The 72,089-nt window shown below is 37.7% G+C and overlaps 2 protein-coding genes and 2 long non-coding RNA genes across 7 annotated transcripts in view; 1 reads left to right on the forward strand and 3 right to left on the reverse strand.

Annotated features, from left to right (window-relative positions):
- Window positions 1-13,506: 13,506 nt before the first annotated feature.
- On the reverse strand, window positions 13,507-14,756 carry LOC141678083 (uncharacterized). Its single transcript, XR_012557605.1, has 2 exons — window positions 13,932-14,756; window positions 13,507-13,828 (listed from the first exon to the last, which is right to left on the reverse strand). It is a non-coding gene; the product is annotated as an uncharacterized LOC141678083 (long non-coding RNA).
- A 12,938-nt stretch (window positions 14,757-27,694) lies between these two features.
- Window positions 27,695-30,535, reverse strand: LOC141678479 (protein trichome birefringence-like 5). The gene is made up of 5 exons (XM_074484812.1): window positions 29,946-30,535; window positions 29,522-29,714; window positions 28,923-29,116; window positions 28,653-28,808; window positions 27,695-28,421 (listed from the first exon to the last, which is right to left on the reverse strand). Exons 1-5 carry the CDS (start codon window positions 30,470-30,472, stop codon window positions 28,109-28,111), a joined length of 1,383 nt encoding a protein of 460 aa, XP_074340913.1. The 5' UTR covers window positions 30,473-30,535; the 3' UTR covers window positions 27,695-28,108.
- Window positions 30,536-45,091: 14,556 nt separating this feature from the next.
- On the reverse strand, window positions 45,092-47,585 carry LOC141680988 (uncharacterized). The gene is made up of 2 exons (XR_012558462.1): window positions 47,297-47,585; window positions 45,092-45,572 (listed from the first exon to the last, which is right to left on the reverse strand). It is a non-coding gene; the product is annotated as an uncharacterized LOC141680988 (long non-coding RNA).
- Window positions 47,586-57,055: 9,470 nt separating this feature from the next.
- The window catches only part of LOC141678097 (uncharacterized), a 15,520-nt gene continuing 486 nt past the window's right edge, over window positions 57,056-72,089 (forward strand). The window contains exons 1-3 of one of the 4 annotated variants that reach the window (XM_074484331.1): window positions 57,064-58,505; window positions 62,619-62,995; window positions 63,077-63,714. In XM_074484331.1, coding sequence (XP_074340432.1) covers window positions 58,442-58,505; window positions 62,619-62,995; window positions 63,077-63,628 — 993 coding nt within the window. In that variant the 5' untranslated portion in view covers window positions 57,064-58,441 and the 3' untranslated portion in view covers window positions 63,629-63,714. Of the gene's footprint in view, window positions 58,506-60,584; window positions 62,536-62,618; window positions 62,996-63,076; window positions 63,715-71,287; window positions 71,404-71,724 lie in introns of those variants that run through there. The other 3 variants (XR_012557606.1, XM_074484330.1, XR_012557607.1) reach the window with 3 other exon arrangements.

The following is a 72,089-nucleotide window of genomic DNA, read 5'->3' on the forward strand; positions in this document are numbered from 1 at the left end:
GTGTGTACGACATGTATGTGTGATTCTCTGTGTATACGATGTGTGTGTGTGTTGTGTGTACAGCGGGTGTGCGTAGACTCTGTGGTGGCCGCTCGTCGATTTTCCGGCGATGCCCTGTGTTTCCGGTTGGCGCGTATGCCCGTGTGTGTGGTCGCAACTATTGGTTCAGTTATGTTCTGAATGAAATATTTTAATTAATTTATTTTATTGATCTACAGGAATTGTAGATGGATTTTGTGAAATAAAATGATTGTTTTATGCGAGAAATTAATTATGAATCGGTGGAAACAGTCTTGATATCCGACTTATTCGGGCACCGATAGATTTCACCGCCGTCAGCGATGAACATCAGTGAGCTGACGGTGGACTGTGATGACACGATTCTGAGTCCTAATGTAAATAAATTAGTTGTAAAATTAATTTCAAAGTGAAAAGTAGAGTATTATTATAATAGTCGTACCGGTGTTTGGATTATGAACAGGGCTGATTGTGTATTGTTGTTATTGTGAATTTGGTGGTTGTGACGTCGAATTGCTTCGAAGGGTTAGTCCGATAAATAAAGGAAGTGCTGCCCGATTTCCGGAAAAATCAAATTACGGAAATATCGGGGCGTATCCAGTAATTATTGGGATGTCGAGCGATTATATATAAATATTTTATACGAACCTGATTGTATGTTGTGGGAAAATATTTTGCCAAACCAATAACCCTGATTTCGTAAGAGGACAAGTATATGTATTTTCTGAAAACAAACATCGAACCGACTTTCGAGAATGTGAACCCTAATTGATACGTGTATTATTATATGAAGTATGTTACGAGTCGGGTTTTGTTAATGTTCGGGTAGATTGTTAGCAAGGATATGTCAAGCATAATCGAATGTCTAAGTTAGGATGTTTCGACTTTGTAGGTTCTAGTCGGAAGGCCCAAGAGTTGGCGTTAGATAGCCTAGTGGGCAGTCGATGAGCTCGGTAAGGTTCCGATCGAAGGACCTGAGTGTTGAAGTCGAATCCAAGGTGATCTAGTGGTTAGGCGATAAAGCCTGAGTGTCCGTGTCGGCTCAAGGTCAATCGTTAATATTTGTAAAGCTCTGTAAGGCAAGTATCCCTGAAAAAATCTTTTACGGTTCTGTATATATGAATAATAGTTGATTTAAATTACGTACTGGAATAGAACGATTTAAGTTACGTATCCCCTGGGTTTTGTTAACTTGTGTTTTGGGGGAAAAGTAACTTCTGAAAATACCTATCTCTAAATTTTAAATAAAATGAAATTGTTTTGGAAGTGTGTTGTGATATAATTGTCTTGACAAGAGATAGGTAAGTGATTTGGAAAACTGGATAAAAATGATCAGATAATTGGATGAGTGTGTGTAGGAGGCCTGTAACGGCCTGGAAGTTAGCGTAAGAGGTGAAGTGGTTGCGCACCATATTATAACCACCAGCCCAGCGTGACAGGGACCTAGCTAATCTCTGAGTTCCGGAACAAGTTTTCGTAGGATAGCCAAGATAGAGTTATCATATGGAGATAGCCTGATCAGTTGTCTCACCAGGGATCATCCAATACTTTTATATCTGAGCAAGTTTTATGGGTCTTGTGATGGGACAAGTTTTATGAAACCTGTGATGGGACAAGTTTTATAGGTCCTGTGATGGGACAAGTTTTATGGTACCCGTAACGGAACAAACGATTTTGGGTCCCCGTAACGGGACAAATGGTTTTATGGGTCCTACGATAGGACGGAAGATTTAAAAATAAAAGTAGCATGCTAAAATTGAACTCTGGTATTTTTGCACAACACAAAACTGTTGATTTGGTTTTACAGAGCATGCTAGTTTTGATATCCAGTTCATACATGTTTTAATTGTTTTCTAACAAGTTATGAATTTTGTTCCTATAACTATTTATCATAAACTGTTTTTGATTATTATTCATATAGTGGTATTGCTGAGCAATTGATTGCTCACCCTTGCAAAATGTTTTATATATGTATTGCAGATACGTAGGAGATTCTTCCATGGTAGTCGGGCAAAGTTCCAGTTCTTTTCATGTCAGGCTCTTTTGAGATAGTTGTGTCAGACCAGAAATGGTGTATTGAGTTGCTGTATTAAGGTAGTGTTGCCAAGGTGGTTGTAATGAATTAGTTTTATGGTAAGGTATAACCTAAGTCATACTTAAACCTGGAAAAGAACTTGGTAAGAGGGGTCGTGATTATGTTTTATCGGTGAAATGAATTTTATTATGTTGCTTGCTGTGTTGTGGATGACGTCAACTCCTGACCCCGGGGTTGAGGCCATCACAGTCTACCTCAGGACAAAGCAAAGCTTTAGCCATTGCAGAGCCTGAGGGCGCGTTCCCTTGGAGAAGCATCAACCTCAAGACAAGGAATGGCTTCTAACATTACACATCATGAGGGCGCGCCCTCCCTTGGGGGAGCGTCAACCTCAGGAGGACTTTTTCAAAATTTGAAAGAATTCACTCCTTCCTTTCAACCTTTCTCTATTCACTTCTTGTTGTACAACGTCTCCTTCACGCTCCACCATAGCCTCCTCAATAATATTGATCCTTGAAACATTTTCCAACATTAAAAGTTCAATTGCGGGCTCTATTCTCTTCGCGAGTTGGTAGCGTTGACTCTATTAGGACTCTGAGCATTCCACTGATAATCTGGACTCGCAGATCTATCTCTTCTCTTAATTCTCCCCTTTGGGTTGTTGGTATTATCATTCTTTCTTGTCTCGGCAAGCGACTACTCAATTGCTTTGAAGGACTCAGTCTGTGCAAGTACATCAGCTAACGACGCAAGGTCTTTTCCCTATAAATATTTCCAGAAATCTGTTCCCATGCGCAGACCAGCTATAAGAAGTATTTTCAGTGTTTCGTCGGTTGCGCCTCTCACCAAGGTAGACTTCGCATTGAACCTTTTAAAGTATGAGGTCAAGTTTTCCCCTTCCTTCTATTTCACATCAGCCAGTGTGGTAAAAGGTGGCGTATACTTCACCGCAGTTTGGAACTGAGTCAAAAACAAGGTTTTCATTTGTTCCCAAGATGTGATAACTCCTGGGCCAAGTTTTTGGAACCACTGTTGAGCACCTTCTCTAAAGGTAGCCTCCAAAAAACGGCACCGTGCTAAGTCGGGTACCTGATATACATTCATCTCACTGTTGAAACGTCCCAAGAATTCCACGGGGTCAGAGTTTCCATAAAAGCGCAAGTCATTGGTCGTGTTCCTGTATCCCACAGGTAGTTGTTACCCTACCTCCTTCCCTTACAACAGCAGAGAAAGGGGATGGAGCTTGCGCAATTGTTGTTACCCTACCTCCTTCAAGATGGTTGAGCAACCTCTTAAGATTATTCACATTAATGTTCCTACTCAAGGAATGGTTTGAACGTTGAGTTGTTGAGGTTGCTCCACAACTTGTTGTTATTCCCCTTGGTTACCCCCGGGTATACCGGTGGATCTCGCCGCCCCTCGCCCTGAGGCTGCGGTTGTGGTATATTGTCATCTTGATTTTGAATATTCCCTGGCATACGAGGTTCCTCCTGGCCGCGTCTCGATAATTCATTGTTATTTTGCAACATTTCTTGAATTCGGACGTCATCCTGGTCATGAGGACGCGTCCTGGATCCATTAACTGTAGCACTGTGAGAAGACATAGGAACAACGACATGCGCTTCATCAGTCGAGAGCACGCCCTTTTGTCTCCCATTATATGGCGCCCTTCCATGTTGGTATCCCATCCTTCCCCGTCCATTCCTCTGATAGCCACGACCGTAATTTCCGAACCTTCCTCGTCGAGGGACATGTTCGTGTTCACAGTGCCACACCCTATCTTCCCTTGGATATGTAGGGGCACACGCGTTGTATCACGGGGACTCGCTTTTCCACCATTACCTTCCTTTTGCCATTCTAGCAGCAATATTCTCAAATCGTCGTCTTCCAACCTTATGCCCAGCCTCCTCTTTAGAGTTGAAAAATCTCTTATTTCCTCATCTTGATCACGACGACGCTCGTCCATCGTACGTCCAGCCCTATGCGGGTGTGGAACAACCTAATTGCCAATAGTTTCCTCATCGATAAGCTCCACAATAGCCTCTACATCATCAGAGTATTTCAAGTGTCATGAAGTGATTCATAGGTTTCCTTCATTGGCCTGGCCACGGGCATCCTGAGCATCTTCCTCAACCACGGGTGCTTTCCCCATGGCGTGGCCACGGCGGGGCAAACGACGACCTCTCCTCATTTTGTGACGCTCCACCGTGCTCAGCCTCGAGTGAAAGTTGTTCAGAGTGCCCCCCATGCAATATAGCTGCTTCAAGATATCAGCGTTGCTGATGAGAACTGGAGGTGTTCCTCCCACATCTGGAGCTCTCGGAGGATCTACTATGTTTCTGGGCACGTAGGGTTCATGGCGAGTGTAGCCTCCCTCTCCCTCTCCTTTAGATCTGCCTTCACTTCCATCATAAGAAATTCCATAATGATCGTAAGACATGTGTTCCTCCCAAGACTATGATCTTAATCAGCACCCCTCCTTCTAGGGCTAATTTGTTGAAAGAGGAATCTGGTAACAACAAAGTTTGAGATTTCTCGCCGGAATTAAGATCTATGACGGTGGTTCTTCGCCGAAAAATCAAGCGGTATGTGGTGGTTGTATGTTAATTGGTGGCTGAGATTGATTAGGGCAAGTGGTGGCTCCTTTTCAGCTCTCAACTTCTTACCCTCTCAATATGCCTACGTACCATTTATATAGGGATCAAGCCTGGCGTAGTTCTTGGAGAACAAGAAATCTAATGGTCTTAGACTTCTCATTCCTAGGCCCGGTAGAAACCCTTCCAAAATCCATCTTCCGTTAGCCTTAGGATTGTCCAACTATGAGGCCCAACCGTGAAGGCCCAAGACTCGTCCGTAATTACAGGACTTCACGGATAGTGCATCTCCCTGCGCAAGGATAACATTCCACTACATCTATCTCCCTTGCTTTACGAACGCAGGTATAGCCACGGTTCACCCCAAATGCAGGACACGTCCCTGTCCGCCGAATGAGGATAACCCACCAGATAGCAGGACAGGTGATCTCAAGCTCTTGGGTACAAAGTGCAGGTTAACTCCAAAGTTCTCCAACGAGGACACCCGTTGAATACAAGAACAGAGTTCACAGAGCACACACCAGAGTTAACCCTGCATCCCCAATGAGGACACCCGTTGAATACAGGAGGAGGCCTTCAGTCATCAGGCATACCCCTGGAGGCCTTCAAGCTTTTCACGGACATCCCCCTCCTTGACCGTCTCAAGGAGGGAATTCTTCAAAGAGTACCTACAACAAATACGTTAGTGCAAACAATCATTCATTGCTCCTTCCATCATTGCCTTGTCCTGAGGTTGTTCTTATTTTCCTTATCCCGGGTGAGAACAGGCTCATTGCGTCATCCTGAGCGAGGACAACCTCTTTGCCTTGTCCTGAGCGTGGACAAGCCCAGAGCGAGGACAACCCCGGAGCGACGATAAGCCCGGAGCGAGGACAAGCCCAGAGCGAGGACAAGCCCGTTGCCTTGTCTTGAGGGAGGACAAGCCCGGAGTGAGGACAAGTCCGGAGCGAGGACAAGCCCTTTGCCTTGCCCTGAGCGAGGACAAGCCCGGAGTGATGACAAGCCAGGAGCGAGGACAAGCCCATTACCTTGTCCTGAGCGAGGACAATCCCGGAGTGAGGGCAAGCCCGAAGCAAGGACAATCCCGGAGCGAGGACAAGCCCAAAGCGAGGACAAGCCCTTTGCCTTGTCCTGAGCGAGGACAAGCCCGGAGTGAGGACAAGCCCGGAGCGAGGACAAGCCCTTTGCCTTGTCCTGAGCAAGGACAATCCCGGAGCGAGGACAAGCCCTTTTCCTTGTCCTGAGCGAGGACAAGCCCGGAGCGAGAACAAGCCTTTGCCTTGTCCTGAACGAGGACAAGCCCAGAGTGAGGACGATTCCGGAGCGAGGACAAGTCCTTTGCCTTGTCCTGAGCGAGGACAAGCCCGGAACGAGGACAAGCCCGGAGCGAGGACAAGCCCGGAGTGAGGACAAGCCCTTTGCCTTGTCCTGAGCGAGAACAAGTTTGGAGTGAGGAGAAGCCCGGAGCGAGGACAAGCCTTTTGTCGTGTCCTGAGCGAGGACAAATTCGTTCATCCAAACAAGCCACGTAGTGCATTCCTCTTTACTAGGGCGCACCATATATCTAGGACGCGTCCACTTATGTTGTGTTGTAGATTAAACCCAAACATAGTCCATATCTTTCATTTCATTAAATGTGGGCGCGTCCTAAGTCTAGGGCGTGTATCCCCTCATGTGTTGCAGCCTAAAACCTAATCATTCATCCTTTTGCCGTAATTTAATTCCAATTGACCCGTTATTGAACCGAAATGATCCATATCCAAATTTTGTCTATAACAAAGGTCATGTTTTATATATATATGCCAGATGATCAATACATCTAACTATTTAAGTTAAGCCTCCATTTGAGTAAGTTTGTATTCTATCAGGTTCTAAGGCCATCTCCAATAGTTATGATCCAAAAATCCAAATTTAGATCACCAACTGATCCAAATACTCATCCAAATTTATGACCAACTCCAACAGTGTGATCAAAATTTTTGATCCAAATTACTTTTTACATATAATAATATATAAATATCATATTAAGCAATTTTATCTTTAATTTATCATTTAATCATTATTAACAATTTATATAAGATTTCATAAATTAATTAAATCAAAAAAATTAATATACATAAAAATATTAAAATTGTGCACTTAATTCACGAAAAACACATTTATTGCAATAATTAACATACAAAATAGCATTGATACACACTAATTTTCCGAATTAGTATATTTTTCCCACAAATGCTCAATTAATACATCTCTAAGTGCAATATGTGCCTCTTTATTTTATATTTTAAATTTTAATGAAATTATGTTTTCTCATTATTTTTAAGTTTTATTTTAAAAATATTTTTTTTAACTATTAATTATATTATATTATTAATTATATAATTAAATAATCAAAAACCATATTAAAATCTCATAAACTATAAATAACAAAATTATTATTTTATATTAAACCAAGTGATCCAAATTTGGATCAGTTGATCAGTATTATTCACTGATTGAATCACCATTTGGATCCCTGTTGGAAGGAAATTTGGGGTAATCTGTCCCAAATTTAAATGTGTGCATCACTGTTGGATTTGCCCGAAGTACTTGAATTCTGAATTGTTATGCTTCCTATACCTGTTCCCTCCGAGAAGCTAGTTATGTGGACTAAATTGTGTGATAACCAAGCCTTGACTGAGATAAAGTATGTTTCATTATTATTGGTTTGTTAGTGTGCTATTTCATGTTAATGAAGACCTTGATTGTCAACTGTATCGATAATACAGTTTTTTTCATTAATCTGCAGGAGCTTGACTCATTTCAATATGAAATATTTCGTTCCAAATGGAGATCACATTGAATGCCTTCCCATAAGTATAACAGGTGAAAAGATGACCAGTTTATGCAGAAACAGATTTCAATAATTCACTGTATCAAGTTTAGCATATATTATCTTGGCAAGAACTCCACATTAGATAAAATTATTTAGCAACTCAAATTCAATTATTTTTGCAGTATGCTGATTGATGAACATAATGTGGGGTTTAAAATTATGATAAAACAATCATTGAGGTATTTGTGGTGACACACTTAAATAAAGATTGATATATGCGTGTCATATTGCTTGCGTGAGCTTCAAATAGATTATTTATGCCTGGGGTATTGATAAATAAGTTGGAACTCCTTTTGATGACATCCGTTTTCTTTGACCTTTCATGCCACCTTTGGCCGGGAGGTATTATTGAGCTACATATCAACTGATACCAAAGGACCCCTATTGTAACACAGTTTAAATGAACATTTACTCTGCAATTCTCTCTATCTCTCTCCCTCTCACAAACACACATACAAAGTTTAAGTGAATATCAATTCTGCATTCTCTCTCTCTCTCGCCCCCTCCCTCCCTCGCTCTCTCAGTGTGCTTTAAAATTAATGGTCAGTTAACTAGTTGCAAGCTCTATTTTCACATCCCCTCCAATACTCATGCTTTGGTGCTTAACTCAATTAATTGGTCATTAGTGATCTTTCCACTTTACTTAAACAAGGTTACTAGTTGTCTGCAAACCTGCACATTCATGTAGCATACTGTTGAGTAACCAGCTCATCTAAAACCTTAAGATGTTAGAGGAAGGTCCCAATAGGATCATATATTTAACACGCCCCCTCACTCGAAAGCCCATTTATGGGTCGAAGAGTGGAACACCGGCGCCCATCTTTGGGGCATTATTTGCCTTTAGTGTACACATTAAATTGTGAGAATGTTAGGGGTGGCTGGGAATCGAACCTTAGTTCTCCCGCCAGCCTAATCTCTGATATCATGTTGAGTAACCAGCTCATCTAAAACCTTAAGGTGGTAGAGTAAGGCCCCAATAGGATCATATATTTAACACATACCTATTATTTGAAAAATATTATGTTTTTCTTTGACTACTTTGTGTTTAATGATATTCTTTTGCCTTCTGGAATATGGCGGCTTGATATCTTTTAATTGCTTAAAAGTTATTTGTTTTACAAACAAAATCTTTACAATGCATGTGCGGGAGGACCATAGAAACAGTGCATGTGGTCTTTATTTTAAATTCAAAAATAAATATGGACGTGAAAAATCAAAATATAGGTCTCTACAAAGGTTTTGGCCCCATCGGGTACAAAAAATGGTGAATCATTTTTAAATAACCAAAATAGGACAGTTAATTTTTAGCTTGCATTCTCATGGTTGTTAGAAACTGTAAAAAGCAGGTTTAATATTGAAATATATGTCTCTTACGTATTACTATGAAAAGAGGTGCTTTGAAGTAATGAATCCAGTAGATAAGCTAGATTCCTTCAACTGTTTCTTATGATTTATTTATTTATTTGAACTAATTTTTAACCAGTTTGTCAGTGAGATTAACTCCTCCAACCGTAAAAGGATTCAGTAGCTCCACTCTGTTGCTGTCGAAATTGCACGAGGGCTTTTCCACATCTTTGCTCTAGGTTCATTCATATTGTCATGTAGGTGTAAAGAATTCATATATGTTGCAGTCCATCATTAGGATAAGATCAACATGGTGGCAGATATACATATCCCAATGCATTATCTTCAAATCTTAGTTTTTTCTAATGCATATTGTGATCAATAATATTTCTGCTACCACTACAACAAAAGCGGCTAAATTCAACCGACAGTATTCGGTTGAATTTAGCATAAAACCAACCGGATCCGGTTGACTTTATACTAAATTCAACCGCAGTCAATCGGTTGTAAATAAGGCCGTTGAAATTAGCATTCCGGTTGAATTTATGATTATATTCAACCATATTCGGTTGAGTTTGGTGACACTATTTTCAACCACTTTCAGTTGAAATTAACTTTACACATTTTAAAAAAAATTTAAAATTTGAATTTGATTTTCACCAAAAAAAAAATTCCCGCAAAAATTACTAAAAACAACCGAAAAAGTTGAATTTATTTTTTTAAAACCAAGCGGTTTTGGTTGATTCGTAAGCTAGTCCATTTTTTGTATATTAATTTCAACCAAATTTTGTTGAATATATATTTCATAAATAACCGGAAGTGGTTGATTAATTTTGATTATGTCTATTAAATATAACCATCTCTTGTTGAATTTAATGGGCAATTAGTATTATTTTAACCATTAACAGTTGAATTTTAAAATACAATATTGTAAAATAATTTTTGAATAAGCTGCCTCCCGTACAATTCTTTAGATATATAACTATTAATAAAAAATAAAATAAAAAATTAGAGAAACCAAACTGAAATGCATACATAAACACGCATTAGTTCAATATTTTCATACCTAATACAAAATATGTAACTTGATATCATAAAACATAGGCCAAATTTTAAAGTTTGAGACCAAACTAACACATGCAAAATTAGAAAAGTTCTTAGGCAAAATAATCATAAGCTAGGATCTTCAGCTAAAGTGGGAAGCGATATTCCAAGTCGTCTATATGAACATCCTTGTCATCTTCGTCCACCTCCATATGATCTATATGATCTGAGCGCGTATGATGTGGTTAAGAATAAAAATCTGATTAGACTACACTGCCAAAACAATATACACTCAACTTTTTAATCATTTAACAAAATCTATATCTATATTTTACTATTAAAGCCAAACTATAGGTAATCTGTAGGTCGGTTCTTTAAGCCTAAAGCAGACTACAATAATAGTTTGGATTTTTATATTAGCATAATATAAAGACTGAAATGTAAATTTTGGCACAATACTAATGGAAAAACAGTCAGGTGTAGATAGTATCAGATAAATGAGATTAATTGGAAAAACAGTCATGTCTAGATAGCTTAATAATAATAATAATTTATATTATTACCTCTGTAATAATCTTTTTATAACGCTGACAAAGAGGAGAAGTCATGTGTGATGCTATTTGAATGTACTCTTCCCATAAAATTTTAGAAGCGAGATTATCTCTGTTTGGATAAGCACGAGCAGCCAATTTATGCACCTCTTCATCAAGTTTAGCACATAGTAACCACGATCTCCTCTATTGCTTCAACCATATTAGTCACATCTGTCATAACCTTCCCGATAATAGAATATGCAGACTTTGGAATGCGCTCTGGGATGCAGACCAGAGAAGATTGAGAAGTGGTATATTTGGAAACTTCATCAATTCCAACAAGCTCCGTGAGGGTATGACGCGGGAACATTTTAACTTTTCCCTTCTTTGGTGGACAAACCTCCAGCAATAGCTCAACATCACGTTTTCTTTGGTTGGCTACAGATAGTGGTGCATCCTGAGAATTTCCCTCTTCACGCTCCACGACCTCCTAAATTACATAAGAACCAGGGATATACGACTCAATTATTTAACACAATATTTCCCTTAATGCAAATCAGAAAAATTGAAATTTTAGGCTACATTATGCATAAACATGTAAATAGACAGGGATGATGATATATCGATAAAAATCAAGAAAGCAAAAAACCAGTATAACCATAAATTTAAAATTTCTTATCAATGGTCGAGATAATTAATATAAATATGAAGGCAGCTTGCAGGGTTGATTCCATGCTTGTTCTTGAAATATAACAACCATGCTTGTTCTACAACCATGCTTGTTCTTGAAATATAACAACCTATTTAAGAATGATAAAGTGGTAGAACTTGGACAATTTGGATAAAGAGGTTCAGAAGCACCGTCTAACATCTCATAAAAAATTTTTGCTGTTGCAGTCGGTTCCTCCTCACCATTCCCGAAATTTCCATGTGCGTCCGCAAAGTCTTGAAGCATTTCACGTGCATCATACATATCATCATCTCTAGGATCATTATTACCCAAACTAGTCTCGGCTTCAACTCCGGACCTACGCTTTTCGCCATGAAAAACCCATTTAGTATATGACTCCATAATGCCATGTCGATACAAATCATAAGTTACATTGTCAGGTAATTTACGCCATGTATTTCCACACTCATTACATGGGCATCTTATCCTCCCCATTGAATCAACTTTCCCTTTCATAGCAAAATTGATGAAATTTTGTACACCATGTTTGTACTCCTCGGTTATATTATTCCTTGCATCAAACCTACGATGCATCCAACTTCGATCGGATGCCATCTATAATTATCATATTTTGATTAATTAGTTATTATAGACAAGAACTAACATCAATAAACAACTTAATTAAATTAATATTTCATTGGTATGATTGATACAATCATTACATAACTCAATGTCTTATGATTATCTTAACATACTAGAAACAAGTAATAATCACACTAATTTAGCCACAATTGACAATATTAACACAATTGACATATAAAAAAATTAACAATATTAACACAATTGACATATATGAATACAAGAATTACAAGTATATGTATGAAAAATGTGAAAGAATAATTATTTGGACATGAATGCTTTTAAAATTGAAGATTAAGAAATTAAAGGAGATAGGAAAAATGGTGAAAGAAGAAAAAAGAGGCCACTGGAAAGAAAGGATACTGACAGTAGGGTTTCTAAATGTGTTACCCAAATACAACAGGAAACGGTTGAAAATGAACAGCGAGTATATTCAACCAGATACGGTTGAAAACGAACAGCGGGTATATCCAACCAGATACGGTTGAATTTAAAATTCACTGAATTTATTCATTTTGGTGGGAACTTTCCCGCGAACAAAAAAGTGTCCATACTAAATTCAATCGGAAATCGTTGAATAAGATTTCCGTTGATTTTATCCGGTTGAATTTATTTTTGGTAGGAACTTTCCCGCTCACCCAAAAATTGGTTGTTCTAAATTCAACCGGTTTTGGTTGACTATAAAGCAGTTGAATTTATTCGGTTGAATTTAACTTTTGGGGGGGGAATTTCCCGCTCAAGGAAAAATTGGGAATACTAAATTCAACGGGTTCTGGTTGAATTTAAAACCGGTTGAATTTAGTCGGTTGAATTTGAGCGGAGGTCAAAGGTATAACAACGTTGAATTCAAATTCAACCATATACGGTTGAGTTTAGGTTCGGTTGAATTTAACCGGTTGAATTTAACCCCATTTTCTAGTAGTGTATAGGTGCTACCATTTGAAAGGCTTGTTAAGTTGGTGCGATATTGTAAGCTGAGTTACTGAAGGCTGGCATTATGTGGATCAAAAAACTACTTTTAGCCAATTGATCGACAAAGTTAACTAAGTACGAGGTTTAAGGATTCCATTAGTAGTGTAGAGGTGGCTGTACGCAGAATAACCAATATTCCTTGACAGACATTTGATTGCTACGACATCTCTAGAGATAAGGAAAAACGTTTGAGGAACAGAAATGGAATAGTGAGTAATATATGAACCAATTTCTTTCCTTATAGATCGCCATATGGACAAGTCAGAAGCTGCTTTTATGCATGCTAGATCTAAATATTTGCAGGAAAGTAATATTGGAAGACGTCTATAATGTGCTGATAGAGAAGTATAAGCTTGCGGGGAAACAGTAGATGAATGGGATGCTTTTGCTGCTTTGCGATTGACATCTGATAGAGGCTGCTTTGTTTTAGACTTATGACTTATTTTGTCAAATTCATTTCAAGTGGGCATGGTGCCTTTGTTTGCAGGTAAGGTGAGACATACTAGTGCTGATCACATGCAATAGCCACACAATTAAAAAGGACAGTTAGCAATCATAGGTATGGCCAAAAATATTTATGTTTGTTGTCCTAGTAGGGTTCCAAACCTCATACTAAGATTAAGAGTTATCTTCTTCCAAGCATCACGTAAACCTGACAAGTACATTTTTCATCAAATCAACTCAATGTTTAACATAATTTTATCTCTAGCAAGGAAGCCGAACTGAAAGTAGAATGTTTTAAGAGCAGTTAGTCTGGCATTGTTTGGATCCAAAATCAAACATTTTCCTTCTAAAGACAAATTGTTATAGTAATAGATATATTTCATTGGCATATATGTTTACAGATCTTGAATGATATATATTAAAGCTAATATTGCACTATCATGGAAGAGCTAACGTCCTGCCCATGGAAAAGTGCAGACTATCTTGGTAATATACCACCTTGAGCATGGTCTGGTGTATAATACCCTATGGTTTTGGATGCTTAGGATTTGGATTTGGATGAGTTGTCACCCCGTGATAGTCAGTGTGGTAAACAAGCTCTTGCTCATTGCTTGCAGACTCAGATTGAATTGTATACATCTCCGTTTCTATAGGAGGAACCTGCAAAATAATATGCAATTAGACCTTGGTTGTACTGAACACCATTATTTATGGGAAATGATAACAATTTTGGAGTAAGAAAGAGCCTTCATATCCTTACAACCTTGATCTTCTGATCTGCATCTACTTGGCTAGAATGTGGTATTCTGAGGTCTCTCACGTGTCTTCGTCCCAGGAGGTGAAATTGAGCAGGAGAGGCAGCAGCAACGGTCAGGCTTTTGGAACCTAGGGAGACTGCAGCTGTGAGAAGGCATAAAAAAAGGATGTTCCAAGATCTCATTATCATTGGAGCAAAAAATTGTATCTATTTTCTATCCTTTAGGAAAAAAAAAAGGAGAAGAGTAAATATAGAGGAACTTAGGCAGTGCAAGCACATAAGAGAGGGAGTTAATAATTGATTAAAGGTGGCCCAGAATGTTTCAGCCCATGCTAATGATAGCTACCTGTTTACACACATGAGACTGACACAGGTAAGAATCCAAAATCCCTGAAGTATGTATTCTCTCTCTCTCTCCCTCTCTCTCCCCCTCACACACACACATTTATAGAGAGAGAAATGATGCAGGTACATGGTGAAACAAACAGCAGGCAGCATAATAAGATAATACTCTCTCTCTCTCTCTCATTGAAATGATGCTGGCACATAGTTAAACTAACAGCAGGCCTCGTAATATGATAATACAGGGGAGCCAAACAAGTCCAACATATTAAGACCAGCTAATAAATTATAAGCAGGAATACTATTATTTATGGAAACAGCCAAGTAAGACTAGCAAATTATCTATCAGCAGGAAAAAATAATTTATTATTGCTAAAAATGACAGTCAGCTTTGCCAAAGCCAGTGTTCCAGAAATCGCTAGGCGTGCCAGGGCGGAGAGAGTACCTTCGAGAGATTAATCGGCAAGTCGGAGATTAATCGGAACAATAATCGGAAGAATATAAATATAATTTTTAATTTTTATAATTATATAACGATCAACATGTCAAATATTTATTTGAAAAAAGAAATTAGAATGATATTAAACAATATCTACATATTTGACATGCGTTATGTACTAATTATTGAATTTACAATATTAACTATATTTTAATTCACACTTTTAAATTAATTATAATATGTTATTTTTATATTTTAAGTGAGAAAATAAATATATTAGATTACTTGTTAATTCTTACCAATACTTTGTATTATAAATTAACATGATATTGTGTGAAATTATGAAATTAATGATTTAAAATTATAAAAACATAAAAAAAAAAAATTATTTTCCGCCTAAACTGCCTAGGATCGATTTTTGACCGTCTAGCCCGCCTAGCCCGCCTAGCCCGCCTAATCCCGATTTTGACCCCATTTTTTGAAAAAACGCCTAAATTACCGCCTAGGTCCGAGTCGGGGCGTTTTACCACCGCGTAGCGCCTAAGCGCCGCCTAAACCGATTTTTAGAATACTGGCCAAAGCCAGAGGTATAATAATAAATTAATAAAATTGATTATATACAATTTTATCATTTTTTTGGGATAAATTTCAAGCACTACTTCTCTGTAGGTAAATCTGACTTTTATAAGTTCCGATTTAGGATGAGTTGATATCTTATTGTAGAATAATGCATTAATCACAAAGATCCAATCCAAGGCAAGAAGCTCTCGCATCAGCATGCTCTAGCAGGGACTTCTCCATAATGTACTCATGTATGCAGCCTTATCCCTGTGAAATGATCTTATCATTCTTACAATTTCAGTTCCTCGCTGTGCTCGTTTGTTTTACCGGCATAGCAGACATCCATTACGTACAATAATTTTTTATTACATCTTTCCTTGTTGCGGAACACCAAATATAGTTCTCGAGTCTTTTATAGTAAATTTAGTGAAATATCAGCTTTAATATGTTTGCATTCTCTTACAACTCTACTTTCTTTGCAGTAACGGTTCTGATTCTTGTTAAAGAACAGTTGGTAACATCAAATTTTAAATCCCTGCAGGGGAACGCGAATAACATGGCTATGTCGAAAGGGGTGTTTTTTTTTAATTTTCTTCTGGTCTTCCTCCCAAGTCCCATTCAATAGCAGCTGATTGTATTCTTCAATTATTGAATTCAAGTAGATCAATTATTGCAAATTTAACTCAAAATAATCATTAATTATTTTAAGAGTAAAGTGTACTTCGTGTACCTGTACTTTATCTGTCAGACCACTTGGGATATCGACGTTCATAAAGTACCATTTGCTATACTGAAAATCCACAATTTTTACAAAATGTGTATTTCCATCAAATTAGCTTAACGCTGTTAGAAAAGTTAGGAGTCAAATCGTCTTTTAACTGTCATCTCCTTTTCATCTCCTTCTTCAAAATAATTTCCGCCATTAACAATTTTTTAAGGACTTGGAAATCTTATATATCTTTTATTTCTTAACCGAATCAGATCATTTAAATTGCATTAAACTCATTTTTTTCTCCTCTACAATATAATTTCAATTTTAATTAACAAAGATTTACTTTTAAATTCTGTGTATTTCAACAATAGATGTTAGAAATGTGTTTTGTTGTGTCAGTCATAGCTCTGAGTGATGAAGTTCTCTCCAAGAAGCTTGTCGAAAATGTGCAGATAACAATACTTTCTTTTATTAAAAATGGATCTAGTGCCTTTGGGTATTGGCATTCATCTATGTAGGTTGTCATCCTTGAAAATGTCTCATTTACTTTAACTGTGTCTTTTGCCATCACAAGCTTATACCGTAAATCTCCGATCACAAAGCTTAGTCCTAAATGTATAATCATAATCACTTATTTACATGAATGATAATACATGTAATATAAGAACAAAGAGTTTATACCATCTGCATAACACATTTCACACGTGATAGTTCAACACCGGTGATTTCCCTGACCATTTCCAAGAATCACAGTACACGAGTAGCTTCTATCAGAACCGGAAGCTTGCGACACCAACTGCCCATGGGCTGTAGGAGACAACAGAGGAAAGGTCCGGACCATGATTTCCAGCTGATTAAACCATGAAAACTCCATCCTTTCGTGCAAATGACATAAAGATCTCAAAAACACTTCAGAAAGTAAGTGTATCATCTGGTCCAATTAACATCTTCAGGACGTCAACTCCATCCATTGTTGCCTGCAATTATTTTTTATAGTTATATTTTCATCTCTTAATCTATTTTCTTCTTCAGCTGTTAGTTTTAGCAGCAACCGTAAAGCTTTGAAGTTGAAAAAATAAAAAGAAAAAATAATTTGATGCAACATTAGTGAGATCAAATCAAATGAATTAAGGTAATTCTGTTTTGAGGTTGATTTTTTAATATAGGACAAACGCAAAAAGGTGGTTGTTACTTGATCAATTGTTACTACTAAATTTGTTACAGCTCCTTAACATTGATATATATATATATAGCCTTGTAGACAACAATTCCGTGGAGCAAAAAAAAAGTCATTAATGAATCATAAGCAAAGCTCGAGTGAAATGAATTAATTCTGGTGTCAACAAAGCCAATCACAATACCTTCACGTAAATATGAAATACACAAAATTTAAAAATAAATTTTTGCTATCTAAAATTGATATCATACTGTAATAGAGAAAGAGACAATTTTATTGTAATTTAAATTAGTTGATTCGGTTAAGAAATGAAAGAGATATACGAGTTCAAGTTATGGACCTATTGTTAATGGTGAAACTGGGTTTGAAGAAGAAGATGACTATTGAAAGACGATTTTACCCTGACTTTTTTGAAAGGAATATGTCCTAAGTCCAATCATGTATTAGGATTTAGGAATAACTTTTTATGTAATCTGTTTTGATTTCATTGATATTAATAAAAGACTTGTTTTGTTTTTATTACGGGCTCTATCTATTTAAGTGTTTAAATAAGATATACCATAGTTTAGAGTAAAGCTTTTTATGGATTATGATGAGATCATAATAGTGAGACCTAAAAGATGATAACTCTAAACTTAAATAGTTCCTGGTCGTAGGATTACTAACTGGTAATTAATAATCCGCAGAGATCGGTACATACTATGCTTGCTTCATTATGAAGGATGTCTGTTCTCATAGACATTTGTGTGGTGACACTATAGCTAGTATGTAGGTGCTTATTATAGAATAAGTTCACTGAACATGACTCGCACAGCTGAACAACTGATGGAGTTCACTCACGTGTCAGCAGTTGTTCACATAGTGATAGTTGTACAAGTATCCTTAGACTTGAGGTCAACATAGTCATCTTGTGTACACTGAACTATGCTTTGGTTTAGTTCTTAGTCCCCAGGGACAATTATTAGGGCTCTACTGGGTATAGGAATTTATACACGAAGATAGTATATGATCAGTAAAGGATCTACCCCTTCCAGTGAAGGAAGCGAATGTTCAAGACTGATCCACTTATGCTAGTTCAGGAATCTCTGGCCAGAGTGAATGAAATTAGAAAGGAGTTTCTAATTGCATAGAACTACAGCATAGTAAATGGTAAGCAAGTGATTAAATTAGATAGGCTTGACACGAGATCCATGCCTTGTATTTAATCGGGACATTGTAGGGTAGAAGGAGTTTATTGTACGGTAACTATTCACTGAATAGGTTCTTGGTATTCTAAGCAGTGAATTCATATTATCCGGATAGTCGCGATATGCTGAGAAGTATCCCTCACGATGTAGAATAAATGTGATTAATTAATTAATCATATTTAATAAATTAGAGAATTTATATAAATAATGATAAAATAGTTTTATTATTATTTATTTCTACTACCGGCTTAATATTGAACCTACAGGGTCACACCATCAAAGAGAATGATTTAATGGTGGAGGAATTAATTAATAATGGCTGATAATTATTTATTTTTGAAATAAATAATTAATTGGTAAATTTAATAATTGATTAAATGAGATTTAATTGATTATAAATTGGTTAAGAAAAGTTCTTAATATTATTAATTAAGGATTTAATTTTTGGAAATTAAATCAAGAGAGAGAATTATTTCTAAAGTGTTTAGAAAAAGGATTAATAATTAAAAGATGTTTTAATTATTAATGAGAATAATAAATGGGATAATAATAATAATATTTATGGGAAATTTAGCTGAAAATTTTGCCTATAAATACACTATTATAAACCCTATTTTTATTCCAACCCGAGAACCCCAAAACCCAAAAAGTTTGGAAAACTCAATTCTCTACACCTCCTCCTCCTTCCTCCTCCTTAACATCGTTTTCTTGGTGGATACCGGTGGAGTGCTTCACACTTGAGGAGCAACTGCTAAGGATCTCTGATCGTTGTCTCCGAATTATTTTAAAGGTTAGATTCGATCCCTATATTTTTACCACGATTTATATGCTTTTATTTGGATTTTATATGTGCGAAAGTGTTTTGTCCATGCCTCCGCTGCGATTAAAATCCAACAATGGTATGAGAGCATAGGTTGTATGCATATAGATCTGTGGTAAAAATTTCAGAATTTTATGTGCTTGTATGAATTAATTATGATTTTTACAAGTTATATCATGGATTAATTTTGTCTGATGAGAAATCATTTCTCAGAATAATTTTGAATGTTGATCTGGGTTCTACAAGTGTTTTAGATCGTCTGGGTATTTTTTTCATAATTTTATGATGTATAGATTTTTTATTATGAATTTTTGAAGTTCTTATAATTAAATTCGTAATTAAATAAATCATATATATATATATTATTTGTTAGTATGTATATATATATATCTGTACATCTGCATATGCTGTTGCTGCTGTCTGTTCTGCACGGAAGCATAGAAGAGGTCAGTTGTCAGGTACGGCAACCGAGAAAGAGAATCTGTCAGGCGGCTGTAGAAAATAAAAAAAATCAAAGGGGTGTCGCGCATTCCGGGAATGCGTTACACCCTGTGGCGCATTCACAGAATGCGTTACACCTTTTAATTGGTTAAAAGGGTTGTAACGCATCACCGGAATGCGTTACAGGGCTTGTAACGCGTTCCTGTAATGCGTTACAGCCCGACTGTTTACATTAAAATTGATTTTCTGGGAGTTTCGTAACTCCGTTTTGGGCGTGCAATATACCGTTGGATTCGTTTTTCCGAGACGGATCTAATGGAGTGATCAATTTTAGTTTATATAAAAGTTTTGAACTGTTTATATTTCTGGAAGTGTTTTAAAGCTATTTTTAACTGTTTTAACTGCTTTTAAATGCTTCATGTGATAAATAGAGATGTATAATGCTTAGACTAATGTGCTAGATATTATAACATGCCTACCTTGATGTTTATTCATGTTTATATATGTGATATATGCTTAGTTTATCATGCGATGATAGATTTAGGTGAACTTAAATGAACATAAGGCGTTTGTTAGACAACCTAGTATAGTGAAATTGTTTCATAACCTTAATAACAATATTATGAATACAATCATGAGATTCTTGTGTTTGTGAAACACGTAATTGAATATGAATTTTCGATATGAGAGAAAGGATGATTCTGTCAACAACAGATTTCTATCTGTAAGAAAGGGTTATTAAGTGACGTCTCTTGACAATGCTCCACCCGATCTGGGAATCATCTGATTATTGATTATTGATTTGAAATATTCAATTTAAAAGGAAGAATCTCTTTATAATATGATTATGATTGTAACGTAATATAATCCCTCTAAAATTAAATAATATCAAGTAGTAATTGGCCAATGATACAACGGGCTTGTGTCGGTCATAGCCTTCCAACATGATAGAAAAGTAGTTCTTATTTTTGAATCATTGTCGGTTCGTGCTATAGCCGAGGGCTTTGATTTCGAAATAAGAAATACTTGTCTATTACATAGAGATGTGTACATTGAATAAGAATCTAAAGGTCGGTACATGCTACAGCCGTGGGCCTTTGGGGACTGATTCAACTGTACGGAATGTTGGGTTAGACTTGACTTAGAATATTGAGTTTGTCGTGCCACAGCCGAGACTCAATTATTCAAGAGGCTAAAGTTTAATTAGGGAATAACATAAGATGTAATTGACAAGAGTTGTCTGCCTATTGAACATTACATGGCGGTTCGTGCTACAGCCGGGGTTGTGTAATGGAATGTAGGATCCCTATTCCCACTAGCATTATGAATGCTTAATTTTTCACGTAGGGGATTGAATAAATTAGGTAAACTAGTGGGAGCCACTTATGAATAAAGACCCGATTCATATAGTATTTTTGAAATGAAATCGAATATTTGCTAAGTGTTGTTATGTGTTTATCATTTACAGATTTACTTTGTACGTTATGTCTTCTGCACTATCACTCAGGAGCATACTGGATGCTCACAAATTGACTGGTCCTAATTATGCTGACTGGCTTCGAAACTTGAGAATTGTTCTCAGGATTGAGAAGCTGGAATACGTGATTGACTCACCTAAGCCTACTGAACCTGCTAGTGATGCACATAATGATGAACATGTTGTGTATCGTAAGTGGATAGATGATACAAATGTTGCTCAATGCATCATGCTAGCTTCCACGAACATTGAGCTACAGAAGCAACATGAGCATATGGATGCTCACACTATCCTAATGCATCTACAAGAGTTGTATGATGTGGCGGGGAGGACAGCTCGATATGAGATATCGAAGGAGCTGTTCGGTTGTAGGATGTTTGAGGGATCATCTGTGAATGACCATGTACTTAAGATGATCAATTTGATTGAACGTCTTGGACAACTTGGTTTTGCCATGGATGGGGAGCTGAGCCAAGACTTGGTCTTGCAATCGCTTCCGAGTTCGTTCTCGCAGTTTGTTGTGAACTTTCACATGAATAAGTTGGATGTCAGCCTGCCTGAACTCCACAACATGTTGAAGACTGCGGAATCGAATTTCCCCCCTAAGAAGAGTTCTGTTCTTCTAATTGGTGAAGGTACCAATCCTAAAAAAAGGAAGAGGAACTCTTCCAAGAAGAAGAAGGTAGGTGAAGAAAAGCCGGTTCCACCAAAAGCTGAAGACCCCAAGAGCAAAGTTGTTTGCTTTCATTGTAACAAGGTGGGGCACTGGAAGAGGAACTGCAAGGTTTACCTTGCAGAATTGAAAAAGAAGAAGGGTAGTGAGACTACCGCTTCTGATTCAGGTATGTTCATGATAGAAGTGAATATGCCATTAAATCAAATTTCTACTTGGGTATTAGATACCGCCTGTGGTTCTCAAATCTGCAATTTGTTGCAGGAACCAAGGAGAAGTAGGACTCTTGAGGAAGAGGTGGTGATTCTACTGATGGGAAATGGAGCAAGAGTTGCTGCTGAAGATGTAGAATCATTTCATTTACATATGCCTACGGGCAAGACTATTGTTTTAAATAAGTGTTATTTTGTTCCCTCGATTGTGAGGAATATTATTCCCATATTAGACTTGGCTGGATTTTCATTTATTATTGAGAATAATGAATGTTCTATTCTTAGAGATAATATTCTTTATGGACGTGGTACTTTAAATAATGGTCTGTATAAATGTGACATAATTTACTTCAGATTGAACAAACTAATAAAAGAAAAGGGATGATGAAAATCTCACTTCATTGTGGCACTGCAGTCTCCATTTAGTAGACATGGAGAGAGGGCTGCAAATTTGCTAGGAATGGTACACACAGATGTATGTGGACCAATGTCTACGCAAGCCATGGGTGGATTTTCATACTTCATTACTTTCATAGATGATAGATCTGGATTCGGATATGTGTTTGATGAAACACAAGTCTGAGGCCTTTGAAAAGTTCAAAGAATATAAGTATGAAGTGGAGAAACAACCAAACATAGTATCATAACTCTTCGATCAGATCGAGGTGGTGAATACTTTAATGAAGTGTTTCTAGATTATCTCAAAGTAAATGGTATAATCTCCTAGTGGACTCCTCCAGATTGGTATCTGAAAGGAGAAATCGAACTTTGTTAGACATAGTTCGGTCCATGATGAGCTATGCAAATCTTCCAGTATTCCTATGGGGTGATGCATTGGAAACCTCAGCATATTTACTGAATAAGGTGCCTTCCAAATCTGTTCCTCAAACTCTGTATGAGATATGGAAAGAAAGGAAACCGAGTTTTAAACACGTTAAGATTTGGGGATGTCCAGCTTATGTCAAGTAAGTTGACCCAGATAAGTTGGAATATCGATCCGTAAAATGTAGTTTTGTGGGATATCCTAAAGAGACTTTAGGGTATTACTTTTACACCGATCATCGGGTGTTTGTCTCCAGACATGCTACCTTCTTGGAAAAGGAGTTTATCCTTGAAGGAAACAGTGGAAGCAAAATTGAACTTGATGAAGTTCAAGAAGCACAAACTACTACGGATCAAGTGGAAACACCTGTTCTGACTGAACAACCTTTTGTGGAACAGCCCATTCATAGGTCAGGGAGAGTGTCTCGCCAACCTGAGAGGTAATATGGCCTTGTCATTGAGAATGACAATGAGTTGTCGATCATTGATGATGACGACCCTGTGACCTATAATGAGGCTATGAGTAGTGTTGACTCAGAGAAATGGCAAAGTGTCATGAAATCCAGAATGAAATCTATGTATACGGTATACAAAAGATAGATTATAGCAGATGGCCAGGTGGAGACCTATAAGGCCAGGCTTGTGGCAAAAGGATTCAAACAAAGGCAATGGATTGACTTTGATGAAACCTTTTACCTGTAGCCGTGTTAAAATCAGTTCGGATTTTGCTTGCGATTGCTGCTTACTACGACTATGAGATCTGGCATATAGCCAGATGGTTTTCTTTCCAAAGGGAAATGAAAACCTAGTGTGTAAGCTACTGCGAACCATATGTGGTTTAAAGCAAGCTTCTCATAGATGGAATATCTGTTTTGATGAGACAATCAAAGAGTTTGATTTTATCAAAAACGCAGATGAACCATGCGTCTACAAAAGGGTTAGTGGGAGCGCGGTAACATTTCTTGTATTGTATTGAAATAGAGTTGACACACATAATAACATAGCAGACCCACTCACAAAGCTACTTTATGAAAGTCACTTTGATCGTCATAAAGACAAGATGTGTATTAGATACCAGAGTGATTGGCTTTAGTACAAGTGGGAGATTGAAAGGAATATGTCATAAGTCCAATCATGTATTAGGATTTAGGAATAACTTTTTATGTAATCTGTTTTGATTTCATTGATATTAATAAAAGACTTGTTTTGTTTTTATTACGGGCTCTATCTATTTAAGTGTTTAAATAAGATATACCATAGTTTAGAGTAAAGCTTTTTATGGATTATGATGAGATCATAATAGTGAGACCTAAAAGACGATAACTCTAAACTTAAATAGTTCCTGGTCGTAGGATTACTAAGTGGTAATTAATAATCCGCAGAGATCGGTACATACTATGCTTGCTTCATTATGAAGGATGTCTGTTCTCATAGACATTTGTGTGGTGACACTATAGCTAGTATGTAGGTGCTTATTATAGAATAAGTTCACTGAACATGACTCGCACAGCTGAACAACTGATGGAGTTCACTCACGTGTCAGCAGTTGTTCACATAGTGATAGTTGTACAAGTATCCTTAGACTTGAGATCATCATAGTCATCTTGTGTACACTGAACTATGCTTTGGTTTAGTTCTTAGTCTTCAGGGACAATTATTAGGGCTCTACTGGGTATAGGAATTTGTACACGAAGATAGTGTATGATCAATAAAGAATCTACCCCTTCCAGTGAAGGAAGCGAATGTTCAAGGCTGATCCACTTATGCTAGTTCAGGAATCTCTGGCCAGAGTGAATGAAATTAGAAAGGAGTTTCTAATTTGCATAGAACTACGCATAGTAAATAGTAAGCAAGTGATTAAATTGGATAGGCTTGACATGAGATCCATGCCTTGTATTTAATCGGGACATTGTAGGGTAGAAGGAGTTTATTGTACGGTAATTATTCACTGAATAGGTTCTTGGTATTCTAAGCAGTGAATTCATATTATCCGGATAGTCGCGATATGCTGAGAAGTATCCCTCATGATGTAGAATAAATGTGATTAATTAATTAATCATATTTAATAAATTAGAGAATTTATATAAATAATGATAAAATAGTTTTATTATTATTTATTTCTACTACCGGCTTAATATTGAACCTACAGGGTCACACCATAAAAGAGAATGATTTAATGGTGGAGGAATTAATTAATAATGGCTGATAATTATTTATTTATGAAATAAATAATTAATTGGCAAATTTAATAATTGATTAAATGAGATTTAATTGATTATAAATTGATTAAGAAGAGTTCTTAATATTATTAATTAAGGATTTAATTTTTGGAAATTAAATCAAGAGAGATAATTATTTCTAAAGTGTTTAGAAAAAGGATTAATAATTAAAAGATGTTTTAATTATTAATGAGAATAATAAATGGGATAATAATAATAATATTTATGGGAAAATTTCAGCTGAAAATTTTGCCTATAAATACACTATTATAAACCCTATTTTTATTCCAACCCGAGAACCCCAAAACCCAAAAAGTTTGGAAAACCCAATTCTCTCCACCTCCTTCCTCCTCCTTAACATCGTTTTCTTGGTGGATATCGGTGGAGTGCTTCACACTTGAGGAGCAACTGCTAAGGATTTCTAATCGTTGTCTCCGAATTATTTTAAAGGTTAGATTCGATCCCTATGTTTTTATCACGATTTATATGCTTTTATTTGGATTTTATATGTGCGAAAGTGTTTTGTCATGCCTCCGCTGCGATTAAAATCCAACATTTTTAACGACGTTAAACTGATTTGACGAAAATACACCTTTTATATAAATTTTGGATTTTCAGTATAGCAAATGGTACTTTATGAACGTCAATATCCCAAGTGGTCTGATAGGTAAAGTACAGGTACATAAAGTGCACTTTACTCTTATTTTAATTTTATCATTTCATTAAAATCGAAAACTGAAAATAGCCGAAATTGTAAAATGGTAACACAGAAAGGTATAGCTCGTTTTAGACTTCAATTTGGTTACTAAAATTTTGTATTTGACTCATGGAATCATGATAAAATCTCGCTTTAATTCTTCGAAATAACTCAAGTAGGGGAATTAAAGTCATATTTTATCATGATTTGTGACCCAAATAGAAAGTTTTATCAACCATATTGAAGCCCAAAATAAGCTCTACTCTCCCGTGTTACCATTTTTCAATTTCGGCTATTTTCAGTTTTCGAATTTAACTTAATCATCAAATTAAGTTAATCGATAATCAATTTGAGTCCTATTTGAGTTTTTTGAACGCAGTTAATCGCCTACTTGATATTTAACCCGTTATAAATATACATACGGTATGACTTTTTTTAAAATAAAACTACATGTAGATAAACTTCCATTGTTCCCTGAGACTTTACCTAATCTTTGTTATTGTCATTTCTTCTCGTTATCTCTCCAATACCGAAAGAGAGAGCATTGCTGAATCATGAAAAAGTGGATTTCCATTTCTGTATTGGTTCGGGTATTAATCATAGATAAGGCCCTAAAAGGGACTGTCCTTGTCCCTTGCTTAGAACTATTTTTTCCTTTGAATTCAGAAGAGGGTCAAGCTCATATAGAAATGTGAAGCATGTTAAAATGGATATAGAAATGTGAAGCATGTTAAAATGGCTATAGCAAAAGATAAAAAAGCTAGGGTGATAATTATTGTTCGTGGCCTGGTCCTTCCGACGCAGTGCCAGGGGCCGGAACCCTTCTTGCAGTTGTGGTATAACCGCTATTGGATGTCTGCAAAACAATATCGGAGGGGGGTTTGAGCACCGCGGCGAAACAATATCGGAGGGGGTTTTAGCACCGCGACGCCTCGAGTGTGAGAGTAAGAACTCGCTTCGAAAAGATGAAGATAGATAGAAATTTAAAGTGATTGTGTGCGTATATTTGTGTCTAAAAGAGCATAATCCCTAGATCTTTTCCCTTTCAGTATTTATACCCCAATGATAGGATTTGGTGTTGGTATCTTAGAATCTAGACCGTTCGTTGCTGGGATGGAGGATGCCCGACTCGGATGGATTGCATACACGTGTCTAGGCAAGAACCGCATCAGAATGTACCAAAGGTGTACTGACGCGTGTCCTGTTGTCTCAATTATTGGTTGCTGATAGTTGTCACTGTCATGTGCCCAGGTTCGTACCACATGTGCTCGTCCTTGATGGGATGTGGGGTTGTATTGTGTCTGGTTTGGGATGGACCCGACTCCTACCCTGGGCCCGGATAGGCTTATGGACGGGCTGGACTCTAGCTGAGAGGTTGACACGTTCCTGGACTGGGCCTAAACCCGTCTATCCATAAGAGCCTGACTCACCCCGTTAGCTTGTTCCGGATCGGGCGGGGTCCCGGCTTCCCTACTGAGCCTGGCTCACCCTAGAGCGTTAGGAGAAAAAACACACACATATTTGAGATTGAATTCCACCAATACATAGTACACACAACAATATATTTGACGTGGAAAATCTACGTCCCAACTTGTATTATTAATCAAAACAATTATCAATAATACATCAATGCATAACATCTTAATGGTGTCTCAAACTGATATTTGAGCAAACAATGCTCAAGCATCTCGTGCACGATACCTAAAACGACTATATCTCTTAATCATATATCAAAATAATAAAATGATTATATATATATATAGCCATTGAAAACTTACCCACAACACATACATAATATAATTATAATAATAATTTTGTACCCACACAGTTATTACTTAATATAATTTATGTCACATTAGTGCTTTGCTAAATTATCACATAAACGTGTAATGCGTTCAGGTATAAAGGCTTACAAGAAATTTCCGGCGGAAAAGTTGCTGAGAAAAAAAGGTTGCTATTGATATACTAATCTACCACCTAGACAAAATGGTGTGAAAGCATAAGCGATGAGAAAAAAAAAGGGTTGGTGGTGATATACTAATCTACCTCCTAGCTGCTGCAGCTGCGTCCTTAACAGTGTGTTCCTCGTGCCAAAAGAAAATTTTAAAATGGAAACTAGTTATGCAAACAAATTTACTGATATACTTTGGTGTTCTATGTAACTGTTTAGAGTGAAGAGGCATGCTTCTTGGAGCTAATGACATTGAAACCCTTGCAATTTAAGTGACAAGTATTGGTCTTTAGATATATAGTTAAGTGTGAGCTAGCTGATTTTGATGTCCGCATTTGGTACCAAACCGAAAGAAAATAATCAGGGGAGCTGTCAATGCAGACTGGAATTCAATATATTCACTTGAAAGCTGTAGATATTTATGAGCATGCAGTGAATTGCTGAGGAATCAATTTAACTTGTATGAAGAAGCAAAGTTACATAAATGAGCTCATTCCATGCATCAGGTACCCCAGGCAAACACCAATGGCTGCAATCTTGGAACCTGCGAGAGACCTTACCCCCACTCCTTCCATAAACTGATGGGTGACCATCTTTACGGAAATTTGTCAACTTGGTAACATTCAGTAAGACCACTGGAAACTTCATTTCTCTAATAACATTCTCGACTATCTTCATCTTCGATGGATAGCTGTCGAGAATGGCCCCTGTTTTGATAGGATCTGTCTCTCTTCTACAAGTTCCGCCAGAATCCCAGTCTCCACCTCTTTAATACATAAATGATAAATCTCTTCAGCAGAAATTACACAAAATGTAAAATGTAAACACTGGATACATGTATAGAAGGCGCCACCAAGTCCAACCTAACTTTTGCAGGGTCTAATTCTTCCTTCTTTCCTTTTGTAATAGAATATTTTAAAGAAATGAAGAGACAGAGGGGGAGCGACATGAGGCTGGTAGCAACAAAGTGAATAGGGTGAGCTAATCATATGAGTACCTGAAATGGGCAGAGGAAAAACCACGATAGAACACCAGCTTGCCAGGATCCATGTTTTCATCAATCCACTTTGCCCATGTTCTTAATGCTTTTTTATAAGCTTCCATTGCGTCAAACTGGGGATAGATGTAATCACCCTCTTTGAAGTAATTTTTTCTGCAACAACGCTGAAGAAATCAATTAAATAACAGGGCACAAACTTTCTCTTCAGGTTTCACATTTCCCAAACTTTTTATTTTTCGCAATACATAAATGTAAGGATTGAAATACCCCCAAGCTGTCTTTCCATGAGTCCACCAATGCCCAGTATTGAATACAAGAATGTCTGCCTGCTTCCAACGTTTAAAAGACTTGTCGATTTTGTCTATTAGTAATATCGGATTTGAATATCCGCGTGCATGCACACGGGTTCCTTCCTCCACCAAGAAATGAGATCGCACAAATTCCACTGAGCAGTTGTAGTCCTGACCAAACAAATTTTTAGATTGTTACAGCAATTATTCAATCAAGAGTTGAGGACATAAAATTATAGCTGTCTTTCTGTTAACAGGAACCTGCTATCTTACCAGTTTTTGGAAGCTAAATTAATGGCTTCCTTGCCCTTTAACTTCCTAAAATCGCGTTGCAAATAGATAAATTTATGCTAGGTTATCTTCTATATGGCCATTAAATCCAGAACTTAAAATCTCACAAAGAATAGACATTCTGTATAAGCAGAAAACATAAGCTAGGAAGGCCTAGTGTGATTTGCCAACAGCTACTACTACTTATTTCTAAGGGCAAGAGCCTTCACTGTGCATCATATCTTAATTGGAAAATCAAACAAGGAATCAGTGGGAGTAGGACATAATGAAACAGATTTACGTCACCTCGAATTGAAAGACAAAGTATCCTTTTCCCTTGGTTATTCTACGACCATTGATTTCATACATTTTGCTCTTATTTGAGAGGCCTTCACGAACAAGGCATAGAAGTGACTCAAATTGATTCCGGTTCATTGAATCTCCAACAAGCATCAACCTTTTGCCTCTTAGTCTCAACAAGAAGTCCGTTGCATTAAACCTTTACAAATGTAAGGAATAAATCAGTTTATGGTCATAGAAAGATGGGATAAACACTAAACGCAATTCAACTCCAGAAAGAGAGGGTTGAGATGGAAATAAGCGGGGTAAGTATCAATAGTTGTCGATTTTTCTCTGTTTGGATGGCTTTATATCATACGAACTTGTCACCTAGCAAGACAAGACATGCATTTGTCTCCATCTAGATAAATTCAGCTATAAGAATGAGAACCTAGGAATGTTGCAACCATCCGGCTTCCATCGCCATTTCATATATCCGTCATCTTTTCTTCCATTAGTTTGACAATCATAAGCCCGATCAACATAAGGACAAGTTCCTGCTCTATAAATCGGGTAATTTTCATCATCTTTCACCCAACTACCAACATATAAATCACAACTTCTTACTGTCTCAACAATTTCGTCTCCAAAGCTCGGGGTTCGATTCACAGTATTTACAGCACTGTCATAATCAAGAACCAAATTTTTACCTTTTTCAGCCTCATGATCCGACCCTATATTTTCTCTCAAATCATCATCATCTTCATTTTTATCATCATTAGCAGTGGAAATAGGGATGTCAATGACATCTGAAGATGTTGGAGGAGAGTAAAGACTCGAGGAGGATAGATCCGTGTAGAGAGAAAGTTTAGGTTGGAGAAGTGGTTTGGCCAAGTAGGAGCAGAGACAGAGAAAAAGAAACAAAAGTGATGAGGTCAAGAGAGTGTAGCGCTTCTTGTGTCGAGAATGTTTCACCATTTCTTGGACATCATTAACACCATCTTATTCTTCTTCTTCTTCTTCTTCTTTTGTTTTGTTGTAGGAAAGGGAATGCATATGAATATATGATCTTTGCATGTACATTATGATGTCTCCTGCTAATTTTTCTCGTAATTTGTTAGTCAAGTTAATTAATCATAGACTTGGTCGTTACCGTTTAATTACCGAAAGTAGATACTATACATTATAAAATATATTCAAATACTATTTACTAGCACTGCTCAAGTCAACAAGAAGCACTACAAGAATTTCTAATAATGCAAAAGTAATTTAACCGATAATAATCTGGTAGCAGTTATTAACAAATTCCCGACAAAAATTAAAATTTTAAAAAAGTCAATATAACAGTAACGAAAAGTCAATAATTTTGAAGTCAATATGATAATAATGGAAGTCTAACATTACACCAATAAATATTTATCAACGGATATTTTTATTAGGAAAATAGGCGCCAGAAATGCCCAAACAAACCTATCAACGATATGCTAATAAATTGGTATAATATTTTTATCTGCGATTTAGTAATGAAATAGTAACTAATTAGTAACAGAATGATAACGCCATACTAACGGCCACCGTAAATTATATTATATTAGTATATTTTACCGATTTGTTATAAATATTAGGGGGCACCATTTAACACACACTAGTGTTTTCCTTCTTATTGGATAACCTTTTAGTGGTATATTTATCTATTTTTTTAAAATTATTTTCCCGTATTTTAAGGTTTGCAGCTCATTTTTATAAAAAAATAAAATAGAGCCGAGAGCTAACTGCAGATCAAGTGTTTTTAGTGACGCACATTATACATGGGAAGAAAAAGAAGAATATGCAATATGGGAAGAATGGCGAGGATGACGATGATGATGAGGATGACCTTGATTTTGGTGTCGAAAAAATATGGGTTGACAAAAAAAAGTCAGCAAACATATACGAGTTATTTTAATTTTTGTATGTGCTAGCTGGTTATAAATTGTTTATATGGATTGTTGTTGAATATAATTTTTTTTTATTTTACTGAACTGAAACAGTTCAATCACCCTCTCCCTCGTGTCCAAATGAAGGCAAAATTACAATATTATCTACCCTGTTTCTGTCTGTATTGTTTGTTATGATGAGAGAATTTATCTATACTCATCTATACTGCGGCTGCTCAATTATAAAGATAATACATAGCTGAGAATTTGATCAAGTCTATGCAAATATTTTTAGCCTTAGAGTTGCCTACTTACTGTTAATTGCCAGTTATGGTCTTGTTGGAAATTGTTTGTAACTCTACATAAATCTTGTTGTTGCTCTGGTAAACCAACTGTGTGCAAGTCCGGCCCTTTTCAACTAGATCATTTTCTTAATCACCTTACAATTTTTCTTTTTATGTTCGATACCAATTCACATCTGCTCCATAATTATTTCGCTTTGTGCGAGTTTATAAATTAATGTTTCATGAGAGTGTGACGTATGTTGACGCGTCCATTATTACTGTTTTTTATCGGTCTCTTATTAACCGAAGTGTACTGGTTGGTGTTCTGGAATTACTTAGATACTCTAATTCTTCAAAAAATTAAATTCATAAGGAGAACTTAAATTAAGATGAGAAAATGAATACTTTGAGAATTATCAAGGTAATAGCGCAAGTGTTTAAATTTATGCACCATAGTTTAAGATTATGGTACTGATGTTTGTTTAACCATACATACTAAATCATTTTCTGTTACTTTTTATTGGTTGGAGATGCTGAATTATAAGTTGGTGTTTTGCACTATTCCGCATTCCCTATTGTACCGTTGTCCCTTGATTTGAGTTACATGGAACGAGAAGCTTGGGATTGCGTCCAGATTGTTCAAGCATTATCAAAAACATTTTTGTACTTATTTTAATAAAGCCAGTATCAGTGAAGCTCCATTTAGGCCTATGATATTAATTACTGAAAAATCTGTGTTATCCTTAACCAGACTACTGTTTCCTACTTGTTGAGCTAGTATATATTATTAATTTTGACCGATTAATATATTGTTGTTGGGTGCAGGAAATATTTCTCAAATTTTGTGAGTGAAATGTTTTATTTTTTTAGGCAACATGAGTGGTTGATAAGAAAAAATGAGTTTATAAAATTGAATCATCGCAAAGCCTTTTTTATAAATCAAAGAGTTCTTTTTCTTGCTCTTCATCCTTTGTTGATGCAGAAAATCAAAAGTTGCAGGAGAAATAAAAATTGATGAAGAATAAGATGAAAGTAATGAAGAATCAAATATCCAAAATGTTCGAGGCTATCTATGCTTAAGTTGCTCAATCCCCTTCCACCCGTGACACTGATTACGAAAACGAAAATGGTGACGAGCTGGATAGCGAAAATAGAGATGAGTAACTAGTTTAGTAATAGCTCCTAAACCCGTGCAAGGCACGGACAATTTTTATTTATTAATTTTTAAATATTTTAATATTTATTAAATATATATTTTACAAATATTTGTAGCCGAAGAATATGGGTATATTTATAAAAAAATATGTAAGAACGTGTAATATTCAAAGTGATTGTAGTATAAAGGAAAATATTATTTTAATTTTCTTTACAGAATATTTTACTCTTTAAAATAAATGATTTGAATTAACTACGCAATAAGAATTGATCCAAATCATTGAAGTAGAGCATGATTATTATTAATGATGGTAGCTAAACATTTCATACCGAGATGTTTTTAGTTTTTAACAGTAATAAAAATTTTAAAATTATCGTGAAATGGGCGATGATCGTTATGTGCGTTGTTTTAAGAGTTTTTTTATCTTCTTACCGTGTTCAAATATCAGCTGTATTAATTACTTCCCCCATGCAATTCGTGGGCATACTAGACGTCACGTATTATGTGCTTACGGAGGTATAGATTGATTCTAAATTATTTATTCATAAATATGATTTTATGTTCATAATTTTTAACTAATTATCGATTCATAGGGAATGATCCTCTGCTCTTATTATAAGATCGTGAATGGATATACATATATTTTAGTAAAGAGAAAAATCTTCTTCTTTAAATCTTTTCGTCCCAAATCTATTTCTTTACGACCTCCTTCCATAGATGACTAAAAAAAGTACCGAGTTATTTTTGTACCGGCCTATCCCCTTGTCATTTTGCTCCTATTGGGATAAACATGATTATTTGATTGTGTTATAAGACATATATAAATTATACGTCAATTTTAATGGTAAAAAGGTAATCAACCAAATTACCAAAGTAATGAAAATGGAGGGTAATCAATTGACTTGTGAATTACAGATGTGTTGAAAATTTGTGAAGGGTTTGGTTCGGTCAATTTGTATTCGGTTTAAAAAATATTAAAACCAAACCGCAAACATATTATCGGATCGGTTTTTATTTGGTTTGGTTATTAATTGGTTCAGTTTTTAATGTTGCAGTTTTGTTCGGTCTTGATTTCGGTTTCAGTTTTTGGTCCGGGTTTGCTCATCCATAGAACAGTCACAAACGTGTACAATAAAATCTCGATGAATGAATACATTCGGGAATGTAATTATTTTATTTACCGAGATTATTAATTTATTTGATGAGTTTATTTATTTATCGAATATTCGTCTATCGATACTGTATATTTTATGCTTATGAATATCCTACATTATTATTTTATAAAATTCGTATAAGGAGGCTAACATGCTTCGATGGTTACAGAGAAAAATATATTTTTAAAATTACTATGATTCGAAGATCATGCTTCGGTTCGTTAATTAGAATAAGTTGGCTATGTTACACAAGAAAATTGGGTTTAAAACGAATTTTTTTATTAAAGTTGTCTATGAACTCTAAATTTAACTATAAATAAAAAGTTGTACAATTAAAATACATGTACTCTTTGTTATTATGATAATATTTTGTTATAATTAGAATATTGTAATAAGTTAATCTATAAAACTTCAGTTGTAATTTTTAAGTATTTTGGACGTAAATGTGCCTCAATAATTTTATTTTTCAATATGTACAAGGCTCTAACATTAAAAAAAATTATCCATTGAATGGACTGTTATTTCCGTTTTTTCATTATATATAAATATAAATTAATATTTAATTAATCCGATTTCTGATCCGATTAATCCCTCCGATTAATCCCCGATTCACCAATTAATCCTTGTAAGGTACGGTGACCGATCTTGTCCGATTTCCTGATTTTTATAACAGTGATTGTGTATTGTAATGAAGTGATTTTATTTAACTAAATTGTGATGAAGTGTTAATTATACGAAAGTAAACTTTGTTACATATTATTTGTATCTCATTTTGTTAGATATGGAAAAATCAACGTATCAAGAAAATGAAATGACATCAACTTTTAACAACGAAATTATGTCGGATTTTTTTATTAGTGAGTTTAAAATAATTATTATTTTGTTGGAACGTCGTTGTCTATAGATGTTTTATTAGTTCTTTGTTACCAAATTTAATGACCGTTAATTCTTTGTTGGTATATTTAAAAACTGATCATAAGTTAGCAATTTGTAGTTAGAATTAATAATTGAAATTCTGATAATATTTTGTTATTAGATATAACAACTGATTTTAATTAGAAATTTGTTACTAGAATTAACAATCAAAATATTATGTTGGCTCGTGGTGTTCGGTTAACAAGGTTTTCCCGAATGACGTGTACTCCAACAAACCACTTCAGTGAACATTTCGTTAGAAATAGGTTTTACCAACGAATTTGCTTGACTTGCCAACATATTAAAAATTTAAAATTTCTTGTAATGAAGTAATTTGGCGCTAGAAGGAGCTTTGCTTTAACAAGATCCAACCAGAAGATGATCGTGGAAGAGCTTGATCCAGGAACCGCCGACCCGACTCAGGTAAACGAGTTGACGGCAGAAATTGCCGCCGACCCCTCGACCCATGGCGATCGTGAGCTGCCTAAACAACCGGCCTTAAAGTCGAAGTGCTTGTTTCCTCCACCTGAAGTGCCTCCTGAAGATCAATCGTTGAGCTTGAAGGGCACACTTCAATGGGACAGAAAAAGAAAAACTGTTTCAGATCAGCGTTTTAGAGTACATACATCTAAAGGAAAGAAAGTTCTCTCGAGCGACATACGACTACATTTGGAAAAGAAAGAAAGGCTAAAAGCCCAAAATTAAGAAAATCCAGAAGATCCACTTAATTCAGATGAAGAGCTCGAGCTTCTAGAACACGAAATTCGGAGACTGCAGGCTAAACTGGAATGAAAACGCGAGATTCACCGTCTCCGTCGAGAACTCCAACAAACTACAGTTCAAAATGAAGAACAAAATAATGAATTCTATGATGAGGAGGACGATGTCGAGTACGAGTATGAACCATCGGCAGAGTCGACATATTCACAACCGCGCGAACGTCGACAGAGGACAGTGTCATCTGCCGAAGTCTCGCGTCAGACAGAATCCACAGAATTTATCTCTCATGAGAAGTTCGCTAAAATGCAGGAAGAAATCGCCCATATGCGTACCTTGATGAGAAATCAGGCAGGGTTTGAAACCGTCTCCGAGAGCCCCCTATCATTGGTGCTCGAGAAAGCACGCATCGACAGGACATTGAAAACTCCCGCCCTTGATCATTTCGACGGATCCTCGGACCCGTTAGCATTCCTCAATACCTTCGATGGACGTATGGCCTTCTTCGGCCACTCAGAGGTCGCTCGATGTCAATTCTTCTCCACTTGCCTCCAGGGCACAACCCTTCGATGGTACAGCAACTTGCCCCCTCGGTCGATCGACTCATGGGCGGCCCTAAAGAGCAAGTTTAAGCTCGTTTCTCCAGTAACTACAAAGGAATAAAGGTCACAGCTTCCCTAATGACAATGCACCAACGCTCAGGAGAAAGTCTCCGAAGTTTCCTAAACGATTCAGAGAAGAAATAGCAGAGATTCCAGATCTAATCGAGCAAATGGCAGTCAATTTTCTAACTACCAGGCATTGATAAATCTCGCCATGGATTACTCTTAGAGGAGATCTTTGAGAAAAGGCCGAAAACCTTACAAGCAGCATTTCAAATTATATAACATCGCATGATGCTCCAAGAGGCAGTGAGTTGCATACAGTCCCCTAAGCGCTCCTCCAGATATGAACGACGACGCAACTACAGTCCGCGATCTCCCGCGCGTGACAGACGTCAAGAGCGTCGCCGTTCACCACCTAGTCGTAGTGTCGAGCATCAACCAAGGGACAGAAGAGAGAGAGACTGGCAACCCCGCAGTCGACCAGAAAAAGAATTTACCAAGCTTAACACTAAGAAAACGACCATCTTAACGGTCCTAAAGACAGAGCCGGACTATCGTTCACCAAGACCCATGAAACCGGGTCGTCCTCCAAGCTCTAGATACTGCGATTACCATGAGGATACAGGCCACACAACTGAACAATGCTTTCAACTAAGCAACCTCATCGAGGGGAAAATTCGCCGAGGACAGCTAGTGCATTATGTACAGCGGGAAGATTCTCCTCGACGCCATAGACGAGTTGAAGAAGATCGGGTAATTGACGTTATCTTTGGTGGTGTGGCAGCTGGGTAAGAAATGATAGAATTCTTTATGGAATACATTGTCTTTCGCTTTGAAATCCCCAGAATCTTAGTTTCTGATAATGACACTCAGTTTGTAGGGAAACAGTTCGAGGAAACCCTGCTTGAATTAAAAGTCCAGCATATCAAAGCATCTCTAGCATACCCCCAAGCTAATGGACTAGCAGAAGTAACAAATAGAACCATCCTACAAGGTCTGAAGAAAAGAATTGAAGAAATACCCCGGTGTTGGGTCGATGAACTCCCGAATGTGTTGTGGTCGTATAGGACGACTCCCCGAAGCGCGACGGGTGAAACTCCTTTCCGTCTGGCTTACGGAGTTGACGCTGTCATACATGTTGAGATAAGTCTCACTTCACCACGGGTCGATGTATTCGATCCTGCTCTATCTCTCGAGGGTCTTCGCCTTCACAATGATTTGTTAGAAGAAACAAGGGAAGAATCCCGAATGCGGATGATCGCCCAGCAAGAAAAAATTGCAAGGTACTTCAACAAAAAGGTCAAACTCAAAGACTTCAAGGTCGACGACCTTGTCCTAAGAAATTCCGCGACATCACAACCCTCTGTTTCAGGAAAATTCAAACCAGCATGGGAAGGACCTTATCGTATCTCGAGGCTGGTAAGTGCGGGGACCTATGAGCTTGTACACCTCGACGGGAAGCCCATCAAATATGCCTGGAATGGGATTCATCTCAAAAAGTTCTACCAGTAATTCAATTTCAGTTGTAGCCCGTTATCTTGAGGCAACTAATGCCATATCAAAGACAAACCCTCGATGCAATGAGGGTCGTTATGAGACCCCCATCGAGGGGTGGTTAAGTTATGATGAATGAATATCTTTAATTTAGTCCAAGTAAGGAACATAAACTTCTGCTTACTTTATTCCTTACATAAGCAGCAAAAGCAAAAGGGTAACCTTCGAAAACTTTCACCGACATAAATATTTCTTATAATTTTTATGTAGCTAATATTCCGAATAAGAGATTAAAATAAGCTTTAGCTCACAGATTAATCTGAAAATGCCCAGGCAAACAATTAGAGATTCAAAACCATTCAATTCTAGGCAAATATTTATACAGGATCCCCACGTCAATAGGCTGGGCTAGATCAAATCTTTCTCATAATATAAACAAAACCAATATACTCATCAGTGTACTTCCAGTTCCTTCAACCACAATCAGATATGATCTACGACTTAGATGACTCCAAACTTGATAAATGGCTTAATATTTCAGACTCGGGACAAGAAGAGGATAAAACCAGTCAACATACAACTCCTTAACATATGGAAATAAACTTGATCATGAATCACATGTCTAAAAATCCATCATCCACAGCTTATTAAAAATCCATTTTAAAAACTTACCAAGTCTAAAACTTACTACGAATCCATCATCCGTTGTCATCAATAAAATTCTTAAGTACATAAAAATGCTTAAATCCAGTTACAAAGATCCACGGGGCATACCCCGTCTTCACGTATCATCGCCCTTCGACGCAAGATCCCGAAGATAATCCTCGAAAGCATGACCCTCGAAGGCAAAACCAGCCTCCTCCATCCGACGGTAACATCTTCCGTAACCATCGCCCAAAGCATCGGCGATATCTTCCACAGCTTTCTCTACTTCTCGTTTCAAATTTTCATTCTCCTTCGCTATCAACTTATAAGAGCTATCCATCCCCTCAACCTGTCGATCCAAGCCTTGACGCTTGTTCTTCTCCTCATCAAGTTCTTTCTCGACTTCGCGAAGTCGACCCTCGAGCTCCCGCACCCTGTCACTCGATGCCTTCTCAGCAACTTCCATCTCAGCAATCTTCCTCGAAAACGCAGAATTTGCTTTAGCCAAATCACCCACTCTATGCTCGAGCTCCGCAAAACCAACCCGGATTTTCTTCTTCTCCCCCTTCAGAGCAGCAATCTCAGCCTCTAACTTAGAACAAGCCTCACCATCGACATCAGCCTTGTAATCCTCCAAAATGTGCATAAAATCGGAAAGAAACTTCACACAAAAAAAAGTGAATGAATGAAATGAATGATGATGAATGAACATGAAGGCAAAGTATATACACATAAAGTACAATGGACAAGCGAGGTATGACATGTATATATAAAAAAAAGGAAATACGCATACTCGCCCAACCCGGCTTTTACATCGGTCAACAAGATCCTCACGCCTCCGACCATCATACGCTACTAAATCCTGAGGAAGATTGAAAAGATTAAGCGCGCTCAAGGGCACGGTGGATCCACCCGTCCATCGTTCCGTGGGCTGAATCTCGACCCTCACCACCTCTTTCTTAGAACGTGGGTCGACAGTATTCCCCATAAAAACCCTATTCCCAGCAACGGTCACAGTCTTGTTTACCGCCTCGACAACAGCCTCCCGACCACCAACCAATACCTCATCTTCCTCCCTTCGAAGACGCTTTCGAGGGTTAGCTTCCACACGGACGAGGTACGACACGACCCTTTCATTGTCTTCAGCCACCTTATTCCCCTGATCATCGAGCAGTTCTATTGAAACCGAATGAGGAACCCCCGACGGACCAGGCCTAGCCGCTTCAGAAGGCTTCCTTGAAGCACGTTGCAATAGCAGCATCATTGCCTTATCCATCCCTTCTCGAATCCCGCCGTCTAAGACCTTTTTCAAGGAAGCGCCTCCCACTAAAACACAGAAATACAAAAAAAAAAGCAAATCAGATACTCTATATATAGACACATATGAAAATAAACAGATAAGAATCTACGGTAACAACTACAAAAACAAGGTACATGAACAAAATAAGGGCAACAACAAATAAGTACATCCCCCTTACAATCGTGCATTTCTAAAAAACTGGAATCCTTCAAGTCTAAATGCGTATACCACGTCCTTGACCCATGAAACTCATCGAGATAAGCAGTATCGTGCTTCTCCAAGTTATTCAAATAATCAATCGTACCCTGACTAACTTTCCCACAAGGCTTTACAAATTCCAAATCAGGACCCCCAACGAACAACCATTGGGAGTGGTAACCGGAGTTCGATGATCTAACGCTAACAATCTTCATCCTCCTATGTCGAGAGTCGAAGTATACCTGACCGCCATAGTAATGCACACCGTAAATAGAGAAAAACAATTTTAGAGTCGGAGGTCGACCCTTATCACAACATAACGCCACAAAACCACTTAACTGAGCAATGGAATTCGGTGTCAACTGCCCTAGGCCGCAGCCGATAGCCTCATACATCATCAGGAAGAAGGGATGTATCGGCAAACGAAGACCAAATTGAAACATAATCATCGCAACCCCATGCATTCCGAACTCGGGCATCATCCAAACCCTCTCATCAGCTGTCGGCACTCGATACCGGTAACCGTTAGACAAGTCGATGTAACTCTCCAACTTACTCACAGGAGGGTCGACGGTGATGTAGTAACTAAGATAATTTAGACTAGGTTTACTCTCAAATTCGATCCTACCTAACCGAAGACTTTCCTCAACTACCTTATTTCTGAAATCTAGGGTACGAGGACTTAGGGGAGGAGAAGGCAAAGGTCTGGTAGGCATACCCTTTAGAAATTCATCGCTCCCTAAGAAATCAAAAGGTCCACACTGACCTAAATCCGGGATTTCAAGATTATCCAAATTCAAAACAGACTCTTCATCACCCTCCTCTAAGGGTCGCTTCCCGGGGTCTCGATTGGATGCACTATGCGAAGACGATGATGAGGGAAAGTCGGCCATTTTAAATTCGTAAACTACAGACAAATACGATCAACCCGCAGATAAGAAAGAAAAAAGAAGGGGGAAAGAGGGTAACTTACAAGCAGTTTGTGAACTAAGGACGTGCAGCAACCGCTTTTTAGATAGCCTGGGAAAAAGCCGAAGAGTCTAGCCCGCCAATCTGCAAAGAAACCTGAAAAAATAAATTCAAAAACACACATGAACGGCTATATATATATCTCCTAAAAAAAGAGAGAGAAAGAGAACAGCAACAAGACAAGAAAACATTACATTTATTTCTTTTCTTTTTTCAGGCACACACATTTGACTTCTATCTCGAGTTTACAATTATTTCTTATTTTCTTGTTTTTTTTTTCTTATTATTCCTTTTCATTTTATTATCCTATCTGATCACTAACTTTATTCAGGTATCAAAGCAAGAATCTCAAAATTCAAAACGCAAAGGTGAAAAAAGTAGAAAAACGCAAATCTAAAGATATTGCGCAAAATAAGGAGGGGGACAAATGTTGGACCAAGACAAGGCGGCCCAAAGGAATCATAGTTAGAATAATTGTAAAACATAATGTAAAGCTCAAGAAGACCCACTTTGTAAGGAAAAAGCCAATTTGTGACTTAGTATAAATACAAGACAACAACCTCATTTGAAGAGGTTGGAAAATTATAGCAAAGAGACAATCTCCTAAAATTATAGTGTAATAGTATAATAATATTGTTGGAACATCAAGATATAACAACTGATTTTAATTAGAAATTTGTTACTAGAATTAACAATCAAAATATTCTGTTGGCTCGTGGTGTCCGGCTAACAAGGTTTTCCCGAATGACGTGTACTCCAACAAACCACTTTACCAACGAATTTGCTTGATTTGCCAACATATTCAAAATTTAAAAATTTCTTGTAATGAAGTACAGAGGAACATGACGATTCAGCTTTATAAAACAAAGAATTGGAATGGAGGTGAGGACCATTGTTGGGCGAAAAATGGAGTTTGTTGAAGAGTCAATCCAGATTTTCTTTTTCCTGCGGATGTGTGCCCCAATTGTGTATACGTATCATGCATGTATGTAAATCTGTAATATTTTTGAAAGTCTAAGCAAGACAACAACTTCCAGCTATAAAATTTTTGGTATCGATTTTGATGGAATTCTAGTTCCGCCATCGAACGGGAGTAATACAATAGTACTAATACATGGAGACATGTACGTGCATATATGTACGCATTTATGTGTGATAGCAGAGGATATCTAGACAACTTACCTCTATACATTTAAACTACTTGTAAATATTTGTCCCCTCCATTCTGGTACTCCAATCTTACATATCTCCATATCCTGCATGCCACGACTTCTTTTTGCTTTTAATTTATTGTTCTCTTCAGTCTTCCCCCAAACACACACATACTCTACTCTATCTATAGCCAACGACTTATGATCAATATTATATGTCCATGCTTACAAGATTTCCCTTTTCTCTCTAATTTAAGCTCAATCTTTGGCCGTGTTACATGCAACAAGATACTCACACGTTACCTTAAAAGCAGAATGAGAATAGTAGGGATGTTCTTTGCAGTTGTGGTGGTTCATCAGATTCTTACCATGGTGGATACTGGATTCGGCATCAGTTACAACAGGGCTCTAGCAATATCAGACATCTTCCGAGTGGCAGAAAGTTATGTCCATCACAGGCAGACGAATTCGACATCTGTTGCCACAGGTGCAGCAGTTCAAACCTCATTCTTGAACTCAGGTAAGCTCCAATTCATCATCTCATCAGCAGAAGAACAGTTGTGCGAATAGCAGTACAGCTTATGACGATAAGCGTCTGGTTCCTACGGGATCAAATCCTTTACATAACAGGTAGCTAGCTATTTGTAGTAGTCTTAATTTCATTCCCTGATGTGTAAATTAATTCTTTACAAAACTCAGTGTTCCATTCATTAGTTTTGATGCTCTTCCAAAGCATCAAGTATTAAGTACGTACTGTGCTATTTCTGTTTGTTTTAAATATATACATTTAGTTGTGTTAGAACTCTAGATTTCATGATAATCAGTAAAGAAGATGAACTCTCTAATAATATTCATACTTGATATGATTTGTAAAGACCTAGAGAGAGAAAGAGAGAGAGATGAACTCTAAAATTGTAATATTGTATTTATTTCAGTAACACCCTTTTACATCACAACAATCTGATCTTATAAACCACACAAACTGTAACTAATTCTCTAACTGATTGAGGCAGAAATATTAGCTGAAAATGAGCAGGAGATAAGATGAGCTGGCATACATCTCAGCTCTATGAGAACACACTCTCTGACTAACAGCCCCCCTCAAGTTAAGTGTGGGAATACTTGAGCAAACACCTAACTTGGCCAACAAACTGTGCATATAAGAAGAAGCCAAAGCCTTTGTAAATAGGTCGGCAGGCTGATTAGCATAGTGAATGTGTTGTGGAGCAATGAGTCATGCCTTGAATTTTTGATGAACCAAATGGCAATCAATCTCTATATTCTTGGTGCGTTCGTGAAAAACTGGGTTAGAAGCAATGTACAATGCTGACTGGTTATCACAGAAAAGGGGAACTAGAGTAAGATCAGTCATGTGGAGTTCAGACAATAATGACACCAACCAAGTGATCTCACAACATGTGTCTGCAAGGCTGCGATACTCTGCCTCAGCAGTAGAGCGAGAAACAGTGTTCTGTTTCTCGCAGAATATCGGAAGCATACTTTGACTGACTCATGAAAATTCCTGCTGCAATACGAACTACTTGAATGCCCAAGAAGTAGTGCAGATCACCCAGATCTTTGATTTTAAATTGAGTACTCAGAAAGTCTTTGACTTGTGCTAGCAACGCAGAATTATTCCCTGTCAGTATCATATCATCCACGTAGATAAGGAGGATGAGTGTTGAGCCATACTTAGAGTAGATGAACAAACTAGGATCACCAGTTGTTTGAACGAATCCAAATGATAGAAGGGCAAACGACAAAGCAATGAACCACTGACGAGGAGCTTGTTTAAGCCCATAAAGAGATTTAAGCAAATGACAAACTAGCTTCTGGTTAGGATATTGCTTCAAAACATATTCAGGGATGCTATAACCTGGGGGACAAGACATATACACCTCCTTGTCAAGAAGACCATGTAAAAATGGATTCGTGACATCAAGTTGTGTTAAACTCCAACCATGCATAGCTGTAATTATCAATAAAAGACGAAATGAAGTCATCTTAGCCACGGGTGCGAAGGTTTCGAAGTAGTCCATACTTGTCGTTTGTGTAAAGCCCTTGGCAACAAGACGAGCTTTATAGCGATCAATCTTACCATCAACAAGATACTTCACCTTGTATAACCACTTACACCCCACTGGTTTCTTGTGTGGAGGTAGTGGTGCCAACTCCTATGTGTGATTAGCTTCGAGAGCGACTAATTCAACACACATAGCCTCACACCACTCAGACACTAGAACAGCTTGTTTAAAATTATGCGGTTCAAGAATCAGAGAAGTTGTAGTAGATTATTTGCTAGATGATCTGGTAACCATGAGTAATCTGCAAATTTTGCAGGAAGCACACGTTATCGAGTGGGACGAGTAACTGGCGGCTGAAGCAGTATTGGAGACGTAGAACTATCACCTACAGGGTCAGGGACACTATCGTGAGAGCTGGAAGATGTAACTTCATATGAGCAAAAGGTTAGAGGATCATCCTCCACAAACAGTGATGAGGGAGGAAACAGAACATGAGGATCTTGAGTAACCATATCTCTAAATGGAAAGATTGTTTCCAGAAAATGCACGTCCCTTGAAATAAACACTTTCCTCGTTTCTAAATTTAAAATATTATATCCCTTTTTGGCATATGGATAATCCAAGAAGACACCCTTAATTGTACGAGCCTCAAATTTATCACTAGGTTGTGGTACCACCGTGGCATAACACAATGAAACAAAGACCTTAAGATTGTCATACTCAGGAGGGGTCTCAAATAAAACTTTATATGGTGATTTACCATTGAGAACAGCTGTTGGTGTACGATTAATGAGAAATGCATCAGTCAATAAGCAGTCACCCCAAAATACAATGGGCAACGAAGCATGAAATCGCAAAGCACGAGCACAATTAAGTAAATGTCGATGTTTACGCTCAACTAAACCATTTTGTTGAGGCGTAGAAACACAACTAGATTGATGAATAATCCCATGCTTAGCCAAAAAAGTAGTAAGCGTATGATTCATAAATTCAGTCCCGTTATCCATTCGAAGCACCTTGATAGTAGTATGAAATTGATTCTGAACTAGTAAGATAAACTCTTGAAGTAGAGTAGGAATAATATATTTATCAGAAACGAGATAGACCCAAGTACACCTTGATTTATCTTCCACCAGAGTTAAAAACATATTGCACTGACCATGAGTCTTAAAACGATAAGGACCCCATAGGTCAGCATGAACTATATCAAACAAGTGTTTAATAACACTAGTACTAGTAGGAAAAGATATTCGTGATTGTTTTGCTAAGAAACAACTATCACAGGTGTCAAGTACTTTATTCACACAATTAATTGGTAATTTGCTTACAACAACATCTGGAATATGACCTAAGTGAGCATGCCACAAATCCAAAGTTTCAACCTGAGCAACAAAGATGTCTGAGGTTGGAGAAGCCGAGTCCACACTCGTAGTCTGAGAAGAAGAAGTAGAACCCACACTATTAGCTTTAGATAGAAAATCATCATCTGAAAGCACATATAGTCCATGTTCCACTTTACCAAGAATGAGAGCAGTCTTCCTAGTATAGTCCTGAAGATAACACACATTAGCCAAAAAATTTACTTGACAATTGGTGTCTTGTAATAACTTAGAAATGGATAGTAAGTTGTAATTAAATGTAGGAACACACAATACACTTGTCAAGTCAATCGAGCCATTAAAAGTGATACTACCAGTATGACTAACTAAAGTAGTTGTTCCATTTGGTAACTGGAGGGTAGCACTACAAGACTTAACATCATGAAGGAGATGTAAGTATAAAGTGATATGATCAATGGCCCCGGTATCAAGAATCCACTTACTCTGATTATATTCTTTTGACAGACTAAGAACCTGATGTACCATATATTTAGAATTACCTGTCATATGAACATTATTTATTGAATGTTGTGGAAACCAGGAACCAGTGTTCTCAGTTATGGCAGAGTATCCAGGAGTGTCATTTGACGGAACACTAGTAGATAAAGATTTTTGCAGCAACTGAATCAATTGCTTATACTGGCTATCAGAAAGATTCAACTTGTCAGCTTGTGACATATACACGCAAGCACTGGAAGAGGCATTAACAGCAGTTCCTAACGAGTTATTAACCGATGCAGTATTCTCCCCTGGAAGCACAACATTTGCTACTACAGACCCTTTTATTTGAGGGAACTTAGGCTTAGGCTTTCCAAATAACCTAATGCCACTGGGGGTATCCATGAATACAAAAGCAAGTAGTTCTAAGGTGTCCTGTCATGTGACAAAAATCACACATTAAAGCCGAGTCTCCCTGTTTCTTAGCAGTACCTTTGAACTGTGATTTAACACCAGTGTTTGTCTTAACACTCATAGCAATATTGCCAATAGACTGACTATCAAATGTGTGACACTCCCTTTGACTCTCCTCTTGAAGCAACAGACCATAACACTGACTTAAAGTGGGTAGTAGCTTCATCATAAGAATTTGTCCACTGGCTTCATCATAAGAATTTGTCCACGGATACCAGTAAAGACATCATTCAGTCCCATCAAAAATTGAGTAAGCTGAATATTGTGATCTAGTTCATTCAGTTTCACATTTATGGAACAGGTGCAATGAGTACAAATACACCTAGGTTTTGCGATCAAGCATTCAAGTTCATCATGGACTGTCCTGAACTTTGTAAAATAGGATGAAATTGACAATGTGCCTTGAGACAGATGAGAAATTTCCTTTCGGAGATGAGAAAGTTTTGGAACGTTACTTTGAGCATAATGTACCTCGAGATCTAACCAGATCTCTCTTGCAGATTGTATATACACAATACTGTTTCTGATATCAACTGACACAGAATTGAGAATCCAAGATGTGATCATATTATTGCAACGCATCCAATGCATTAACAAAGGTGCATTTGCTGCTAGTTTAGCATATGATCCGTCAATAAAACCTAATTTTAGCTTAGATGATAGAGCTAATTGCATCGATCTTTGCCACTGATTGTAATTATTCTCATTTAGCACTATAGTTGTCAATTGCATTCCCGGATTATCAGACGGATGCAAGTAGTAGGGATGATTACAATCTAGTGCCAAGGAAGATAAAGATGTAGATCCTAAAGTAGCAGATGAATATGACACACTTGTAGACATGATTTATTCAAATCGTTTTAGCAGGTAGTAGTTATGTACAGAGATACGTATAAAATATTATGAATCTACAGCTTTTTATGAAGAATCAAACGAATTTGATTGAATCTTATCGAATCTGAGTGTATCAGGTAACAACTTACAGTTTTGATGATGAATTAACACTCACACCTTCAATTGAGAATGATTAAGACTATTTGTTCACAGATAGATCAACACCAGCTTGAGTTATCATCCATGGCTTCAATTGAGTACGATTGAATTGCACAACGAAAGAATCTCTTATTTGTAGCTCTGATACCATGTTAGAACTCTAGATTTAATGATAATCAGTAAAGAAGATGAACTCTCTAATAATATTCATACTTGATATGATCTGTAAAGACCTAGAGAGAGTAAGAGAGAGAGAGAGATGAACTCTAAAATTGTAATATTGTATTTATTTCAGTAACACCCTTTTACATCACAACAATCTGATCTTATAAACCACACAAACTGTAACTAATTCTCTAACTGATTGAGGTAAAAATATTAGCTGGGAATGAGCCTGGAGATGAGCTCGAGATAAGCTGAGCTGGCATACATCTCAGCTCTATGAGAACACACTCTCCGACTAACAAGTTATATTTCAATGTTAAACTATGTAATCAATAACTTGAAAATCAAATCCCAGCTGTTCAATATCACTGCCACCAATGAATTACATTGAGTTACATACGCCTATAATGTCATGTTTGAAGATTTACCATGCAAAGATATACCTGTTAGTGATAGTTGCCCGATTTATGCGGCCCAATAGCCGAAGACCCATTAAGCAGTCATGGGCCTGACCGTTGGACTAGCAAACTACAGAAACGTAACCCCCCTCTAACATTTATCTTCCTCCAAAATGTAATGGCCAAAATATTTATATCCGAGGTTTGGATAAATACACCATTATATACACACAATCATATACACAATTTTATGAATAATGACATATACTAATTTTGATACAATCATAGCTCTTGGACGTTCCATCTTACTCATGAAAGACAGATTACTGATTCTCATACCGGAGGTGAATCGGGGGATAAACCCTCACATTCTTCTCCTTACAGGTCCGATCGAAGGACGCTCCAGACGATCGAAGGAATTTCTACCCTCATCAGAAATTTGGTCGTAACATTGGCGCCGTCTGTAGGAACCGTACAAGTAAGTTAAACCACAATCCGAACAATCACTATGTCTCCCGTTGAGGATGATCGCCATGTCTCCCGTTGAGAATGATTGCTACAGTCACGTGAATGATCTGTGGACGAGAGATTAGTAAAAATTAGATCACTTTATTCAGCAAGTTGTATGCGTCATCTTCTCATGATCCATAGTGCAAACACAATTTACCAGAGGAAGAAAAATGAGTGGCTTACGTGCAAAGATAGGATATAACAAAGCTAAAAGAATTGGCTATCACCAATTATGTCTAGGGAATCATAAAGCAGCCTTGAAATTCAGAGAAGTACAATAATTTGTTTCCCTTTTATGTTATGTGATATAAAAATCTCATGTACAAGTTAATTCCATTGTCTGCCTAGTTGAATTCTACTTTTAATACGTATAATGCTATTATATGCTGCAGAATTTTGGCTTGTTTGACACAAATCTGCCATTTATGTTATTCATAAATTATGACATGATATTGCGACTCAAATTATGTTCCGAAAATAACAAAATTGGGGGCTCGAAGATATATCTCAAGATAGCATTTATGTGAGAAAATGCGACAAAACATCTATCAGTGATGGACATCCCAGATGCTAAAGCTGACTAGTTTTTAAGGGAAGTTACATGAATTAAATCTAGTACATTTATGAGTAATATATGAGTAGTATGACATTCTTCCGGTTCGATTCATGTTATATTTATGCATTAAATAGACTTGCCATGCCGGTAAAAATTTGTGACAAGTCTCGACACTTTTTGTTTCTTGCTATTTTCTAGAAATTAACAAATTAGCATGCCTGAGCAATCTACTAAAGGAAAGTAAGGCTGTAATTTATGTATAATGTAGTTTTGTTTAGTCCATGCGACAAGAATATCTATAATTATTGAGTCCAAAGGATTTGTAAAAAATAAGAATGGGTTAACATGTCTGCTATGTATGTGCCACATTGAAATTATACATTAAAACTAGCCCATCAAAGCATGCCTACCATTCTAATTAAGTTCCTTACCTATGTACTTTGTGCTCGAATGCTCCTAACACTTTCCCAAGAAAGAATGATGTTGAGTACAAGAACCTGACTGGTAACTAGTCGTATAAACTGCAATAGATGGCTAAACGACCAGAGGCTCTAAGCAACGAGAGTGAAAACATGCGTCGATGTTAAGGGCTTCAAATCGTGAAACTATTTCTGAATCTCCAGCTCATACTCATTTCCAGGATCAATTATAGGCTCAATCTTATGCTATTGGGATGAGAAATGCTGGTGGTAGTTCACCCTTGGTTTCAACAAATAATTCTAGTATGAGACGACAACCACAAAAATTAGGGCGGCCACCTGGTTTATCTTTATGTTGAGGACTATGAATCTTATATTTGCTGCTCAAAAGAAGAAACAGGAGATCCACGAGAAACATTACAAGATAAAGTTGCAGCCTTTTGCCTGAATCTGCCCAGTATATTCAGTTTCTCGACTTCAAGTCTTGCATTGATGTTGATCTTGTGGGAAAGAGAATACACATACTAGAGGCACTTCAGAATCCTCATTGCACCCAGAAAACTCTTCGAATTTATCCTTTTAATTCGTTTGCCAATCGAAGCAAGAATTCAAAAATTGACGAAATCTGGAAAACTGCACGAGGTCTGTCTTCAAGTAATAAACTGCTTTTCTATGGAAATTTCTGGATATCAAGCTATATACCGTTGGAAAGATCTCGGAATCTAGTTTTTTGTGCAAAAAACGGTTCGCCAAACAAAATTTTCTACAGCGATCTATAACCGTTTTGGTGACAGGGTATAAAGCTGTCCTGCAGACTCTGGAGAAACTGCAGAAATGTCAAACTTTGCAGAATAAACTGCTTTCCTCTGGGCATTTATGGACAGAGAGCTACATACCGCTAGAAAGATCTTGGAGTCTTCTTTTTTATGCAAAAACGGTTCGTGAAAATAATTTTTCTACAGAAAGTTACGGCTATTTTAGTAAGGAGGTGTCAAGTTGTCTAGAATTCCGGAAATACACTGCATCTATAAATAAGGGCCGAATGAAAGTTTAACGACTACATAGCCCAGTTTAACAAGGTCAAGGCAACCAGATTCTTCAAAGTTAGCCTCGATCCGACTAAAGATACATGCCTCAGATTCAGTACATTACTTTAAATACATTTTTTCGGATGCAGTACGCTATTTTGTTTAAGGGCATTAATTAGAATTAAGTAAAATCATCTGAATTTAGCACATTAATATAACAAATAAATTAGCAAAATACCTATTTAGGGTATATCCCAAAAATTATAGGAACTTGCTTAAGTATCCAAGGGGAATATTTACCCCGAAGCGGAATAAGTATTTAAGACACTAATTATCTTTCCTTCGGGATTGGGTAGAATAAATCAACCTAATTACTTGAAATCCCGAAGCGGAAGTTACACAATCCCTTAAAAATTTGGGACAAAAAAGGTAGCTATAATATCTGATTATGCTGAGGTGACACATAAGATGCATATTATTAAAGCCAAAAGAAGCATTTTACTTCGCAATAAGGCTATAAACTGTGACTATGCTGAGATAACACCGAAGATGCTTATTATTTAAGGCTGAACGAAGCATTCTACTTCATAAAAAGGATAAAAGAAATGAATGAAATATTTATCTAGGGGGATATCCCAAAGAAGATAAACAATTGTTCAAACACCCCGAAAGAAAATAAGTCTATAAGACATCGACCTGTTGCATTCGAAATTCGAGAACAGATTGACTCGATATAAGTGCCGAAGGTGAACAGCTCAGTCCCTTAAACACTTAGGGGCCAAGAAGGCGGTTCCGAAACGGCAAAAAATATACAGAAAAAAATAATAATTTGTGTTAAGACAAATAATAAAGCCGAAGATGCACAAACCAAATAAATTATGCTAAGGTAACTATTACGTACCGAAGACGCATATATAAAATGAATCACGCTAGGTTAAATACCGAAGACGCGTGAATTAAAAATTACTCTAGATTAAATATCAAAAATGAGTAAAATAAACAATATATACCAAGGTTAATACACATACCGAAGATGCATCAATCGAATAAATTACGCTAAGGTAGATGTTAAACCGAAGAAAAATAAAATATGGAATGGAGACTGAAGAAGCATAAAAATAAATTATGCTAGGTTAAAAATCGAAGTTCTGAATCTGAACTATTCAGTCCCCTAAAAATTCGGGGACAAAAATGACAATTTTGCAGGCTAGGCCGAAGACACATATAAAATTTCCTGAATTGCGCTAAGGCACCAAAATAGCCGGAGCAGCGTAAAGGAAGAAAATTTTATAAAGGTACAAAAATAGCCGAAGCAACGTAAAATTTCCTTGAAATATGCTAAGGCATAAATAGAGTCGCTTCTTATTAAATCTATATTATCTAGAGATAAATATGCTTTTTACACTAGTTAGGACGAACGAAAACCTATCTAAGGGCCACCCGAAAATGATAGATCCTTCGTTCGTCCCTCTTTTAAAATTTTATCTCCCACACGAAACACTTATCCAGGGGCCACCCGAAGAAGATAAGTCCTTCATCCGCACAATAGATGATATATCCTTCCTTCGTCCCTCTTTAAAATTTTATCTCCCGCACGAAACACTTATCCAGGTGCCACCCGAAGAAGATAAGCCCTTCGTCCTCACAATATTCCTTCGTTTGGAGGGAACATTACGCATGACATTACCTCTAGAAAGGGGGCGAACGAAAACCTATCTAGGGGATACCCGAAGAAAATAGTTTATTCGTTCCCCCACTCCTTTCTAAGATTTTGATACCGGACGAAACACCTATTTAGGGGCTACCCGAAGATAATAGGTCCTTCGTCTCTATATCAGCTATACTTAGCATGTAATTTTTAGTAAGTATTTAAAACATAAGACCCATCCCTCGGAAAAGGGGCAAATAAAGCTGAACATCCTTTCCGAACGATGCCCCTAGTCTCTCAAACACTCGGGACGAAGATGGATGTTAAAACCTCGAAAATTGCTGAGGTAAAATGAAAGCCGAAGATGCAATGCAAAATTGAACCATTATTGAGGCGAAATAAAAGCCGAAGATGCAATGCAAAATTGAACCATTGTTGAGGCGAAATAAAAGCCAAAGAGGCGATGAAAATTGAACCATTATTGAGGCGAAATAAAAGCCGAAGGGCGATGAAAATTGAACCACTATTGAGGCGAAATAAAAGCCGAAGAGGCGATAAAAATTGAAGCATTGTTGAGGAGAAATAAAAGTCGAAGAGGCGATGAAAATTGAACCATTGTTGAGGCGAAATAAAAGCGGAAAAGGAGATGAAAATTGAACCATTGTTGAGTTGAAATAAAAGCCGAAGAGGCGATGAAAATTGAGCCATTATTGAGGCGAAATAAAAGCCGAAGAGGCGATGAAAATTGTAGCATTGTTGAGGCAAAATAAAAGCCGAAGAGGCGATGAAAATTGAACCATTGTTGAGGCGAAATGAAAGCCGAAGATGCGATGAAAATTGAATAATTGTTGGGGCGAAACAAAAGCCGAAGATGCGATGAAAATTAAAAATTACCAAGGAAAAAACCGAAGATGCAATTAAGGTAAAACGAAAGCCGAAGATGTAATGCAAAAGAAAAAAATTATTATTATACGTCAAAGCAAAGAAACATCTAAAGATACGGAAAAAAAACACAGCATAAATAGCCCTAAGGCAGAAGTTACAAGCCCGAAGGCAGGAGATTGATAAATTAAAAATTAAATTATCAGAAAGGTCTTCATCCTCTCCCGAAAAAAATCGCAAGAGGGCCGTCTTCTACAGCACGGGCGACTAGATCTTCCATTACATTCATCCAGAAAGAGTTTGTGATTCCAGGAAAGGCCACGAGCCTTGTCAACAGCATAGTCAAATCTGAATGGAAACACCACTCTTCGGTCTGTTCCAGGTCCTCTCTCAAGCTTTCGTTTGTCTTCGATCTCCTTGGGTGAGCGTTATACGACAAGTGGCCTTTGGGTTACTACCCAAAAATGGGTCATACACATTGTCTATCGCCCATACACTAGTCCGACCAATAGACATGGACTTGTTAGTGATAGTGGCCCGATTTTTGTGGCCCGATTTTTGTGGCCCAATAGCCGAAGGCCCATTAAGCAGTCATGAGCCGACCTTTGGACTAGCAAACTACAGAAACGTAACCCCCTTCAACATTTATCTTCCTCCTAAATGTAACGGCCGAAGCATTTATATCCGAGGTTTAGATAAATACACCACTATATACACACAATCATATACACAATTTTATGAAGAATGACATATACTAATTTTGGTATAATCATATCTCTTGTATGTTCCATCTTACTTATGAAAGGTCGATTACTGATTCCCACACCGGAGATGAATCGGGGGGACAAACCCTCGCATTCTTCTCCTTACAGGTCCGACCGAAGGACGCTCCAGACGATCGAAGAACGTTCTACCCTCATCGAAAATTTGGTCGTAACAATACCATCTACGTGTATTTAAATTCCTAAAATCGAATATGTGTTACAAAAAATGCTGAAGCACTTCAATTCCCATTTAAAGAAGTTTTATTGCTATAACAGTAGTATTATTTTGATTTCTAGCTATATATGTTACTGGAGAGTGGAGACCCCTTGAATTAACTAAATCCGCCTCAAAAATGAATTTCAAAATCTTTCAAATGTATATTTGTTTTAATGATACTCCATCCATCCGTTTTAAATACATGACAAATTTTTTTTAAAAAAAATGTATCAATTTAATTTACTACTTCAACTTTAAATTTAAATTTATATTTTCAAGATAAATTATATATTCCCCGTAACTCTTATTTATATGGCAGACCGAGCAACTCTTTGTATGCGTATATACCAAGGGGTTAAAGAAAAATGAGTAGAATATGTTGGATTGTTCGGAGGTAGCAAGCATTAAATAGGACAGGACACGAAGGTAGTGATGAAGGAAATGAGTAGCCAAATACGTATGAAAAAAGGAGTAGATCGGAAGGAGAAACAAAGAATCTGAGATGACAGTCCCAGTAGTTTAAAGAAAAAGCGATACGTTTCCTGATTTGGTTCACAGCATTGAATTCCACTCAGAATTGAGTTTAATGATCTATTTCCCCCTTGTTACTTTAATTTATTGCTCTTCCTTCTGCACCCGCACCTATTTACGATTTACGATTTTTCCCCTTTTTACTTTGTTTTTACTTTTTCTTGCTCATCCAAATTACTAAATCCAGCAGCTAGCTTCATACTCCACAGCTGATTGTTGTTATTGATGTAAAAATTGATAATTTAAACTAATTGATAGAATTACCAAATGAATTGGGAGATTATTTAAAAAAAATAAAAACTTAATCAAGAAAAAATAAATGATCAGGGCTTTCCTCCTACAATAACCAATCCAAATCAACTTTAAGATCGCTACCCATTGGGTAAGGAAGAAAATATTTGAATTTTTTACATTCACGTATAAGTTTTTGTAGGGCCTTATTTATTTGATGAAAGTAAGAGGTTGTTTGATTGGAGTTTATGGAATCATGTTTCAATTTTGCTTATTTCAATTCTTTGGTTGAATTCTTTTTCTCAATTTATCTCATTCCTCGAATCTTAAACGTATGAGTTTTTCTTATGTTAACCCCATTTCTCAAATCAAATCTTTAATGTATGGGTTTTTCAAAGTGAGGTAGGTATTAGTGACTGGGTGGAGAAATTAATTTTATTTTTATTATTTTCATCTTTATTTGAGCAATTAAATTTAACTATTTAATATAAAAATAAATTAAAAAATAAAAAATATATTAATAACATAAATTGAATTAATATTTTTAATAAATTTAAATGATTAACTAAAAAAATTAAATCAAATATATTCATTATAACACTTAACCAAATAGATGATATCATAAATAATAACACATAATAATTTAATCCGATTCCTAATTTTAACACACTATCCTTTTCCTTATTAAGCGACCTCTAAATGGGTAGAATTGTTTAACAACCGTATTTCTTTCAAATTTTAGTAAGTTATTAGTCGATTTTGTTCTACCACTTAATTAACTTAAAATTTTCAGATATAAATGATTACTTTCTAATTTTAAATAACGGAGTATAATAATATGGGTCTTTCTAATTTGTGCCAAGAAAAACACAATAAACACTAATTATCACGAGCATATTTATTTGGTGGAATTACTTTACATGCATATGTCGTCAATATTCATCGTTAGAGTATGTATTAATATTTATCACTAAACAGACAATAATATTCCGTTATTCAAAATTAGAAAGTAATAAACATTAATTATCACGATCTTTATTTGGTGAAATTACTCAATATGTATATGTCATCAATATTCATTATTAGAGTACGTATTAATATTACCGGACAATCAAAATTTGACAATTAAACTTATAAAAATTTGTGATAATACTATTTTCTAAAAATTAAAGTGCTTTTATTACGGACATAGTTCGTAGTGAATGTGGCATGCTAGATACAACACTATCAATCTCGTATCGTCGTATACGTTCCATTTCCCAACCACACCTTTGAAGTTTCAGCACTTGTATTATAATTTCCTAAAATTATGTATATGATGCGGTTGTGAAGGAAACATGAATCCGTTTAACGAGGTCAACCTCTCTCTTTAATACTGCCTCTGTTACTTTCAATTGTTTAAATTTTTTAGAGTGTTCGACACGTATTTTAAGATGCATATAAAGTATTGTTTTGTAATTTTTTTTACAATTTTGTTTTTCTGAATAAAAATTAAAACATTCAACTTTTATTCAGAAAAATAAAATTATAAAAATAAGTTACATAACTATACTTTTTATGTACCTTAAAATACGTGCCGGAAACTTTTTCAGAAATGTAAAGAATTGGAAGGGACTGAGCGAGTATAAAACTACAACTACTAAATTATGGCTTACAAACTTATTTAATTATTTACCAATACAATATCTGCAGGATCGCGTACCCTGAAATAATTGTTTCAAGCAGTACCAAAGCAAAGACATGAAGATCCCTCTGATATATGTTAGCCTCCTCTTCATCCTAGTCACGAGTACAGGTAATCTTAAATTTTGCAAACATTTCTATTCTTTATTATGTATATATATTTTTATTTTACTAGTACATTTTTAAATAATTTTCTTTAACATGTAAATCATGCAGGGAATGTGTTCGTGGGTGCGGATTGTAGCATTAGATTTTCTTATCCAGGAGGAGCTAAGTGCGACCATGATGCATGCATGAGCAAATGCAAATCTACTAAAGGTTCTGGTGCTAAAGGAAGATGTAATCTCATTGACACTTGTTTTTGCACTTATCCTTGTAGATAAATTGTACTTCCACCGTTTCGGAATAAATTTTTTTTGTCAAGAATCACACGTTGATGAATTGTATCGAAATATAATAATGGAAATTCAAAAATATTATCCGATGTAATCATGGTAGATCATTTATTAAAGAAAAATTATTATCAAACCATCTTATACGAAGACCTGGATATTTAAATAACATTAAAAAAAAAATTATTGACAAACCATCCGGCAATGACAGTGTTTGGTGTTGTTTTGATGTTCTTGTTTGCATTTGTTACAAACTGGTATGTATTACAGATATTAAGGCCAATACAGTAAAATGTAAAAAGAATTTTACACTAGTATATAGAAAAGAGAATCAAAAAGCAACACCAGTGAACAAAGACAAGATACAGGTGTAACATACAGCTGCCACAGCTGGCAGAGTTTGTTAGAACAGGGGAGAGAGACTTTCTTCTTTATTAAGTAGTACTGTAACAGATCTTCTTGATAGAATAATACACAGTTTCTTCTAGTTCTTTAATTCACTCCATTTGACATGGTATCTGAGCATGAGAGCTCGATCTTCCAGCGTAGATAACTCAATCAATCGTTAATCTCTGTTCAATTAACCCAATCAAAGCTAGATCTGTTCATCAATGGCGTCCCAAAATTCTTACTCTACTGTTCTTACAGGTGCATCCTCTACTATAATTGATGTGAATCATCCTTATTTCATTTCTTCATCTGATAGTCCAGGCATGATTCTCACTACGATAACACTGAATGAGCAAATTACTCGCAATGGAGTCGATCTATGAAGATCGCACTTTTCTCGAAATTGAAGCTAGGTTTTGTAGATGGTTCGCTGCTTAAGCCTACACCGACTACAACCAATACTTATATTGTAAGTCATTGGAATTACCTCAATCACATGGTAATCTCTTGGCTTCTCCATTCAGTTTCTGCAGATATACGTAATAATATTGTGTATATGGACACTGCTCAAGCGATTTGGACTGAATTAGCTGTTAGATATGCTCAAAGTAATCTCCCTAAATTGTTTAATCTGTGTAAGGAGATTTCTCAGTTGTCACAAGGCACAATGAGTATTGCGGCATATTATACGAAATATAAAACCTTGATTGATGAACTAGATAGTCTCACAGCTAGGCCTAAGTGCGGATGTCACAAGTGTACGTGTGAGATTAATGCAAAGTTGAGTGTGTATGATCTGAATGTTCTCAGCTAATGCAGTTTCTTATGGGATTGAGTGATGTGTTTACTGCAATTAGAGGACAAATTTTACTTATGACACCAATTCCGTCTCTTAGTCAATGCTATGCAATGCTGCTTCAAGATGAAACTCAGAGAGATGTACATACTACCTGTGGTCTTAACTCTAATAATATGGCAATGAATGTGATAAGTAATGTGCCTGGAAAGTTTATGGCTAAAGGTTCTGGTATGAATACTCATAATTCTAGCTCATTTAATAAGAAAAGCACTTTAGATGCTTCACTGGTGTGTGAATTCTGTCAAATGTAAGGACACTCTAAAGATATGTGTTTTTGTGTGGATGGATATCCATCCTGGCATAGGCTCTACGATAAGCCCAAACCAAAGCCAAGGATGAGGTCTACTATAACTCAGGTAGCAATGGTTCATAATGACAATTCTGGTGGTACTACTGTTCAGGATACTTCAGGTGTGGCATCACATGGTCTTTCTGAAAATCAGTTCAATCAATTAATTCAGCATGAAGCCTAGACCATCTGAGGCCTCTTCTAACTGGACTTCTACTAATACAGTTCACATTGCAGGTACTCTATTATCTTCACCGTTTGTGTCTAATAAAATTCAGTGGATAATTGACTCTGGGGCTATAGATCATATCACTTCAAATTATGCTTTGCTTACTAATCCAGTTCAATGTGATGCTGTCTTACATCTACCAAATGGTCAAACTATTAATGTTACTCATGTTGGTATCTTTGAGTACTAGTTCTTTGAACTGTTGTAATCATGTTAGTACTATCTCTCCTGATATTTGGCATGCCCGTTTAGGACATGTTCCTTTTCAATACTCAAACTTGTTGATGTGAACTATAACTCTGAATTTTTTGATTGTGATTCATGTCATTTTTCTAAACAAGCCACTTTACCAATTTTTTAACTAGTACCTCTGTTTCAAGTGCACTGTTTGACTTGATCCATGCAGATTTATGGGGACCATATTTAAGGACCACAAATGATAAATTGTAATTAATTTTTAACTATTCTTGAAGATAAGTCTAGAATAACCTGGGTATTTTTATTATCTCACAAATCTCAAGTAGTTTCTATTCTTAAAGCATTCTTTGCTTATGTTCAAAATCAGTTTAAAACATCTGTCAAAATTCTTCAGACAGATAACGATTCTGAATTCTTAAATAAGCAATTATCCAATACCTTAGCTACTTTAGGGATCATTCACCAAACTAGTTGTGTATATACCCCACAATAGAATGGAAAAGTAGAACGCAAGCATCGTTATCTGTTAAACATAGCTCGGGCACTATGTTTTCATGCTGGTTTCCAAATACATTTCTGGGGTGATTGTTTGTTGACAGCCACCACCTATTTGATTAATAGACTACAAACTGTTGTGCTTCATGGTTCTACATCACATCATATTTTGTTTAAAGAAGCACAAACCTGTGATAATCTGCGAGTATCTGGATCGTTATGTTATGCTTCTACTGTCCATCAGTCTACAGATAAGTTTGCTGCTCGAGCAGTCAGATGTGTGATGTTGGGTTATCCTTTTGGTCAGAAGGGATACAGACTACTGAATCTTGATACAAGAAAGGTCTTTGTTATGGATTAAAACTAATATATATAATTGATGTATCTAATAATAAGGAACGTGAGCTTCAAAGCTCAATTTTGACTGCTCTTGTGTTTCGTGACTCAATCTGCCTTAACAAGATACCTACGTACCTTGCTGATTGCTAAGGATCAAGTCAAAAAACGTAGTTCTGATCTGTGGGGTGAGGCCCCTTATATAGATGTGGGAGTCCTTGAATTGGACTTGGTATAGGAGACTTGGTGGTCAAGTCTCTGAATTAGGATAGACTTAGGAGTCCTAGGGAGTAGGAATCTGATTTCTTATCCCATGAGGTTCCTTGGAGGCCAATCTACAAGGATTTATATCCTCACTAGGATTTATCTTAATAGCTATTTTTCTCCCTTATTTATTAATTACGAAATTAATAAATAATCAGGGTTTTTGGGCCTTCTTTGTTCCATCAGGCCTGATCTGGTCCATCAGGCCTGATCGACATGTTAACCTTTCTGGTCTGAATGTCATACATCTTCTTATTGGGCCTAGGAGCCCATACCTTGTACAATTAATGCAATTTATACAATCAGGATTTATTTATCCCTATCATTTGCCCCCCAACTTTTGGGAAACATTGATTAGGTTTCGCAGAAGTTAAGTCTATTCATTCCCTTACAGGGTTTCGTTTTTGCGTAAAGTGTGGAGCGACCTACACGTTTACAACGATTGTTCCTTTTGTTCAGGAATTATCTTAATTTCCAGGAATTTTTCCCTTAATTCCGGGATTTTCCCTTAATTTCTGGATTTTTCCCTAATTTCTGGGATTTATCCTTAATTTCTGGATTTTCCCCTAATTTTCTGGGATTTATCCTTAATTTTCTGGATTCTTCCCTAATTTTCTGGGATTTATCCTTAATTTTCTGGATTTTCCCTAATTTTCTGGGATTTATCCTTAATTTTCTGGATTTTCCCTAATTTTCTGGGATTTATCCTTAATTTTCTGGATTTTTCCCTAATTTTCTAGGATTTATCCTTAATTTTCTGGATTTATTCCTTATTTCTGAAAATATTAGCATTTTTCAGAAAATATTTTAAGGAATTTCCTTATTTTTCTGTAATTTTCCAAGAATTTTTCTTTCTTTCTTTTTCCTTTTTTTTTAATACAGATTTCGACCAGGAATCCATTCGACCAGGATCCTGGTCGAATTAACCTTCAGTATGCCTTGGTCGACTGGATTTCGAGCAGGGTACATTCGATCAGGAATCCTGGTCGAATTTCGGCTAGGTTTTCCTCCCCCCAACTTTTTTTTAATAGGATTTTCTTCCCTTTCGGTCAGGATTCTTGTTTTTTGACCGAATTAACCATCTTTGGTTGTTCAGGTCGACAGGATTTCGATCTTGATGTTTTCGATCAGGAATTCTTTGTGTTTCTTGGTCGAATGGATCTAAATCCTGATCGAATTAAGTCTGTTTTTGAGCCTTGATCGAATTTTATTCGACCTCAAGCATTTCGATCAGGAATTCTTATGATTTCTGGTCGAGCTGGGTCAAGAAGCAGGGTTAAAACTATTCCGGTATTTTCGACCAAGAATTTTGGTCAGAATTCTTTTCTTGACCGAATTAGCCCCTTTTTTCAGCCTTGGTCGAAGGAAATTCGACCTCAATGCATTCGGCTAGGATCTTGGTGCAAGTCCTGATCGAATGGGGTCAAGAGTTCAGAATATTTATTTTGACCTGGGCCCTTAATTTGGGCTGAATTTTCTGGGACCAACCCTTCAATGGGTTTTTAGCTAATTGGGCCCCTCCCTTATTGGGCTAACTTTTGTTTTTAACTGGGCTTTTTAAACACTTGGGCCCTTAACTGGGCTTGATTTTTTCAAGGTTTTTCTAGAATTGGGCCTCATTTCTGAGCCCAAATTCCAAACTCTTCTAATATCTTTCTGGATTCTTCCAGAATCTTGAAAAAATCAAGTTTTTCTTTTGATTTTTACTAGAATTTCCTGGATAATTCCAGAACCTTCTTATTTTTTGGGCCCAAATGGGCTTTTTAAGGCCCATTGCCCCTTCCTTGGCTATATAAAGGTGGGATGAGAGTGTGATTTCCTCACACCTCTCATTTCACCTCTCTACTCCTTCCTCAAACTTTCTAACCTTCTCCTCTCTCAAATCCCCTCCTTTAGCTTTCCAACCTCTCCTTCAGGCTTTTTCCAGCGTGCTAATGGCTGATAAGAATTCCGAGAGGGCGGCCAAAATAGCCTCGGCTTCAAAACGAGGTAAGGATATCGAGATCCGTTCTTCATATATGTCTTTAATCGATATGATTAACACTAGGGGGGATGAATATCCCTCCACTGCACATCTCGATTCTTTTAATCATTGTAATACTTGGCACAACATAGATTTCGATAAACTAAATGCACGTTATAACGTCCTTCCCCCTCTTAGATTAGTTCCGGTCTCTGGTGGTGACCGTACTTGCCACTGGAGACCCGACACTCTCTTTATTTACACTGATGCCCTTAATGCTGGGCTTAGGTTTCCTTTTCACCCTTTTATTCCTCATCTTTTAGCTGATTTAGAAATCAACCCGTGTCAGCTTCCTCCAAACGCTTGGAGGAACATTTTATGTTTTATGGTCTGCTGCCTTAGGGAGGGCTTTTCTCTTTCTGTAGCTGTTTTTAGGAAGGTCTTTCAGTGCTATAATAGCTCTTCCAGCATTTGTGGTTGGGTCTATGTTAAGCAAAGGCCCAAAAGTAAACATATCTTTAACAACGCCTCTATTCCTGATAACAATCAAAATTGGAGGAATAGTTTCGTTGGGTTACGTTGGGAGAATGGCGACTGGGGCACACTCTTCCGATCTTCCTTCGGGAAGGTTAGCTATGGTAGCCTCAAATCCATTCACTTAACTCCCGAGGAAACTATTATTTATAATGGGCTTACTCAGGACGATGACACTACTACCAGCTGGACTCTCTTAGAGGAGTTCTCCCTCATTCACGTGGGACTATCCTCTGTTTCTCAACAGGGTATTTTTCTTCCCTTCTCAACTTTATTTCATTTCATGCATTATTAACACCACTTATTTTATTTTTTTTGCTTTGTTTTGCAGCTGCTAAGGAGATCAACGAGGACAATGTACCTCTCGTTGAAGAGACTGCTACGATGAAAAAAGCTCGCCTTGCAGGCCTGGACACCCGAGGGAAGGCCATGGAGCCTAGCTTCTTGAGAAAACACAAGGAGCCTATGGGGGAGGCTTCAACTGAAGTAGATGAGGGCCACAACGCTCCCATCACTGTTCCTGCTGCTGCTGCTACATGCGCCTTCCAGCCTCTCTGGGGATTTCGCCGAGGGGATACCGTGGTTGGATCTACGAAGCATGCTTGGGATTGGTCCTATCATAGCTTGACTCCCAAGGACTTTACTGATGTGGTGGCCACCCCTGACCTTGAGAGGATTAAGCTCATGGGAGCTCAGTCTCTGGCTTCAGTATGCCTTCTCTCTTTTGAACTTATCTTTCGTTCTTGTAACATTTTCTTGCCTTATACTTTGTTGATTGCTTTGTTTCAGTCTAACGCCTATTTTCAAGGCACTGTGAGGCAAGCCGAGTCATGGAAGCGGGCTTCTGATAAGGCCGATAATGCCCTTAGGAGGCAACAGAAGAAGTATGCTACCCTGGAGAAGAAGCTCAAGCGCAAGGAGGAGGAACTCGGAGAGTCCAACGCCGAGCTGGTGGTACTTCGGGCGGAAAAGGATAAAGCTATAGACAACTATCTGGATTCAGAGGAGTTTGCCCAATCCATGAGGATTAGGGATGATTCAGTCTTTCCCGGGTTTTTTAGGACTGGTTGGGACACGACCCTTGGGACCGTGAACGAGGCTTGTCCTGATATTAACCCGGCGGACTATGTCTGCCCTGATGACGAGGCTTTGCTACAGAGGTTTCGTACCCGAGTAGTTGTCTCGGATCATGTTCCTCAGGATCCACTCCTTCCTCCTCCCGAGTCTTCTTCCAGACCTGCTGAGGACGATAGCTCTTCCTCTTCCTCCGAGACGACAGAGACATCCAGCGAGAGCGGAGAGGACGATGATATGGATGCCGAGGGTACCTCAGCTCCTTAGAGCTTTTTCAGCCTTGCGTGGCTTGTCTTATTTTCGAGACTTTATTTATCGAACTTCTTGTAATATTTATCCGATCTATTTTGTTTATCACCTTTTATGCTTGCATCCATACATTTGGTTTTTATTTGTTAGGCCACAAACATACTTTGAAGAACTCATGAATTTCATAAAATTGTCTGGGATTCGTCCCTTACACAAGTCTTAATAAACTTTGTAATAAAACTAAAACATATAAATCCTAAGCAAGCAAAGCTTCAAGGTGCTTTTCAACCTACTCGCCATCCTGACGAGTGAGAATCGTATCCAGCTGCCCTACACATAGTAAACCTTCAGGTTTTGTGCATGCCAAGTTATCGGGACTTCAAAACCATCCATAGTCTCTAGCTTGTAGGTTCCTCTACCTTGAACACTCTTGACTCTGTACGACCCTTCCCAATTTGGGGCAAGCTTCCCTTTTTGTCTTACACCAAATGCTTCTATCTTCCTCAAGACTAGATCACCTTGTTTGAAAAACCTTTCTTTAACCCTTAGGTTGTAGTAGAATGAAGCCTTTTTCTGATATTCTACTATCTTTGCATGTGCCTTATCTCGCACTTCATCAATTAGATCCAGGGCTAACCTCTGCCCTTCTTCATTTTCTTCTGCATTGAAAGCCTGAATCCTTGGAGAGGAATGTGATATCTCCACTGGAACTACTGCTTCTGCCCCATATGCCAACATGAAGGGAGTCGCTCCTGTCGTGACTCTACAGGTAGTCCTATAGGCACATAATATGGGAAGTATCTCATCCACTCAATTATTTCTTGACTTCTCGATCCTCTTCTTTAGTCCATCCAGGATTATTCGATTTGCTACTTCCGCTTGTCCATTGGCTTGTGGGTGAGCCACAGAGGTGAACCGTAACTCAATTTCATTTTCTTCACAATACTTCTTGAATTCCTCGTTGTTGAATTGTCAATGACTAGGATACGGGGAATTCCATATCGGCACATAATGTTTTCCCACAGGAATTGTGCAACCTGCTTAGTTGTGATTTTGGCCAAGGGTTTGGCTTCAATCCACTTGGTGAAATAATCAATGGCTACAATCAGAAACTTCCTTTGTGCCGTGGCCATAGGGAAAGGCCCCAGGATATCCATCCCCCACATAGCAAAGGGAATGGGCGAGTTGATATATGTCAGCATCTCGGGAGGTTGTCTAACAACAGGTGCATGCTTCTGACAGCGGTCACACTTCTTCACATATTCTTTGGCATCAACCATCATTTCTGGCCATTAAAAGCCTAGACGAGTTATCTTATGAGCCAAGGCCCTACCCCCCAAGTGTTGTCCACAAATACCTTCATGCACTTCTTCAAGAGCCAAACGTGCCTCATCGGGCCTGAGACACCTCAAGTAAGGAACCACGAAAGATCTTTTGTAAAGAATCCCATCTATCAAAGAGTACCTTAGTGCTCGAACAGTTAACTTCCGTGCTTCAGTTGCATCACTTGGCAGCCAACCGGTTTGAATGTGAGCCTTGATGGGATCAATCCATGACGTCCCCAGGCCTATGGGAGCCACAAGCTTAACATCTATGCTTCGTGTCTTCAAAACACGGAAGTACACACTTCCTCAACTTTCTTCTATCTCGGATGAAGCAAACTTTGATAATGCATCTGCCTTAGCATTTTCCTCCCTTTGAATGTGCTCAACATGGCATTCATTGAATTGGGTCATCACAGCCCTTACTAGGCGGACATACTTAGCCATCGTATCATCCCTTGCCTCAAATTCTCCCTTTACCTGGGATATGATCTGCTTCGAGTCTCCACGGACCTTTAAGTTTTTGACTCTAAGTGTCCCAGCTAGACCAAGGCCAGCTATCAGGGCTTCATATTCTGCCTCATTATTTGTGGTTGGGAAGACTAGCTTCATAGCATACTCAATTAAGAACCCATCAGGGCTTTGCAAAACCAACCCTGCTCCACTGGAATTTATTTTTGATGCTCCATCAAAATAGAGAACCCAGTATTCTTTCTCCTTATCATCCTTCTCTTTGTCCCTATTATCGACTCCCTTGTCTTGAGGTACGGTATCTTCCTGCCCCCCGACTTCTTGGTTGGGTATGGTACATTCCACCACGAAGTCTGCTAGTGCCTGGGCTTTGCTGGCCGTACGTGGCTTATACTTGAGATCGAACTCTCCCAACTCTATTGCCCACTTAATCAATCTCCCACTTGCTTTGGGACTGTGAATGATATTTCTCAGTGGCTGATTCGTTAGCACCTCAATCTGATGAGCCTGAAAGTAAGGACGCAGTTTTCTCGAAGCCATTACCAAGGCTAGAGCAAATTTCTCAATAGATGAATAATTCAATTCAGCACCATGCAGAATTTTGCTGACATAATACACGGGTTTCTGGACTTTTAGCTCCTCCTTAACCAACACCGCGCTCAAGGCGCTCTCTGAAACAGCCAAGTCAAGAATAAAACTTCATTCAAAGATGGTTTGGCCAACAACGGGGCCTGAGCCATATACTTCTTTAACTTTTCGAATGCCTTCTGGTTTTCCTCATTCCATACAAAGTCTTTGACGTTTTTTAGTGACTTGAAGAATGACAAGCACTTGTCTCCTGACTTGGAGATGAATCGTCCTAGCGCAGCGACCCTTCCTGTGAGCTTCTGAACATCCTTGACAGTTTTTGGTGGTTCCATGTCCAGGATTGCCTTTATTTTATCGGGGTTAGCCTCAATTTCTCTCTTTGAGACCATCAATCCCAAGAATTTTCCAGATCCTACTCCGAAAGCACACTTCGTAGGATTCAACATCATCTTGTGGTACCTCGAGACCTCAAAAACTTCCCTCAAATGGGTTATATGATCAGTCTTTACTAGACTCTTGACTAACATGTCATCAACATAGACTTCCATAGTCTTTCCAATAAGGTCCTTAAAAATTTTATTTACCAACATTTGATAGGTGGCTCCTGCATTCTTAAGACCAAATGCCATAACAAGATAACAATAAACACCAAAGTCAGTGATAAATGATACCTTTGGAATGTCGTCCTTGTGCATCTTAATCTGATTATATCCGCTCAATCCATCCATAAAACTCAGCATCTCATGCCCAGCAGTGGCATCAATCAAAGTATCAATCCTTGGCAATGGAAAACAGTCTTTAGGGCATGCATCATTCAGATCAGTGAAGTCTATACACATCCTCCACTTTCCATTAGCCTTCTTCACCATTACAGGGTTTGCTAACCACTCCGGAAATTGAATCTCCTCAATGAAACCAACCTCTAAGAGTTTTTCTACTTCCTGTTTTATAGCTTCTTATCTTTCCGGGGCAAAATTTCTTTTCTTTTGTTTCATTGTCTTCCGGCTTGGATCCATATTTAGCTTGTGAGTAATCAGCTCCGGGTCTATGCCTGGCATATCAGTTGCTGACCATGCAAATACATCACTATTTTCTTGCAAAAATTTCATCAACTTCTCTCTAAGGGGCTCTTCTAATGTGGCTCCAATGAAAGTCATCCTCTCAGGATTCTCGGGGTCTAAAGGAACCGAAATCAAGTCTTCTGCTGACTTTCCTCTCTTCTCGTCATTTTCTCGGACATCCATATCCTCAATAGAAAGAACATGCCCCCCGAATCCATCTGCCCTCAAAGAGGCCACATAACAGCTTCTAGCCATTTTTTGATCTCCTCTCTCTTCTCCAATCTCGTTTCGGGCGGGAAACTTCATAACTGAATGGTAGGAAGAGGGGACTGCCTTAAAGGCATGCATCCCTGTTCTCCCCATGATAGATTATAAGTTGAACTAGCCTTTACTACCACGAAATCCAACATCTGCGTTGCTTGCCTTGGTTCTGTACCTATGGTGGTTGGCAATTTGATTATTCCTTCCACAGGACATTCTACTCCAGCAAATCCATATATCGGCATGTCGGTTGGTGTCAACTGAGAGTCGTTATGCCCCATCCTTAGAAAGGCGTCGTGGAGCAATATAGCCACAGAAGCACCATTATCCACAAGGACCCTCTTAACCGGGCTATTTCCTATTATTGGTGTTATGACCAGCGGGTCGTCATGAGGAAACTTTACACCCTCTAGGTCAGAATCATCAAAAGCCAATTTTACTTCTGTCTTGGCCCTCTTCGGGGCTTCTCCAACAATATGCATAACCTCTCTAGTATATGCCTTTCTGGAATTCTTGGACAATCCAGCAGCAGTTGGACCTCCAAAGATCGTGTTTATCATAGGCCCTCGAGGTCATGGCCCTCCAAAAATTGCATTTATAACCGGCCCTCTAGGTTGGGGATTCCGCCCCTGATCGTCTTGGTCCCTCCTACGATCTTCAAAGTTCTTCCTTCCATTATTATTCCTGTCCCCTCCTTCTCCAGTATACTTGTTCAATCTTCCTTTTCGAATCAAAAACTCAATTTCGTCTTTCAATTGCCTACACTCATCGGTGTCATGGCCAACATCTTTATGGAATCTGCAATACTTGCTCTTATCTAGCTTGGCGGGATCAGCCTTTAAGGGCTTAGGCCAATGAATATCTCGATCCTTCTCGATTTCCATCAAGATTTGGCTTCTAGGAGCATTCAGCTTAGCGTATTCGGTGAACTTTTGCCCATGTCCTCCCTTCCTGGGGGTTGAATCAGGGTTTTGTTCGGTTCTAGGATACTTGTCCTTAGCGATATACTCCAGATCAGTTTTCGCTTCTTGCCTCCAGTGGGCTCATTACTTACTACGGTCTTCCTCATGCTTTCTTCAACCTTGATATACTTCCCTGCCCTCTCTTGGAGCTGCAACATGCTTTCAGGGGGACGTTTGGCCAAGGACATCTTGAAAAACTCATCCTTAGTTCCTTGTTGCAATGCTATCATGGCTACCTTATCATCAAGGCTGGAACTTTTAAAGCCTCCTTTGTAAAACGATTCAGGTATTCTCTCAAAGATTCCTTAGCTCCCTGCACAATACTCATAAGAGATGCTGAACTTTTCTCATGGACTCTCCCACTGATGAACTGCTTAATAAAAGCCTGACTTAACTCTCTGAACGATCCAATAGAGTTTGGGGGCAAGCGACTGTACCATCTTTGAGCCATACCCGACAGAGTTTGAGGGAAGGCCCGATACTTTATAGCATCATTCACGGGTTGCAGCAGCAGTGCATTAGAAAATGTCCTAACATGATTAGCGGGGTCTCCCGTGCCATCATAGGCTTTGATAATGGGCATCTTGAATTTCCTTGAGATATGAGCATTCATTATCTCTTCTGTGAAAGGTGGAGTTGGATCATCAGGATCTCCAAGGGGAAGGAGATTGCTTGGATCAGTTCTTGGGACGACAACCCTTCTTCGTACCGGACTATCCAGGTCTATGACAGGAGGAGGATTTCTCCCCCTAGGAGGTATCTGGGGTCTGGTGGCCTGGTGAGCCTCCAAGTCACGCCTCAGCCTTTGGATCTCAGCTTCATGAGCCCTGATCCTTTCCTGCACTTCTTGGGGATTTGCCCCTCGGGTGCTTTGAGGGCGTTGCCTTCCATCGGCCATTGGCTCTTTGCCAGGACGCCTCCTTCTTGGGGCCATTTCATCATCCGAAGATTCGGAGTCTCTCTCAGTGTAAGGACCAGAAAATTCCCGATCCTCGGGGATAGGAGCCAAACCTCTTATATAGGGGGCGATTGCCCTCGTGCTTCACTTCGTCCAGCATATCCACTTCCTCCAACCTCGGGGGGAAGGGGCATCCCATAAGGGGGTTAGTAGTAACAACAGTTGAATATTCATATCCGACGGGTCGAGAATTCACAGGTATATGTACTTGTTGAACTTGAGGATTCGTACCTTGAATAGTCGGGGGAGTCGTCCCTTGTGGCTGAGGTTGAGATGCCCCTATCTGGGTTTCCACCTGAGTAAATGCATAAGTCGAATGGGGAGGTATCTCCACGGTAGACGAAATCATCTGGGTTGTTCCCGATGGTGTTCCTTCCTCCAGAGCACTAGTTGTTCTCCGTGTTCTCGCCATGGTTGTTGTTGTGCTTTCCCACAGACGGCGCTAAATGTTATGGATTAAAACTAATATATATAATTGCTGTATCTAATAATAGGGAACGTGAGCTTCAAGGCTCAATTTTGACTGCTCTTGTGTTTCGTGACTCAATCTGCCTTAACAAGATGCCTACGTACCTTGCTGATTGCTTAGGATCAAGTCAAAAAACGTAGTTCTGATCTGTGGGGTGAGGCCCCTTATATAGATGTGGGAGTCCTTGAATTGGACTTGGTATAGGAGACTTGGTGGTCAAGTCTCTGAATTAGGATAGACTTAGGAGTCCTAGGTAGTAGGAAGCTGATTCCTTATCCCATGAGGTTCCTTGGAGGACAATCTACAAGGATTTATATCCTCACTAGGATTTATCTTAATAGCTGTTTTTCTCCCTTATTTATTAATTACGAAATTAATAAATAATCAGGGTTTTTGGGCCTTCTTTGTTCCATCAGGCCTGATATGGTCCATCAGGTCTGATCGACATGTTAACCTTTCTGGTCTGAATGTCATACATCTTCTTATTGGGCCTAGGAGCCCTATACCTTGTACAATTAATACAATTTATACAATCAGGATTTATTTATCCCTATCAATTTGTTGAACATGTGCTTCCCTTCAAAACTATGCATACTCCGGCTCCGTCTAGTCTGTTCACACAATATCCACTATCTTCTGTTGATGATCCTTTAGTTACTTCTGATCATGGTGGTTCCATTTTGGAGTTGCACACTTCAGATGCAGTACCTAGAGTCTCTACTAATCCTGTGGTATTGGTTCATGATGAGTGTTATGTTCCTCTTTTGGAACCTTTATTGCCTACTACTAATGACTCTAGCAGTCTTCCTACTGCTGATGAACAAATCACCACTAATCCTTCTCGTCCTCTTAGACAAAAGACTGTTTCATCTCGATTTACTGATTATACTGGTTTACCTAGTACTTTGGTGTCTAAGGCCAACACTACTACATTAACTTTACCAGATTCTATGCACTATGATAATTTTCCCCAGGTTCTACGCATTTTATGACCAATGTTGGTAAAATTCAGGAACCTTATTCCTACAAACATGAAGCTACATGTCCTGAATGGTGTACAACAATGACTACTGAGCTAGCTGCTCTGGAGGCCAATGACACCTGGGATATTATTCCACTACCTCCTAATTAGAAATCGGTAGGCTGTAAATGGATATATAAGGTAAAATACTAACCTACAGGTTGGTTGAAAGGTATAAAGCATGTCTGTTCGCTAAAGGCTTTACTCAGACAGAGGGGGTCGACTATTTTGAGGCTTTCGCCCATGTGGCTAAAATGACTTCTCTCAGGGTTTTACTCTCAGTGGATGCTTCTAAAAATTGGTCTATTGACCAATTAGATGTAACAAATGCGTTTCTTCATGGTGATCTAGATGAAGATGTGTATATGTCTCTACCTCTAGGCTACACTCCTCCCTTTGATATTTTGGCCAAATTTCCCTGGTCAAATTCATGTCTGCAAACTTAAGAAATCATTATACGGTTTAAAACAAGCTCTACGTCAATGGTTTCTCAAGCTATACATTTTCTTACTTTTATTTGGCTTCAAACAGTCCGTTTGTGATCATACCTTATTTACATTTCAGGATGGCCAGTCCTTTGTTACATTGTTAGTATATGTGGATGATATGGATTGATGTTATCCAGGAATGATTCTGCACTAATGGTTCGTGTCAAGCTGTTCGTTTCTTCTCAGTTCAAGGTTAGAAACCTTGGTCCATTGAAATATTTTTTAGGAATTGAATTGGTTCGTTCTACTGCTGGTATCTATCTGAATCAACGTAAATATACATTAGATGTCATTAAGGATGCTGGTTTAAATTCATGTACTGCCTCTGTTGTTCTAATGGAAAAAAATCATCAATTGTTAACTGATGATGAAACTGTAGTCATTTCAGATGTCTCTCTCTATCTACGTATTGTTGGTCGATTAATCTACTTAACAATTTCTCGTCCTGACATTGCATATTATGTGCATGTGTTGTCCCAATTTATGGCTGCTCCTAACGTTATTCATCTACAGGCTACTTTTAAACTGTTGAAGTATATTAAAGGCACTTGTGGTCAAGGATTATTATTGTCTTCTACCTCTTCTATGTGTTTAACAACATATTGTGATGCTGACTGGGGAAGTTGCAAGCTTACAAGACGGTCTGTCACTGGTTTTTGTATAACTCTCGATAGTTCTTTGGTGTCTTGGAAGAGTAAGAAACAGCCTTTGGTGTCCCGTTCCTCCTCTGAAGCAGAATATAGATCAATGGCTGATACAACTTGTGAACTTGTGTGGATAAGAAATTTGTTGGCTGAGTTGGGTGTCCCTCAGCTCAAACCTGCCCCTTTGTTTTGTGAAAAGCTTTCAGCTATGTATATTGCTGCTAATCCGGTCTA

Source organism: Apium graveolens, chromosome 8 (assembly GCF_009905375.1).
Source record: "Apium graveolens cultivar Ventura chromosome 8, ASM990537v1, whole genome shotgun sequence".
NCBI lineage: Eukaryota > Viridiplantae > Streptophyta > Magnoliopsida > Apiales > Apiaceae > Apium > Apium graveolens.

Bases quoted from the DNA above. Each gene is read 5' to 3' on its own strand.
- LOC141678479 (XM_074484812.1), bottom strand. From the start codon at position 30,472: ATGGTGAAACATTCTCGACACAAGAAGCGCTACACTCTCTTGACCTCA. The intron at 29,715-29,945 runs GTTCTCATTCTT...ACATTTGTAAAG, and splicing joins GATGGTTGCAACATTCCTAG to GTTTAATGCAACGGACTTCT. The intron at 29,117-29,521 runs GTGACGTAAATC...TTGTTTGGTCAG, and splicing joins ACTTTGTCTTTCAATTCGAG to GACTACAACTGCTCAGTGGA.